Source organism: Oncorhynchus masou, chromosome 4 (assembly GCF_036934945.1).
Source record: "Oncorhynchus masou masou isolate Uvic2021 chromosome 4, UVic_Omas_1.1, whole genome shotgun sequence".
Classification (NCBI taxonomy): domain Eukaryota; kingdom Metazoa; phylum Chordata; class Actinopteri; order Salmoniformes; family Salmonidae; genus Oncorhynchus; species Oncorhynchus masou.
In genome coordinates, this window is record NC_088215.1 from 10,851,672 (window position 1) to 10,922,689 (window position 71,018).

At 43.2% G+C, this 71,018-nt stretch overlaps 4 protein-coding genes, 1 long non-coding RNA gene and 3 pseudogenes across 11 annotated transcripts in view; 6 read left to right on the plus strand and 2 right to left on the minus strand.

Moving 5' to 3' along the window:
- Positions 1-7,376: 7,376 nt before the first annotated feature.
- LOC135520387 (U3 small nucleolar RNA-associated protein 6 homolog) lies at positions 7,377-20,374 on the minus strand (annotated as a pseudogene).
- A 494-nt stretch (positions 20,375-20,868) lies between these two features.
- Positions 20,869-33,511, plus strand: LOC135523758 (polycomb protein suz12-B-like). Of its 3 annotated transcripts, XM_064950662.1 has the most exons (17): positions 20,869-21,134; positions 21,606-21,750; positions 22,087-22,133; positions 25,143-25,207; positions 25,644-25,712; positions 25,978-26,027; positions 26,173-26,258; positions 26,384-26,618; positions 27,079-27,184; positions 27,437-27,542; positions 27,868-28,045; positions 28,570-28,658; positions 28,902-29,045; positions 30,110-30,267; positions 30,574-30,772; positions 31,113-31,213; positions 31,544-33,511. In XM_064950662.1, the coding sequence occupies exons 2-17, from the start codon at positions 21,621-21,623 to the stop codon at positions 31,869-31,871; spliced, it is 2,091 nt and encodes a 696-aa protein (XP_064806734.1). In that variant the 5' UTR covers positions 20,869-21,134; positions 21,606-21,620; the 3' UTR covers positions 31,872-33,511. The 3 variants fall into 3 exon arrangements, with proteins under 3 accessions (XP_064806734.1, XP_064806716.1, XP_064806725.1); XM_064950644.1 differs by lacking the exon at positions 20,869-21,134 and having other exon boundaries at positions 21,591-21,750; XM_064950653.1 differs by lacking the exon at positions 20,869-21,134 and having other exon boundaries at positions 21,591-21,750; positions 31,113-31,192.
- Positions 33,512-33,733: 222 nt separating this feature from the next.
- On the plus strand, positions 33,734-35,093 carry LOC135523780 (uncharacterized). Its single transcript, XR_010452869.1, has 3 exons — positions 33,734-33,884; positions 34,127-34,871; positions 34,995-35,093. It is a non-coding gene; the product is annotated as an uncharacterized LOC135523780 (long non-coding RNA).
- A 75-nt stretch (positions 35,094-35,168) lies between these two features.
- LOC135520393 (ATPase family AAA domain-containing protein 5-like) lies at positions 35,169-40,014 on the plus strand (annotated as a pseudogene).
- On the minus strand, positions 39,998-42,118 carry LOC135523773 (transcription elongation factor, mitochondrial-like; annotated as a pseudogene).
- Positions 42,119-42,526: 408 nt separating this feature from the next.
- On the plus strand, positions 42,527-50,703 carry LOC135523786 (arf-GAP with dual PH domain-containing protein 2-like). The gene is made up of 11 exons (XM_064950692.1): positions 42,527-42,809; positions 43,469-43,599; positions 43,765-43,856; positions 44,131-44,219; positions 44,412-44,524; positions 48,503-48,649; positions 48,726-48,809; positions 48,925-48,987; positions 49,115-49,192; positions 49,308-49,536; positions 49,699-50,703. Exons 1-11 carry the CDS (start codon positions 42,722-42,724, stop codon positions 49,728-49,730), a joined length of 1,146 nt encoding a protein of 381 aa, XP_064806764.1. The 5' UTR covers positions 42,527-42,721; the 3' UTR covers positions 49,731-50,703.
- A 7,093-nt stretch (positions 50,704-57,796) lies between these two features.
- LOC135520633 (E3 ubiquitin-protein ligase TRIM65-like) lies at positions 57,797-60,269 on the plus strand. 4 transcript variants are annotated; one of them, XM_064946333.1, is made up of 4 exons: positions 57,797-58,129; positions 58,366-58,467; positions 58,594-58,732; positions 59,578-60,269. In XM_064946333.1, the coding sequence occupies exons 1-4, from the start codon at positions 57,824-57,826 to the stop codon at positions 60,135-60,137; spliced, it is 1,107 nt and encodes a 368-aa protein (XP_064802405.1). In that variant the 5' UTR covers positions 57,797-57,823; the 3' UTR covers positions 60,138-60,269. The 4 variants fall into 4 exon arrangements, with proteins under 4 accessions (XP_064802405.1, XP_064802414.1, XP_064802423.1 ...); XM_064946342.1 differs by having other exon boundaries at positions 59,581-60,269; XM_064946351.1 differs by having other exon boundaries at positions 58,378-58,467.
- Positions 60,270-60,388: 119 nt separating this feature from the next.
- The window catches only part of LOC135523792 (mitochondrial Rho GTPase 1-A-like), a 45,993-nt gene continuing 35,363 nt past the window's right edge, over positions 60,389-71,018 (plus strand). For both annotated transcript variants that reach the window (XM_064950705.1, XM_064950713.1), the window contains exons 1-2: positions 60,389-60,751; positions 70,907-70,965. In XM_064950705.1, the coding sequence (XP_064806777.1) occupies positions 60,715-60,751; positions 70,907-70,965 (96 nt within the window). In that variant the 5' untranslated portion in view covers positions 60,389-60,714. The remainder of the gene's footprint in view (positions 60,752-70,906; positions 70,966-71,018) is intronic.

The following is a 71,018-nucleotide window of genomic DNA, read 5'->3' on the forward strand; positions in this document are numbered from 1 at the left end:
TTAGCAGAAGGGAGCTTATCGAGAGGAATGAAATGAGCCGCCTTAGAGAATCTATCGACAACCGTAAGAATAACTGTCTTCCCCGCTGATGAAGGCAGTCCGGTGATAAAATCTAAAGCGATGTGAGACCACGGTCGAGAGGGAATGGGAAGCGGTCTGAGACGGCCGGCAGGAGGAGAGTTCCCAGATTTAGTCTGCGCGCAGACCGAACAAGCGGCGACAAATCGACGCGCGTCACGTTCCCGAGTGGGCCACCAGAAACGCTGGCGAATGGAAGCGAGCGTACCCCGAACGCCGGGGTGGCCGGCTAACTTGGCAGAGTGGGCCCACTGAAGAACGGCCGGACGAGTAGGAACGGGAACGAACAGAAGGTTCCTAGGACAAGCTCGCGGCGACGGAGTGTGAGCGAGTGCTTGCTTTACCTGCCTCTCAATTCCCCAGACAGTCAACCCGACAACACGCCCCTCAGGGAGAATCCCATCGGGGTCGGTGGAGACCTCAGAAGAACTGAAGAGACGAGATAAAGCATCAGGCTTGGTGTTTTTTGAGCCCGGACGATAAGAAATAACAAACTCGAAACGAGCGAAAAACAGAGCCCAACGAGCCTGACGCGCATTAAGTCGTTTGGCTGAACGGATGTACACAAGGTTCCTATGGTCAGTCCAAACGACAAAAGGAACGGCCGCCCCTCCAACCACTGTCGCCATTCGCCTAGGGCTAAGCGGATGGCGAGCAGTTCGCGATTACCAACATCATAGTTACGTTCTGACGGCGATAAGCGATGAGAGAAAAACGCGCAAGGATGGACCTTGCCGTCAGAGAGAGAGCGCTGAGAAAGAATGGCTCCCGCGCCCACCTCTGACGCGTCAACCTCAACAACAAACTGTCTAGAGATGTCAGGTGTAACAAGAATAGGTGCGGATGTAAAACGATTCTTAAGAAGATCAAAAGCTCCCTGGGCGGAAACGGACCACTTAAAGCACGTCTTAACAGAAGTAAGGGCTGTGAGAGGAGCTGCCACCTGACCGAAATTACGGATGAAACGACGGTAGAAATTAGCGAAGCCCAGAAAGCGCTGCAGCTCGACGCGTGACTTAGGAACGGGCCAATCAATGACAGCCTGGACCTTAGCGGGATCCATCTTAATGCCCTCAGCGGAAATAACGGAACCGAGAAAAGGGACAGAGGTGGCATGAAAAGTGCACTTCTCAGCCTTCACATAAAGACAGTTCTCCAAAAGGCGCTGGAGGACGCGTCGCACGTGCTGAACATGAATCGAGAGAGACGGTGAAAAAATCAGGATATCGTCCATGTAAACGAAAACAAAAATGTTCAGCATGTCTCTCAGGACGTCGTTAACTAGTGCCTGAAAGACAGCTGGAGCGTTAACGAGGCCGAAAGGAAGAACCCGGTATTCAAAGTGCCCTAACGGAGTGTTAAACGCCGTCTTCCACTCGTCCCCCTCCCTGATGCGCACGAGATGGTAGGCGTTACGAAGGTCCAATTTGGTGAAAAACCTGGCTCCCTGCAGGATCTCGAAGGCTGAAGACATAAGAGGAAGCGGATAACGATTCTTAACTGTTATGTCATTCAGCCCTCGATAATCCACGCGTGGGCGCAGGGACCCGTCCTTCTTCTGAACAAAAAAAAATCCCGCTCCGGCGGGGGAGGAGGAGGAGACTATGGTACCGGCGTCGAGCGAAACCGACAAATAATCCTCGAGAGCCTTACGTTCGGGAGCCGACAGAGAATATAATCTACCCCGGGGGAGTAGTTCCCGGAAGGAGATCAATACTACAGTCATACGACCGGTGTGGAGGGAGAGAAGTGGCCTTGGAACGACTGAACACCGTGCGCAGATCGTGATACTCCTCCGGCACCCCTGTCAAATCGCCAGGCTCCTCCTGTGAAGAAGAGACAGAGGAAACAGGAGGGATAGCAGACATTAAACAGGTTACATGACAAGAAACATTCCAGGATAGGATAGTATTACTAGACCAATTAATAGAAGGGTTATGGCGCACTAGCCAGGGATGACCCAAAACAACAGGTGTAAAAGGTGAACGAAAAATTAAAAAAGAAATGGTTTCGCTATGATTACCAGAGACAGTGAGGGTTAAAGGCAGCGTCTCACGCTGAATCTTGGGGAGAGAACTACCATCTAAAGCGAACAAGGCCCTGGGCTCCCTAACTGTCTGAGAGGAATATCATGTTCCCGAGCCCAGGTCTCGTCCATAAAACAGCCCTCCGCCCCAGAGTCTATCAAGGCACTGCAGGAAGCAGATGAACCGGGCCAGCGGAGATGGACCGGAAAGGTAGTGCGTGATCCAGAAGGAGAGGCCTGAGTAGTTGCGCTCACCAGTAGCCCTCCTCTTACTGATGAGCTCTGGCTTTTACTGGACATGAGGTGACAAAATGACCAGCGGAGCCGCAGTAGAGACAGAGGCGATTGGTGATTCTCCGTTCCCTCTCCTTGGCCGAGATGCGAATACCCCCAGCTGCATAGGCTCAGCATCCGAGCCGGCGGAGGAGGGTGGCAGTGAAGCGGCAGGTGGCAGTGATGTGGAGAGGGGAGCAACGGAGAACGTGAGCTCCTTTCCACGAGCTCGGCGACGAAGATCAAACCGTCGCTCTATGCGAATAGCGAGAGCTATTAAGGAGTCCAGACTGGAAGGAACCTCCCGGGAGAGGATCTCATCCTTAACCTCGACGTGGAGACCCTCCAGAAAACGAGCGAGCAAAGCCGGCTCGTTCCAGTCACTAGAGGCAGCGAGAGTGCGAAACTCAATAGAATAATCCGTTATGGATCTATTCCCCTGACATAGGGAAGACAGGGCCCTGGAAGCCTCCTCGCCAAAAACAGAACGGTCAAAAACCCGTATCATCTCCTCCTTAAAGTTCTGATACTGGTTAATACACTCAGCCCTCGCCTCCCAGACTGCCGTGCCCCACTCACGCGCCCGTCCGGTAAGGAGAGAAATGACGTAGGCGATGCGGGCTGCGCTCCTGGAGTAGGTGTTGGGCTGGAGAGAGAACACCACATCACACTGAGTGAGGAATGAGCGGCACTCAGTGGGCTCCCCAGAGTAACACGGCGGGTTGTTGATCCTAGGCTCCGGAGACTCGGAAACCAAGGAAGTGGGCGGTGGATCGAGGTGGAGTTGGTGAACCTGTCTTGTGAGGTCGGAGACTTGGACGGCCAGGGTCTCAACGGCATGTTGAGCAGCAGACAATTCCTCCTCGTGTCTGCCTAGCATCGCTCCCTGGATCTCGACGGCGGAGTGAAAAGGGTCCGGAGCCGCTGGGTCCATTCTTGGTCTGATTCTTCTGTTATGAACTTGAGTGAAGACCCAAAAGCGGTTTTAACAGAAAACAGAGTTCTTTAATGAAAATACAGGAATGGCATAAATCCTCTTCCAACGTTGTCAGGGGAACAAAAAGAACGTTAGTATAGTGCAGGATGCTTCAGCCAGGCAGACTCCGACAGGACAGGACAAGGTGGAAGCAAACGAGACGACAGCTTGCTTCTGGCATCAAAAAACACAAACAAGAATCAGACACTGAAAGTAGCAGGAACAGAGAAAGAAATAGAGACCTAATCAGAGGGGGAAGAGAGAACAGGTGTGAAGAGTGAAAGAGCTAGTTAGGGCAGATGTAGAACAGCTGAGGAATGAGAGACAGAGAAGGTAACCTAAAAAGACCAGCAGAGAGAGAGAATCAAGAGAAAGGACAGGAACAGACATAACAAGACATGACACTTTGGTCATTAATATGGTCAAATCCAGAAACTATAATTTCGAAAACAAAATGTTTATTCTTTCAGTGAAATACGGATCCGTTCCATATTTTATTGAACGGGTGGCAACCCTAAGTCTAAATATTGCTGTTACATTGCACAACCTTCAATGTTATGTCATAATTATGTAAAATTCTGGCAAATTAGTTTGCAACGAGCCAGGCGGCCCAAACTGTTGCATATACCCTGACTTTGCTTGCACAACGCAAGATAAGTGACACAATGTCCCTAGTTAATATTGCCTGCTATCATGAATTTCTTTTAACTAAATATGCAGGTTTAAAAATATATACTTCTGTGTATTGATTTTAAGAAAGGCGTTGATGCTTATGGTGAGGTACATTTGTGCAAAGATTGTGCTTTTTTTGGCAATGAGCTTTTGTTAAATCATCTCCCGTTTGGTGTGGTTGAAGTAAGCTGTGATTCGATGATAAATTAACAGCCACCACATTGATTATATGCAGCGCAGAACAAGCTCGTTAACCTAGTAATATCATCAACCATGTGTAGCTAACTAGTGATTATGTGAAGATTGATTGTTTTTTGTAAGGTAAGTTTAATGCTAGCTAGCAACTTACCTTGGCTCCTTGCTGCATTTGTGTAACAGGTGGTCAGCCTGCCACACAATTTCCTCGTTTATTGCAATGTCATCGGCGTCCATAAATGCTGATTACCATTTGTTATGAAGACTTGAAATTGGCCCTAATTAAATCGGTGGGCCTCTACTCTAAAGACCAATGTATCAAACTAAAATACAAAATACTTTTGCAAAGTATTGTATTTAGAATGATTTATTTTTTAATACAAAATACATTTGCAAGTACACGCCTTCACTACAACAATAGTCTTAGTAACGGAAACAAAAACAACAACATTTAACTTGCTATGACTGTAATATGTGGTTGTTTATCTACCTTGGTTGAATGCACTGACTGTAAGTCGCTATGGATAAATGTCTGCTAAATGACCTAAATGTAAAAATGAACAATTGCAAAGCACACTGGGTAATATTATTGGCCTCATTTTTTGGGTGGAGCTCATCAATAATACCCACCATGCTTTGCAGGTGGACATTTTTCATTTACATGTTCACTCAGCAGACACTCATTTAACACCATAGTGCCGTGACTTCTGATACCGATTCAGGGTGAAAGGGTGCCACCAAATGTTGAACCACTACAAAATAAAAAATAGTATAGAAAATTATTTTGCATTTTGAAAATATAAATTACAGGTCTCGAAAGTATCTTGTTACAAACTACATTGGATTGTAGTTCAGGCCGGTGAAATACAAATGACAAAATATTCTAAAGTAATTTACATTTCAAACACATGTAAAAGGAATACTGCCCATCTCTGGATGTGGGGATGCTAAAACCACAGAGATACCTCAACCTGCAGACTGTAATGTAATAGCGCACTAAAGGGATGCTAACTATCATTAGGTTTTCCTGCCTTAATATGCCTCAAGTGGTTTCACTCCCCAGATGGAATAACAGTATTAGTTAGATAGGTTTTCATGTTGGCACTAACTGAATGTTTTGGTACATTGTTTATAAATGCTTCAGTTTCAGTAATGCTTGCACTCATCATTAAAAGGGTATTAAACACATTGTAGGCCTTAAAAAAAGCCATGAATGTTGTATATCAATTTAAATTGTACACTTGCTACAATATATGACGAATACACAATGTTTGCCCTATCATCTTGTTCAGATTGCTAAAATGGGCCTCAGTAAAATGTTTCAGGTAAATCAAATGTGACAAAGGCCTCCTTGACAATACAACATTTAATAATCGCCTGGATCTTTGTGTGAATGTACAGTGCCTTCAGCCTTATTCTAAAATGGATTAAATAAAAACATTTCCTCAGCAATCTACTCACCATACCCCAGAATGACAAAGCAAATACAAGTTCTTAGTATTTTTTGCTAATAAAAAAAGAAATGAAAAACATACCTTATTTGCATAAGTATTCAGTCCATTTGCTATGAGACTCGAAAATTGAGCTCAGGTGCATCCTGTTTCCATTGATAATCCTTGATGTTTCTACAAATTATTTTGTAGTAGTCCACCTTTGGTAAATTCAATTGATTGGACATGATTTGGAAAGGCACACACCTGTCTATATAACATCCCACAGTTGACAGTGCTTGTCAGAGCAAAAACCAAGCCATGATGTCAAAGGAATTGTCCGTAGAGCTCAGAGACAAGATTGTGTCGAGGCACAGATCTGGGGAAGGGTACCAAAAAAAATGCTACAGCATTGAAAGTCCCAAGAACACACTGGTCTCCATCATTCTTAAATGGAAGAAGTTTGGAACCACCAAGATTCTTCCTAGAGCTGGCCGCCCCGCCAAACTGAGCAATCTGGGGAGAAGGGCCCTGGTCAGGGAGGTGACCAAGAACCTGATGGTCACTCTGACAGAGCTCTAGAGTTCCTCTGTGGAGATGGGAGAACCTTCTAGAAGGACAACCATCTCTGTAGCACTCCACCAAGCAGGCCTTTGTGGTAGAGTGGCCAGACGGAAGCCACTCCTCAGTAAAGGTCACGTGACAGCCCACTTGGGAGTGTGCCAAAAGGCACCCACAAACTCTGACCATGAGAAACAAAATCTTCTGGTCTGATGAAACCAAGATTGAACTCTTTGGCCTGAATGCAAAGTTTCACATCTGGAGGAAACCTGGCACCATCCCAAGCATGGTAGTGGTAGCATCATGCTGTGGGGATGTTTTTCAGTGGCAGGGACCGGGAGACTAGTCAGGATCGAGGCAAAGATGAACAGAGCAACGTAGAGAGAGATCCTTAATGAAAACCTGCTCCAGAGTACTCAGGACCTCAGGCTGTGGCGAAAGTTCACCTTCCAACAAGACAACGACCCTAAGCACACAGCAAAGACAACGCAGGAGTGGCTTCAGGTCTGAATGTCCTTGAATGTCCCAGCCAGAATCCGATTGAGCATCTCTGGAGACCTGAAAATATCTGAGCAGCAACGCTCCCCATCCAACATGACAGAGCTTGAGAGGATCTGCAGAAAAGAATGGGAGAAACTCCCCATATTTTACTGCTGCTCTTTAATTACTTGTTCCTTTTATTTCTTATTCATATTTTTTTTAACTGCATTGTTGGTTAGGGGCATGTAAAGTAAGCATTTCACTGTAACGTCTACCTACACCTGTTGTATTCGGTGCATGTGACAAATAACATACCCAAGAAGACTCAAGTCTGTAATCGCTGCCAAAGGTGCTTCAACAAAAGTAGAGTAAAGGGTCTGAATACTTATGTAAATGTGATATTTCACTTTTATTTTGTATAAATTAGCAATAATTTCTAAACACCTGTTTTTGATTTGTCATTATGGGGTATTGTGTGTAGATTGATGAGGAAAAAAACTATTTACATTTTTGAATAAGGCTGTAATGTAACAAAATGTGGAAAAAGTCAAGGGGTCTGTACTAAGGTACAGGAGAGTGCAATGTTCTGACTGCAGATAAATGTCTTGTATAGAGCTGAATCTGTTAACACTAATCAAGAAAAGGTTTTGCAGAGCCCTGGTTGGTCAGTGGATCTACTGCTATCCCTAGGCTCCAATCTGAGGAAGCAAGTCAGGGGTCGTTATGCTCATAATACTCACATGTATTTAAGTAGTCATGTGACGCACTGGTTATTGAAACAGAAGAACGATAATCCCATGTGCTACAATGTGTGATATTGACCTACAGACGGAACACTGTAGAAACACCCTGACCAAGGAGACTGTAGGGATGTTTTTATTTCAAGTTAACAGGCAACAAAGTTAATGTTTTGTAAATACGTAATACATGTTATTTTCACTGATGTGTACATTAACATAACTCTTAAAAAAAATAAAATGATTCAAGTTGGAAACTTGTATGAAACACCACGTTGAATGCAAAATGCAAGGAAATGTAAAGTACAAATTGAATTTGATCATATAAAGTGTGTTCTAGATGTGTCCAGTCTGCAGCAGGGTGTACTGGGCAGTGAATCTCTCCACACTCTCCCCCTCCAGCAGCTTCATGGCTCTCCAGTGGATCTTCCCACAGCTTTCTGGCTGGCCTCTGGGCCCAAGCTCCTCTCGGATGTACTCCAGCCACAGATCTGGAGGGAAAAAGCCATACAGACAGTCCTGAGTGACCATCTCAACTTACTTTGTCCCAGAAAACTACATGGAAGTAAAGGTTTATATTCATGCCATACTAAAACACCTCAAATCAGCTAATCAACGTTGCTGTTGATTCAGGTGTGTTAATGTTGGGCTGGAATAAAAGCCTGCAAAACCTGTAGTTCCAACCACGTATGTCTTGTTCATTCTTCTACTGGCCTATTGGAAGTCTTTGAGTTGTTAAGTGTAGCAACTGACATGTAAAAATCCCTGTGGGACTTGTTTGAAATGGGCTGCTTCGAATGCACTTTTCAGAATCTCACCATCATCTGTGGAGCCGAATTCCCTCAGGGCTCTCTCATAGAAGTCCCTCAGGTTGCTCATCTTGGGAGTCTCCTAAAAGAACAGTCACACCATTCCAGTTAGTACAACAGCCTTGCCAATGACCATAGCCCGTTGGTCAGAACAGACTTACAAAAATCCTAACATTAGTGTGAAAAGTTAAACCTTTTATGCAACATTTTGTACATAAAGCCACAATGTGTGGCAATATTGGAACAACAGGCTGGTTTGAGACGATGCCTTGGTTGGTTGCAACATATATTTGTCTGAGCATGGACTATCTTTCCGATTTGGTCCTGCCGTACATAGCTACACAAACGCTACGGTCACAAGACGCAGGCCTCCTTAGTGTCCCTAGAATTTCTAAACAAACAGCTGGAGGCAGGGCTTTCTCCTATAGAGCTCCATTTTTATGGGATGGTCTGCCTACCCATGTGAGAGACGCAGACTCGGTCTTAACCTTTAAGTCTTTACTGAAGACTCATCTCTTCAGTAGGTCCTATGATTGAGTGTAGTCTGGCCCAGGAGTGTGAAGGTGAGCGGAAAGGCACTGGAGCAACGAACCGCTCTTGCTGTCTCTGCCTGGCCAGTTCCCCTCTCTCCGCTGGGATTCTCTGCCTCTAACCCTATTACAGGGGCTGAGTCACTGGCTTACTGGTGCTCTTCCATGCCGTCCCTGGGATGGGTGCGTCACTTGAGTGGATTGAGTCATTGACGTGATCTTCCTGTCTGAGTTGGCGCTCCCCCTTGCGCTGTGCCGTGGCAGAGATCTTTGTGGGCTATACTCAGCCTTGTCTCAGGATGGTAAGTTGGTGGTTGAAGATATCTCACTAGTGGTGTGGGGGCTGTGCTTTGGCAAAGTGGGTGGGGTTATATCCTGCCTGTTTGGCCCTGTCCGGGGGTATCATCGGATGGGGCCACAGTGTCTCCCGACCACTCCTGTCTCAGCCTCCAGTATTTATGCTGCAGTAGCTTATGTGTCGGGGGGCTAGGGTCAGTCTGTTATATCTTGAGTATTTCTGCTGTCTTATCCAGTGTCCTGTGTGAATTTAAGTATGCTCTCTCTAACTCTCTTTCTTTCTCTCTCTCTCTCTCTCTCTCTCTCGGAGGACCTGAGCCCTAGGACCATGCCTCAGGACTACCTGGCCTGATGACTCCTTGCTGTCCCCAGTCCACCTGGCCGTGCTGCTGCTCCAGTTTCAACTGTTCTGCTTGCGGCTATTGAATCCTGACCTGTTCACCGGACGTGCTACCTGTCCCAGACATGCGCTTTTCAACTCTCTAGAGACAACAGGAGTGGTAGAGATACTCTGAATGTGATCAGCTACGAAAAGCCACCTGACATTTATTCCTGAGGTGCTGACTGGTTGCACCCTCGACATCCACTGTGATTATTATTATTTGACCCTGCTGGTCACCTATGAACATTTGAACATCTTGGCCATGTTTTGTTATAATCTCCACCCGGCACAGCCAGAAGAGGACTGGCCACCCCTCATAGCCTGGTTCCTCTCTAGGTTTCTTCCTAGGTTCTGGCCTTTCTAGGGAGTTTTTCCTAGCCAACGTGCTTCTACACCTGCATTGCTTGATGTTTGGGGTTTTAGGCTGGGTTTCTGTACAGCACTGAGATATCAGCTGATGTAAGAAGGGCTTTATAAATACATTTGATTTGGATTTGTTCTCGTTTCCCCATACATTGTGACTCGACTCACTTGATCTTTCTCCAGCTGGATCATTCTGGTGAAAAAGGCCTTGGAGAAGGGCCGGCTCTCATGCAAACTGGAAAATAAGAGAAGGTCCAACGTTGTTTTTCCTTCTTCAAAATGCTGAACTCAAATGCATATTAATAGGTCGTCATCTAAACGAGGTACAAAATAACTACTGTGAATTACAATCGTCATTGTACTGATTTGGCCTTTACAATGCAGAACTGGTGAGAAATGAATCATATAATATTACTATTAATATTCAGTACCTTGTGAAGGTCTTCCTGGCTTTCTTGTAGCCTCCGGCCCTGTAGGACCAGTCAAGGTACTTCTCCTTTATCTCCATGGAAACGGCAGGCACCACAGACTGCAGACCTCTCTGAGAGCAGAGGAAAAAACTAACTGTTACAACTAATTCTCATCCAACCAGACAACATTGTATGTAGGGAAATATGGCTGCGTTTACATAAATTGGTATTTTGACCCATCAGAACAGCTCTGAAAAAGATCTGACGTGATTGGTCAAAAGATCAGAATTGGGCTGCCGATGTAAACGCAGCCTATGAGGCACTACTGCTTTTGCACTGACACAATGGAGGCTAAGAACGACGTAGAACCAGAAAAAGCTTGGTCAAAGCACTGTCTGGACAGTGCTTTGAATTATGACAAAGGCAAACTGGTATTGTATTAAAATGTGATAAACTAACGTAATGTTTTTTTTTTACATTCCAGAGACAATCCCACTGAGCCCATAATATTTCGCAACCCACACCCCGGATCAACAATGTCTTATGGACTACATAATTGCATCACACAGTCAGCCCCTTCCCGTGAGCTGCCCCTTATATTGCGCAACACCCGTCATAACCATGAAAGACGATCCACAAGAGCCATATTGCAATAAATTGCCTGAATTGATAAAATAACAATAAACTGGATACATTTATAACGATGTGCACCAGTTGTTTCTTTTCTTCCTATGAACTACTAGTTTGACTGTAGCCATCAATTGTCCCATAAACAATCACCCACATTAGCAAACTATCTTTTCACATTTCTCTAGTATAGGCTACTTTTCATGACGATATCAGCAAAATGCCTGCGATAAGGGATCGGTATGGTTGGTGTCGATAATTGATTGGTTTATCATCCCAGCTCTACTATATACTACTCACTGGGCACAGACGTCAGTTCAATGCCTACGAACATGAAATAAACTAAAAGTCATTTGAGTCTCCCTGGTATTAGTAATGGGGTTTAACAGTACCTGAAGAATTTACCTGTAAGGAAAGTCTCCCTGGTATTAGTAATGGGGTTTAACAGTACCTGAAGAATTTACCTGTAAGGAAAGTCTCCCTGGTATTATTAATGGGGTTTAACAGTACCTGAAGAATTTACCTGTAAGGAAAGTCTCCCTGGTATTAGTAATGGGGTTTAACAGTACCTGAAGAATTTACCTGTAAGGAAAGTCTCCCTGGTATTAGTAATGGGGTTTAACTACCTGAATAATTTACCTGTAAGGAAAGTCTCCCTGGTATTAGTAATGGGGTTTAACTACCTGAATAATTTACCTGTAAGGAAAGTCTCCCTGGTATTAGTAATGGGGTTTAACTACCTGAATAATTTACCTGTAAGGAAAGTCTCCCTGGTATTAGTAATGGGGTTTAACAGTACCTGAATAATTTACCTGTAAGGAAAGTCTCCCTGGTATTAGTAATGGGGTTTAACTACCTGAATAATTTACCTGTAAGGAAAGTCTCCCTGGTATTAGTAATGGGGTTTAACTACCTGAATAATTTACCTGTAAGGAAAGTCTCCCTGGTATTAGTAATGGGGTTTAACAGTACCCGAAGAATTTACCTGTAAGGAAAGTCTCCCTGGTATTAGTAATGGGGTTTAACAGTACCTGAATAATTTACCTGTAAGGAAAGTCTCCCTGGTATTAGTAATGGGGTTTAACAGTACCTGAATAATTTACCTGTAAGGAAAGTCTCCCTGGTATTAGTAATGGGGTTTAACAGTACCTGAATAATTTACCTGTAAGGAAAGTCTCCCTGGTATTAGTAATGGGGTTTAACAGTACCTGAAGAATTTACCTGTAAGGAAAGTCTCCCTGGTATTAGTAATGGGGTTTAACAGTACCTGAATAATTTACCTGTAAGGAAAGTCTCCCTGGTATTAGTAATGGGGTTTAACTACCTGAATAATTTACCTGTAAGGAAAGTCTCCCTGGTATTAGTAATGGGGTTTAACTACCTGAATAATTTACCTGTAAGGAAAGTCTCCCTGGTATTAGTAATGGGGTTTAACAGTACCTGAATAATTTACCTGTAAGGAAAGTCTCCCTGGTATTAGTAATGGGGTTTAACTACCTGAATAATTTACATGTAAGGAAAGTCTCCCTGGTATTAGTAATGGGGTTTAACTACCTGAATAATTTACCTGTAAGGAAAGTCTCCCTGGTATTAGTAATGGGGTTTAACAGTACCTGAATAATTCACCTGTAAGGAAAGTCTCCCTGGTATTAGTAATGGGGTTTAACTACCTGAATAATTTACCTGTAAGGAAAGTCTCCCTGGTATTAGTAATGGGGTTTAACTACCTGAATAATTTACCTGTAAGGAAAGTCTCCCTGGTATTAGTAATGGGGTTTAACTACCTGAATAATTTACCTGTAAGGAAAGTCTCCCTGGTATTAGTAATGGGGTTTAACAGTACCTGAAGAATTTACCTGTAAGGAAAGTCTCCCTGGTATTAGTAATGGGGTTTAACAGTACCTGAATAATTTACCTGTAAGGAAAGTATCCCTGGTATTAGTAATGGGGTTTAACTACCTGAATAATTTACCTGTAAGGAAAGTCTCCCTGGTATTAGTAATGGGGTTTAACTACCTGAATAATTTACCTGTAAGGAAAGTCTCCCTGGTATTAGTAATGGGGTTTAACAGTACCTGAATAATTTACCTGTAAGGAAAGTCTCCCTGGTATTAGTAATGGGGTTTAACTACCTGAATAATTTACCTGTAAGGAAAGTCTCCCTGGTATTAGTAATGGGGTTTAACAGTACCTGAAGCCATTCTATCATGTCATTTGACCGCAGGAAAAGGAACTAACATGTAAATACTGCACTGTGGGTTTGATTGAATTGAGCCCTTCCAGTCATATTGGCACTGGTTTCTAGCAGGGAATAGCAGTCATTTGAGGAAGTTAATATGCTGTAGGAAATTATCTGGGACAGAGTTGGAGCTGCCCCACTTTCACAGCAGCCCTTAGTGACTGTGTGTGTGTGTACCTTGGGATTCACATGTGTCAGGGCGTCCTGGAATAGCTTGCCTGTGGCGCCACTCCCCAGACGCACCATCGTCTGCAGGGCCAGGCACCACACGTCCACAGATTGTCTGTGGCGCTGGGTGGCTGCCATGGCAACCGCAGCGGTCTGCTCCGAGTCTCCCGATGAGAGTAAGACCTGCAGCTGAACCGACCGATGGAGGGACACAGGCACAGCAAACCGTTACATGTTTGTGAACCTCGTGTATCCTATTGGTTTCTATGCTGTGTGTTTGTACGTTAGAAAGCCTATGTTTATACACTTGCTGTCCTAGATTTACTCTTGCCATAAGACATATTCCTACCCAGTTCTTGTAGAAGTCCTCCTTCAGCAGTGAAGAGTCGTGGGCACGCTGAAGCACTGCCAGCAGCCTCTCCTGCCTCTGAGGGATGCCAACACACACACACACACACACACACACACACACACACACACACACACACACACACACACACACACACACACACACACACACACACACAACACACACACACACACACACACACACAGGTCAGATTTCAGTCTTAGAAAACCATACACTCATTTCACTAATATACTAGTCACATTAACACTAGATCATCAATAATCTATCAATATTCAATAATCTATCAATATTCATCAGCAATGATGGTCATGGTTTGAAATGTTAACCTTCTCCTTCAGCTCCCGGACGTCGGTTTTCCTCTTGAACCTCTCCAGGCAGAAGGACACGTAGCACGCCCACATGGCCTCTGGAACACATTACATTTACATTTACATTACATTTGAGTCATTTAGCAGACGCTCTTATCCAGAGCGACTTACAAATTGGTGAATTCACCTTCTGACATCCAGTGGAACAGCCACTTTACAATAGTGCATCTAAATCATTAAGGGGGGGGGGGGTGAGAAGGATTACTTATCCTATCCTAGGTATTCCTTGAAGAGGTGGGGTTTCAGGTGTCTCCGGAAGGTGGTGATTGACTCCACTGTCCTGGCGTCGTGAGGGAGTTTGTTCCACCATTGGGGGGCCAGAGCAGCGAACAGTTTTGACTGGGCTGAGCGGGAACTGTACTTCCTCAGTGGTAGGGAGGCGAGCAGGCCAGAGGTGGATGAACGCAGTGCCCTTGCTTGGGTGTAGGGCCTGATCAGAGCCTGGAGGTACTGCGGTGCCGTTCCCCTCACAGCTCCGTAGGCAAGCACCATGGTCTTGTAGCGGATGCGAGCTTCAACTGGAAGCCAGTGGAGAGAGCGGAGGAGCGGGGTGATGTGAGAGAACTTGGGAAGGTTACAGCAGAGAGACCACCCATCACTAGGGTTGTTGCGGTGACCGGCAGTCATGAGTCATGACCACAGTCAAATTCCACGTGACCGTTGACGGTACTCTCCTCCTATGCTCCCACTACATGAAAAAGGCGCCGATGTGTTGGTCGTACCCAACACGTTAACGATGTCAGAACGCTAATGGAATGGTACTCAGCGCTCCATTGTCCCTCTAATCACTCTGACATCAATGCAAAATGTAGACTACATTGTTCGACCTCGCTAGGGGTCGATCAATTTGAAGAAGTTCAACAGCAGATTGAAACGGAGTGGAAAACATGGTCGAGGTGGATCTTGTTGCAAAGCCAAACAAGGTGATGATGAATTCGAAGCATTTAACAAGACATTTGTGGAGTGGTTGAAAACAAGAGTTTTAATGCCTACAACCTAAATGTATGTAAACTTCCGACTTCAACTGTACTTGGTTCATAATTGGTGTAGGCTACAAACTCGAGTAATCACCTTTGAGTGTGGACTGCAGTATTATGCATACTGGATGGACTGGTTACCTTACTCCAAACTCTCCAGACCGTAAAGGCCGGGGCCAGTGTTTCCCCAAGACTGGTCCTTGTGTAACCCCAACAGTACACACGGAGAAACACACCATATATTCATCTCATTGACGGCTTGACGATTAGCTGACAAGCTGAATCAGGTGTGCTTGTCCTGGGTTACAATACAAATGTGTACTGTTTGGGGTACTCGGGTACCACGGTTGGGAAACACTGGCCGAGGCCATGTGTTGGTTCATTGATTGTGCAGAGCAGCTTACAGAGTATAGTTAACCTACAATTATAGTGAATCTGTATTTGATATTATTAGGATTTTGAATAACCTAATAATATGGCATAATTTTCATAATTAATAGGCAGACACATTACCTTTCGCTACAGCATATTTCACCACCGTGCGTTTCCATTTCCACCTCTCTCCTTCTTTCCTTTCTCCGGCGAGCAGGTGTGCATTTCTGTTTGTTGTGTGTATGTACCAGTGTTGAGGTGTGCATTGCTGTTTGTTGTGTGTATGTACCAGTGTTGAGGTGTGCATTTCTGTTTGTTGTGTGTATGTACCTGTGCTGAGGTGTGCATTTCTGTTGGTTGTGTGTACGTACCTGTGTTGAGGTGTGCATTTCTGTTTGTTGTGTGTATGTACCTGTGCTGAGGTGTGCATTTCTGTTTGTTGTGTGTACGTACCTGTGTCGAGGTGTGCATTTCTGTTTGTTGTGTGTATGTACCTGTGTTGAGGGGTGCATTTCTGTTTGTTGTGTGTATGCACCAGTGTTGAGGTGTGCATTGCTGTTTGTTGTGTGTATGTACCAGTGTTGAGGTGTGCATTTCTGTTTGTTGTGTGTATGTTCCAGTGTTGAGGTGTGCATTTCTGTTTGTTGTGTGTATGTACCTGTGCTGAGGTGTGCATTTCTGTTGGTTGTGTGTACATACCTGTGTTGAGGTGTGCATTTCTGTTTGTTGTGTGTATGTACCTGTGCTGAGGTGTGCATTTCTGTTTGTTGTGTGTACGTACCTGTGTTGAGGTGTGCATTTCTGTTTGTTGTGTGTACGTACCTGTGTTGAGGCCGTTGAGACCCTCCTCGTAGACCTGGCAGCAGCGCTTCTCTCTCCTGGCGATGTCAGAGGCCCGCCCCTTGGCTGTCTGAAGCTCCTCCCCCACCATTGCCTCCAGCTCCCGCCTGGCCATGAAGTCCCACGTCAGTGAGTCGTCTGTGTATTTGCTCTGCAGGCTGGGGACAGGACATTCAGCATGGTCAGTGTGTGTTGTGTCATGTTGAAAAATGAACACAGGGAGATCAGCAACCCAAAATGTAGCCTTACTCTTGTATAATGGTGTCCTGTAGGTCTTTAGTGAAGTCAAAGATGGCGGCGATGGTCAAAAGAGACAGGATGAAATCAGCTCCTGTGGACAGCACAGAGAAATCCATTAACATCTCCAAAACACTGTCTCTACTCTCTCAATAACCAAAGTAGACATACAGATAACTGTTAGGCAATACAAATGGCATAGAATAAATACAACGCAATGGAAAACAGCTCACCTTGGATGTTCCCAGTAGCATCTCTGTACACCACCTAGGGCAGTTTGCCACTCATAATCTCAGGGGAGAACTCGTATCCTCCCTGTAGAGCGAAGAGGACAATCAGTGACCCAGTCCAGAAAAATAAGAAACTCAAAAAGGTGTGTATGTGTACTCACCACGTCCATCTCAGCCTGCTCCAGCTCCTTCTGTTGCTTCCTTAATTTCTCAGCGTGCAACAGCTCCATACTGAAGCACTGTTCCGATAGAGACACGGGTATCAAACATCCTGGGGGTTTTAAGTGGTCCCGATACATTTAGGCCTTTTATGTGCATTCAGTGTTTGCTAACACAGCACTTAGATTTCCATAGCATCTTAGCTTCGAGCCAAATATGGCAATTCTTCAATTAATTGAAAATCAAATGCCACTCCGTACCTCCTGGTAGACCTTCTTGCTTTCCGGGTGGAAGAGCAGAGCACACAGGAACAGGTGTCTGGCGCTCTCTGACGAGTTTCTGTCCTCCAGCTCGCTCTTGGCAGCCATGATCCACAAGGCTGGAGAAAGGAGAGGCAATCAATGATTCCGCTGACGAGGCTCCGTCATCCACTCAAACAATTGGAGCAAGGATAGGACCCAGTGTAGTGTATATAGGGGTCCTTTGCAGCTCAGTTGGTAGAGCACGGCGCTTGTAAGGTCAGGGTAGTGGGTTTGATTCACAGGACCACCCATACATAAAATGTATGCATGCATGACTAAGTCGCTTTGGGATAAATGCTAAATGGCATACATTATATACCGAGTGTACAAAACATTAGGAACACCTGCTCTTTCCATGACATAGACTGGCCAGGTGAAAGCTATGATTCCTTATTGATGTCACCAGTTAAAACCACATCAAAAATCAGTGTAGATGAAGTGGGGGAAACAGGTTAAAGAAGGATTTTTGCTGCAACACTAATGGGTTTTTCTACACTCAACAGTTTCCTGTGTGTATCAAGAATGGTCCACCACACAAAGGACATCCAGCCAACTTGACACAACTGTGGGAAGCATTGGAGTCTACATGGGCCAGCGTCTCTGTGGACCACTTTCGACACCTTGTAGAGTCCATGCCCCGACGAATTGAGGCTGTTGAGGGCAAAAGGGGGTGCAACAATGCGTTCCTTAATGTTTTGTACACTCAGTGTTTATTACAAGGACATATGCCATTGACGTGGTATGTCACCATAGTATAATGATGATAAATCTACCTGGTTTCTCAGGATGAATGGCAAGCATGGAGGAGAACACCTTGCTGATTGCACCCTTTGTGTTCTATTTGAGGAGATGACCAAAAAAATAACTGTTTCAGCACCCGAACACAACATTTATTCAACGTAGAACCCAAGATAACCTACACTTACCCATTTCTTACAGAAAGCAATGTGAGAGAGCCACAACTGAACATCATCCTGCAAAAAGATAACTTATTATTGACCATTGACTTCTTTGGTACCTTCTGCATAGCGCTGTTTGAAATATTCAACATCCCGTAGCTAATAGCCATGTCATATAGGGCTTGTATGGTACCTTCCATTTAGTTGTGGCCCTTCTGAAAATGTTGTTGATCCTCGAGATGATGGAAAACTCACTCCTCTCTTTTGAACTGATAGCCGATGCGCTATAAATGAAACATGATGAGGAACAAATATTTAAAAAAATACTCCTGATACAGATATTCAATATTTCCATATTTCATAGAACTTCAAATGACTTGCAGTCATTCATTGGTTGTAAACTCTAGCATGATAATGAAAGTGGATATTATTATTATTAGTGGATTATGTGGTTGCCATGGCGCTGTGAGGCAGCCTAAACAGAGAGCTCTGTATATTTTGTACATATTTTAGATTTTTTTAAATCGGGTTTTTTGTTAAGTCATTGAGTGTTGATTTGATATACAGTTGAAGTCGGTAGTTTACATAAGCTGAGTTTGAATGTGTTTGGCTAAGGTGTTTCACAATTCCTGACATTTAATCCTTGTGAAAATATTTTTTTGATATATATTGAAGCAACATCTCAAGACATCAGTCAGGAAGTTAAAGCTTGGTCGCAAATGGGTCTTCCAAATCAACAATGACCCCAAGCATACTTCCAAAGTTGTGGCAAAATGGCTTAAGGACAACAAAGTCAAGGTATTGGAGTGGCCAACACAAGGCCCTGACCTCAATCCTATAGAGAATTTGTGGGCAGAACTGAAAAACCGTGTGCGAGCAAGGAGCCCTACAAACCTGACTCAGTTACACCAGTTCTGTCAGGAAGAATGGGCCAAAATTCACCCAACTTATTGTGGAAGGCTACCCCAAACGTTTGATCCAAGTTAAACAATTTAAAAGGCAATTCTACCAAATACTAATTGAGTGTATGTAAACATCTGACCCACTGGGAATGTGATGAAAGAAATAAATGCCAAAATAAATCACTCTACTATCATTCTGACATTTCACATTATTAAAATCAAGTGGTGATCCTAACTGACCTAAGACAGGGAATTTTTACTAGGATTAAATGTTAGGAATTGTGAAAAATGAAGTTTTAAATGCAGTTGGCTAAGGTGTATGTAAACTTCTGACTTCAACTGTAATGTCCCCCCTCATGATGCCATCCATTTTGCGAAGTGCACCAGTCCTTCCTGCAGCAAAGCACCCCCAGAACATGATGCTGCCACCCCCGTGCTTCGCGGTTGGGATGGTGTTCTTCGGCTTGCAAGCCTCCCCCCTTTTCTTCCAAACATAACGATGGTCATTACGACCATAAAGTTTAATTTTTGTTTCATCAGACTAGAGGACCTTTCTCCAAAAAGTACAATCTTTGGCCCCATGTGCATTTGCAAACCGTAGTCTGGCTTTTTTATGGCGGTTTTGGAGCAGTGTCTTCTTCCTTGCTGAGCGGCCTTTCAGGTTATGTCGATTATAGGACTCGTTTTACTGTGGATATAGATACTTTTGTACCCGTTTCCTCCAGCATCTTCACAAGGTCCTTTGCTTTTGCTCTGGGATTGATTTGCACTTTTTGCACTAAAGTACGTTCATCTCTAGGAGACAGTGCGCGTCTCCTTCCTGAGTGGTATGACGGCTGCACAGTCAACTTAGTGTATGTTAACTTCTGACCCACTGGAATTGTGATACAGTGAATTATAAGTGAAATAATCTGTCTGTAAACAATTGTTGGAAAAATGACTTGCGTAATGCACAAAGTAGATGTCCTAAACAACTTGCCAAAACTATAGTTTGTTAACAAGACATTTGTGGAATGATTGAAAAACTAGTTTTAATAACTCCAACATACAGTGGGGCAAAAAAGTATTTAGTCAGCCACCAATTGTGCAAGTTCTCCCACTTAAAAAGATGAGAGCGGCCTGTAATTTTCATCAAAGGTACACTTCAACAATGACAGACAAAATGAAAATCACATTGTAGGATTTTTAATGAATTTATTTACTAACATTGCAAGTGATAGCTAAACTAAAGAGTGTTTTTAATCTTACTTGACTTCTTTTTTTGCTGAACAGTCCCACTCTCCAACTGTTCCAACTCTGGGATTCGATTCTCGATCCGCTGTTGGACTATTTCAGCCATCGTCACTTACTTGGTGCTTACAATTTGACCGACTTCTGTTGTGAATGTTATTAAAGCATTCCTTAAAAACAAGAATAGTGAACTAAATAAGCCCAAAAGCATATTTCACACGTGTGGAAGTTGTGATTGCTGTATTTCCGGTTCGTGCTTCAACTGAGTCCGTGCAAAAACTTGTGAATTTACCCAGAAAATCCGCTTGACAAGCGAAAGACTTAGCATTGGTTTATATTATTATGCCATGCATTATAAACATGTGTAACTTATAATGGTCGGCATTTACATTCACCATAAAAATACATAACATAGACTGTACATTTCCTATCATCAGTTTTCTGGTTTGCACAAGTGCAGAACTGAGCATATTTGGCAACAACTGTTTCTGCAACAAGTGTATTGATTTATAATTGGCACCAGAAATATGCAAACGGCTAGGCTGAAAAGTAAACAAGCTTAGTGAATCATGCCCGGTGGGTGGAAAGATTTCCCGCAAAATCGTTGAAAAGCAAGAGAAAGCGAGCGGCAATTTGCCTCTTCCACCGAACATGATGGTATCACTTACAGTTGCGTCTGCCCAATCACAAGTCTCAAATTACATATTCGAATTTCTATTGGATGAGAGGTATTTCTAGATGTCCAGTAAAGGCCACACGATTTTAGCATAACGTGTAGTTCATCTGAAGTTGTAATGGTTTTCATATAATCAATAACATAATCTATTATTTTTTATGTAAATATGATGGATTTACTTTACTAGTCGACTTTGTGTGAATCGTTGGAAGGAATACTGGACCGCAACATTTGGGATTTCTTCTCGTTAACCCACTATGCTAGTTTAGCTAGCAGCAGCAGCTTGCTTCCTTGCTAATTTCATGGGTTGCCTGAGTTGGTGAGTCTCTATCTGGCTAGCTAATCTTAGTTTATGCTAGCAAGGTTAGCTTCAATGTTGTACAGTCAGTTAGCAAATAATAATTTTGTGTTATACCCGTTTAGAATATCACCCCCACACGTTTACTAGCTAGCTATTTTGACCATTTGTTTATGCTAGCTAGTTAGCCTTGCTGGCTAACTAGCTAACAAAAATCCAGATGCTGGAATTTGAGACAAATTACGGTAGCTTGCTAATATGTGTTTATCTCTATATTTCTTACAAAAAATGTATATGTGTAGTTAGCGATGATATTTCATATTCTTATAGGATGTTGAAATGGAAAAATATAATGTTATACAAAGCCAATACTGAAGTAGGTTAGCTAGCTTGCTTAACCCAACCAACGTTAGCTGATATGATTATGCTTCCTTTGTTTTGAAAAGGACCATAATAATGTTTGTTTCATCTGCATGGATGCACCATCTACAGCATTCAGGTGAAGTCATGAGTGGGACCAGTTGTAAAGCGAACGGCGCCGTCTACCCGGCCTCGACAACTGTAATGACCACGGTGAAGAAGCCGAAGATGGAGCAGATTCAAGCAGACCATGAGTTGTTTCTACAGGCCTTTGAAAGTGAGTTTCATGACTTTTTACTTATATCAGGAAGTAACGATTTTAAGCCAGATGGAAATCTTTGAAAATAACCAATTGAGTATAATTTGGATTTTGTTACTGTCGTCTACTTTTCTCACAACTGATATCAATGACACTGACTAATATGAGGCCTATCTCTGACTAAATTTGATTAGAAAGTGGGCCTGGAACCATAACATGCATAGGCTATATATCTGTGCGGCTCTGTAATACGTTACAGCTCTGTGAATACATTCATACCACAATTCTATTAAATTCTTACTAAAATCATAAATTATTGAGCAGGCTATGATTATTGTTATGATGTATTTGCAGAACCAACTCAAATCTACAGATTTCTCCGCACAAGGAACTTGATTGCAGTAAGAAAATATTACATCCATAATATACATATATACATAATGTACAAGTCCTTCAGAAAGTATTCACACCCCTTGACTTTTTCCATATTTTGTTGTGTTACAGCCTGAATTGGATTACATTTCGATTGTGTGTCACTGGTCTACATAAAATAACCCATCATGTCAAAGTGGAATTATGTTTTTAGAAATGTTAACAAAAAAAGCTGAAATGTCTTAAGAGTCAGTAAGTATTCAACCCCATTGTTGTGGCAAGCCTAAAAAACTTCAGGAGAAAAATGTAGCTTAACAGGTCAGATAATAAATTGCATGGAATAACTCTGTGTGCAATAGTGGTGTATAATGTGATTTTTGAATGACTACCCCACACATACAATTACTCGGTCGAGTAATGGATTTCAAGCACGTATTCAACCACAAAGACCAGGAAGGTTTTCCAATGCCTCGCAACGACTATTGGTAGATGAAGAAAAAAATAAGTAAAAATCTGATATTGAATATCCCTTTTGGGCATAGTGATGTTATAAATTACACTTTGGATGGTGTATCAATACATTCAGTCACTACAAAGATACAGACGTCCTTCTTAACTCAGTTGCCGGAGAGGAAGGAAACCGTTCAGGGATTTCACCATGAGGCCAATGGGGACTTTAAAACAGTTCCAGAGTTGAACCTCTTAGATGTAATGGCAAAACTTTTATTTCCGCCTAAATAGACATTACCCAAAAGGAGCTGCTATTCATGTGTAATTACATGATTCTGACATGCCAAAACATGCTATATTTGGAAAGAAGACACCGGGAGATTGAGGAACTGATCAGAAAATGGATAGGAGTTACATGTTTTAGAATACACAAGATCAAGCACACACAAAATAAAAATACAATTATTTTGAAAGTAATCTTTCATTGACAAGCTATAAGTGAATTATTGAGGCCCAGAGCTGGAAACACATCAGATGGCTCCCACGACATGTGAACAATATCAGAAAAAAATGGGATTAATAGACCTAACAACTAGAAATGGGCAGATGCTTTAGTAAGTGGTGTTAGGTGTGGTCACAGGCCATTTCCAAGTGTCCCTAAACTTCTTCAACGTGGCATATGTCTGTAAATTAGATAATTCCAGTGCTATTACATATTTGCAATCCCCTAATTGCTATTTGTTCAATTTCTACCATATTAACCTCACTCAAACAATGTGGTGGTGTATTGTGGTATCCAGGTACATTCACGTGTCCTTTCAACCTCTCCAAATTGTCAGAATGTGGTAATTGCACTGTTTTTGCACACTGGGTGTGCCTAAAAGTTATTTTTCACTATAAAAACAAAATTTCTACAACACCAACCTCTCTGAAACATTGTGGTGGTGTCGGGGGACAAACGGGGGATATCCAAGTGTTTTTTTTCAACCTCTCCAAAGTGCCTGAACGTTTAGCCTAGACATGTCCAATGTATTGGACCCACATACAAATGAACTGTTTACAATAACAAAATAAAAGCAACAGATGTACATTCAAAAATATATACAAATGTCTTATCAAACACAACGTTGGTTACACACATGTCCTTCACTAAAAACGGTGCAAAAATAGAAATAAGCTGAACTATTTACAAATTACATTAGTTTTCGTTTTACATCCCAGGTCTAGATGATTAGATTTCACTTTCAGCATAGCTTGTGCATGTCGTGATAGTCTTTGAAGCAGTCCATCTCTGCCAGGAAACAAAAAGCGAACTGGCATTTCGGACAGAAGATCTGGCATTTCACCCTTTTTCCTTCCAATGTGTTTTGTGCAATACTTGCAGTTCCCAAACGTCATCATCCAAATCATCTGTATCCTCCACTCTGTGGTAAATAAGATAAAGAGATATATATTGTTGTAAGACACACAGAATTACAGTTGACTAAATTTACAAAACAACATTACTGTGAAGGTAAAACAACATGCCTTTATCTGTGTGGTGACTCGCATAGGTGTGAAGCGTGCACACACACAATGCAAACAGTAACACTTTGGAGACAAAGGCAGAGATGAGAACCCCAAATAAACAAGGGCCATGAGAGTTTAGTGGCCTTTCCAAAGTTACAAGGGTGAAACTTAGAACAGCAAACAGTGAACTAATATGAAACAGACAATAACAAAATGTAACATTTCGACTCTCGAGGCTAGTGATCAATTATGGTAGGTCACAGGGGCGGCAGGTAGACTAGTGGTTAGAGCGTTGGGCCAGTAATCAAAAGGTTGCTAGATTGAATCCCCAAGCTGACAAGGTAAAAATCTGTCGTTCTGCCCCTGAACAAGGCAGTTAACCCAATGTTCCTAGGCCGTCATTGTGACTTGCCCTAGTTAAATAAAAAACAGGCAGACAAATAAGACATCCTCATGATCTGTGGAGTCCCGGCTTCCAGGTGTGTATAGACGTATTCGGCGTTTATTATGTTTATGCTTCACAACGCTAACTGCAATGGAGGTAGCAGCCATCTTGAAATGAGGTCATCAGCTTGGGTGCCCTTATACATGCGTATGCCCATATATGGTAATAAGCAATACCAATTTTAAGGCACAGGTCAATAGTCAAGATACTCGGCTTTCCGCAGACACCCTGCTTTTGCAGATAGGGGCTACCGTTCTCATACCAGACCGAATTGAATAAAACAAATCTAATAGACTTACCCAGAAACACTCATAGTTGTAAGTGCTGTGTTTGTAACATGTATTGACTCAAGGGGTTGAATACTTATCTATTCAAAATATGTGATTATTTTTTTTGAATTTTTCTTCCACTCTGACATTATTATATTATGTGTAGATCGTTGACCAAAAAATATTAAATCCTTTTCAAACCAATTTTGCAACACAACAAAATGTGGAAAAAGTCTAGGGGTGTGAATACTTTCTGAAGGCACTGTGTATATATAACAATAGATATATACATGTATTTTCTTTTCTTTCTCATTTTCACAATGTCTGGTATATTAATGATTTACCTCCAAATGCTTCCATTTTAGCCTATATTCTTGCACAGGACTCTGACCTTCATGACCCACAGAAACACTCGAACAAATGCCAAAAGGTAACATATTGTTCTCTGATTGATCTGAAAGGGATCAGATTATTTTTTATATGGTAGACATTAAGACATTAATCAGAGATGGTATAAAGTAGAACCTCAAAGATAAGATCCTCAAACTTACAGACTGGACGGTAACCAAACGGTCAATATCAAACTGGGGCATGTATTAAATGCAAAAACCAACTTATGTAGGCTACACACAAGCGTACACCTTGCTTACACGTGTAAATACACTATATTTTCTATAAAGGTAGACGCGGTTGTCAAGATGATTTCAAAGTTACGGGCGGCCATTTTAGGTACCTCCATTCCCGACGTGTTCATATCTTTGAGGTCCTACTGTCCTTTTTTATTTATTTATTTATTTATTATCTCATCAAAGCTAAAGCCACTTCTAAGGTCTTAATTTGTGCTGTGCTTGAACTTGTGTGCTCAGGAAAACATTCAAGGTGGATGACATGCTGCTCAGAGTTGAGAAGATGAAGGGAGAGCAGGAATCTCACAGGTAAGAGTTAGGAGACGTGACATATTAGACATTTTAATGGTTTATAACAAGTTAAGTATCGAGTCATATAGTTATAGTTTTCTTTTCTTTAAATGTATTTTATTTGAGGTGTTTTCACTTTATTTAGACAAAGTAATCAGAGGTGGAGACTGGCAAGTAGGAGAGAAACAGTGGGAAGGGTGGGGAACCGTATATGTGACTTGTGCCTGGGAGTGTTACCACAGCTCTGCATCCTTTCTGACTGTATTACTGCCGTTTCTTCTAGCTTGTCCTCGCACCTGCAGCTTACCTTCACTGGATTCTTCCATAAGGATGGTATGCCCGTCAATACTCTCATGTTTGCGCAATGTTCAAATGCAATGTATTTGTAGGCCTTGTACCAGTGTGTTGGTGTGACATAGAGACAAAAGGATGAAACATAAGACACACTTCTTTTTTTCTCTCACTTTCTCCCTCACAGAAAAGCCATCTCAGAAATCAGAAAACGAACAAGGCTCGGTCTCTCTAGAGGTGCTACTTGTCAAAGTCTGCCATAAAAAACGAAAGGTAAAAAACAGGCTTCGTTTTGCCCTCGCGTTGTCTCAATTAAGTGAAATTGGTTATAAACCAAACTCCTAACTCAACTCCCTAGCTAAATCCTAACTTTTCTCCTGCAACGTTGTTTTCCATAGGATGTCAGCTGCCCGGTGAAGCAAGTGCCTACAGGTAAAAAGCAAGTGCCTTTAAATCCTGACTGCAGCAAACAAACCAAGCCCGGCTCCCTGCCCTCCCTGCTGGTGTCCAGTAACGAGTTTGAGCCCAGCAACAGCCACATGGTCAAGTCCTACTCGCTCCTGTTCAGGGTCTTACGCACCGGGAGGAGGGACATGAACGGCCTTGTGAACGGCGAGGCCAACGAGAACATAGGCAAGTAGTTGCAAAAACACCCTCAGGGATGTTGGATGACTCACTAAAATTGAATGTCTGTGTTTGTTTGGAGAGAAAACAGATTAGTTGTAGGGAGACTACCTCGTGAAGGTAGTTGAGAGAATGCCAAGAGAGTGCAAAGCTGTCATCAAGGCAACGGGTGGCTACTTTTAAGAATATAAAATATATTTTGAATTGAACACTTTTCTGGTTACTACATGATTACATATGTGTTATTTCATAGTTTTGATGTCTTCACTATTATTTTACAGTGTAGAATGTAGTACAAATGATGAAAAACCCTTGAATGAGTAGGTGTCCAAACTTTTGACTGGTACTAATATATAGATAGATAGGTAGATATAAAAAAATATGGCAACCATTTTGTTTTGATGATGTGACATTATTTTCATGAGGCAAATGTCTAATTTTTGTTTGTTTGGTGTCTTTGCATGTTTAGATGTGACAGAGGTGCCCAGCAGAAAGAAGAGAAGCTCCACCCACAGAGAAGATGGAGAGACCACAGAGACCTTTGTTGCACAGATGACCGTCTTTGACAAGAACAGGTAAACAACATACCATATATGGCAAAATGGTAACCATTTATCCCCAGGTGGCAACTGTCATTACCAAGTTGCTGCTGCACTTTGACCTCAAAGATATTTAGCCACTTGCAAGTGGCATTTTAAGGTGCTATAATATCTGAGCCCTATTTCTGAATTGAAACAACAACCACATATATTCTATAACTGTTCACACTCAATGTTAAATGCATTACTCAGAGCATCTAGTTAATAAGGGACCTCTGCCATGTGCAGGAGATTACAGCTGCTGGATGGGGAATATGAAGTGTCCATGCAAGGGATGGAGGACTGCCCCGTCAGCAAGAAACGAGCCACATGGGAAACCATTCTGGATGGGAAGGTGAGTGGGCCAAAGGCATGTGTGTGTGCCAACCTAGCAGGCTTTGGTTTCAGACCAGCACTAAAAACACCTGATTTAATTACACTAATCAGTCTTGATAAGCAGTTGATTAATTGAATCAGGTGTTGTTGTGCAGAGCTGAATCAGGTGTTGTTGTGCAGAGCTGAATCAGGTGTTGTTGTGCAGAGCTGAAACGACAGCTTGCCCAATCAGTAGCTCTCCAGCACCAGGGTTGGGGACGACAACTGTACTATCAGTAGGACACTGCACATCGAAATGTGTGTATGATGGTACTGAGACAATGTTTCCGGCTCTGTTCCCACAGAGGCTGCCACCGTTCGAGACGTTCTCTCAGGGACCCACGCTGCAGTTCACTCTGCGCTGGACAGGCGACGCCAGCGACAAGTCCACAGCCCCCGTGGCCAAGCCCCTTGCCACACGCAACTCTGACGGCTCCAGCCCCATGGAGAGCAGGCCCAGCACACTCAAATCTGCCCCCCTGGGTAAGAGACACAACACACTCAGTAGCAACTTGCTTGGCTTTTACCCTAAAGAAACAACACATTGTAACCTCCCATTTAGATTCACTCACACCAATTTCAGTATACTGTTCTCTTGCCTTGACGTGACTCTAAATGTGTGTAGCTAAGGCTGGGTATACACAGGCAGCCCAATTCTGATCGTTTTTTCATTCTTTGTTTTGACCAATCGGATCAGTTCTGAAAAATATCTGATGTAAAAAGATCTGATGTGATTGGTCAAATGGCCAATTAGTAGGGGGGAAAAAATCTGAATTGGGCTGCCTGTGTTAACAGCCTTGGTCACCATCCAACCAATACTAGAGCCATAAATATACTATGACTTTAACTTTATAATACAATTGACCAGACCGACATGCAGCTGCATCACTAGCACAATACTGTCCCTAAAAATGGTTTGTGTTATCTAATAACCTCTGACTCCTTCATCTGTCCTTCTATCTAATAACCTCTGACTCCTTCATCTGTCCTTCCCCTCCCTGTTGTAGCTGTGAAGGCCTCTGTCAGCACAGACATCCAGATGAAAAAAGAACAGATCCTGTGTGAACCCAGGCAGAAACTGCGTATATTTTACCAGGTCTGTTTATGCACCAATATGAAATGTTTCACAGCGCTTTACACAGTAAGGGGGAAACTCACCTCATCCATCACTAATATGTAGCAAACGCCTGGTTATGATTATCCTGATACATCTCTAAGTACAGGGGAAGAGTAGCGTAATATGCTTAAATGTAAAACAAAATCTTGTTTGAGCATCACTCAGAATGGTTCAGTTATTAATAAACCAGTAATGAACTTCCATCTTTTTGTCCCATGGCAGTTCCTGTACAACAACAACACGCGGCAGCAGACAGAGGCTAGAGACGACCTCCACTGTCCCTGGTGCACTCTGAACTGTAGGAAGCTTTACAGCCTGCTGAAACACCTCAAACAGTCCCACAGCCGCTTCATTTTCAATTACGTGGTGAGAGACTAGGGCTTTGTGTGTGTGTGTGTGTGGACAGGATTCCTATATTTGAATGTTTTCCTATTTCAGTATGCTTATCGGGAAGGACATTCAACAAACACAGCACTTACACAAATGACTGATGATCAGCTGAGAGAATTTGATGCTAAAACAAATTGTGGGGGCTGTTTTGTTAGACTTCAGTGTGACTTTGGACATTATCGATCATAGTCTGCTGCTGGAAAAACATGTGTTATGGCTTTACACCTCCTGCTATACTGTGGATAAAGAGTTACCTGTCTAACAGAACATAGAGGGTGTTCTTTAATGGAAGCCTCTCCAACATAATCCAGGTTGAATCAGTAATTCCCCAGGGCAGCTGTCTAGCCCCTTACTCTTTTTAATCGTTGAGTAAAGCCAGTGTGGCTATGTATGCGGATGACTCAACGCTATACAGGTCAGCTACTACAGCGACTGTGAAATGACTGCAACACTTAACAAAGAGCTGCAGTTAGTTTCAGAATGGGTGGCAAGGAATAAGTTAGTCCTAAATATTTCAAAAAACTAAAAGCATTGTATTTGGGACAAATCATTCACTAAACCTCAACTAAATCTTGTAATAAATAATCTAGATAATTGAGGTGACTAAACTGCTTGGATTGGATTGTCATGGTCAAAACATATTGATACAACAGTAGCTAATATGGGGAGAAGTCTGTCCATGATAAAGTGCTGCTCTACCTTAACAGCATTACCACAAAGAGGGAAAATTGCATTTGGCTCAGAACAGGGCAGCACGGCTGGCCCTTAGATGTACACAGAGAGCAAACCTTAATAATATGCATGTCAATCTCTCCTGGCTCAAATACTAATACAAATACTATTAACCTATGCTAATTTGGTCTTTTGATTAACCCTTATACGGGTCAAAAAAACAACAAAAACAGTTAAGAACAAAGAGATTTTAAAGCCATCTGCTACCAAGTACCTGGCATGCTATATGTTGATTATTTGAGTTGTCAAGGATATTGAGAGTTTGATAGTTATTGTAATTGAATTGATGTCCCCCTGTGTGTCTCCAGCCTCACCCTAAAGGTGCTAGGATAGACGTGTCCATCAATGAGTGCTACGACGGCTCCTACGTGGGCAACCCCCAGGACATCCACAGCCAGCCCGGCTTCGCTTTCAGCCGCAACGGCCCCGTCAAGAGGACTGCCGTGACACACGTACTGGTGTGCAGGTAAAGAAGGCGTCTCCTGTCTCCACTTTCACCTCACTGGCTCTCTCACACCTCAGTCAACCAGTAGCATGGATTGCGTGCCTCCGGGTAATCATGTGAAAGGATTTTAGTTCTTGTATTTGCTGTATGCTTAAAAAGTAAAACTGCAGTTTTGATTGGCTAACGTGTTTCATATATCCTCACTCGGATGGTACCATCACAGCCGTAGGGCTAGTTGAGAATGTGTACTATTTGTCCACTAGCTTGCCTGCGTGTGTTTACCTAACCACAGCCTCTGACCCCTAATGCACTGCTCCTGTCTTGTAGGCCCAAGCGGACGAAGCCCAGCCTGTCAGAGTTCCTGGAGTCTGAGGACGGGGAGCTGGAGCAGCAGAGGACCTACGTGAGCGGACACAACCGCCTGTACTTCCACAGTGACAGCTGCATGCCCCTCAGACCCCAGGAGATGGACGTGGACAGCGAGGACGAGAGAGACCCTGAGTGGCTGAGAGAGAAGACCGCCACGGTCAGTCCCTCCGCTCACACTGTCACTCAGTCCGAGATTATGTACAATGGAGTAGAACAGAAGGGAAAAAAACATAACGACTGCCTGATGTTTCTACAGAATGGCCCATATCTTAACATGAAATAGATGCATGTCAAATGAGTATCCCATTGATGTCAATGTATGTATGAAAATCGAGCATCTCAAGATAGGATTACACCCTATATGAAGCCAACAGAAATGAGTGTCGGGCTTGAACTACAGCTGGGCTTTGCTTCCCTTATACTAAAATGTACCTTCTGGTTGTGTTGGTAAATTTTGTTATTTTGCGTTGACTAATTTGCGAGTGTTCCACCCACAGCAACTGGAGGAGTTCACAGACGTCAACGAGGGTGAGAAGGAGGTGATGAAGCTGTGGAACCTGCACGTCATGAAGCATGGGTATGTACCTAAAAGCTGTGGGTATGTATCTCTAATCACTAGCCTCTTACGGCACTATCGTAGATAATTAAGAAATACACATACAGCCACATCACCTTGAAGAGTTTACCTCTTAACATGTGCTATAGATGGTGTTTAAGTAAGGATAAAAACAGTCATCCTTGTGTTACTGTAATTTAGAAATCCACATAAAGCCATGACACTTTGAGAGTTTATATCTAACATGTGATACAAATAAAATAGGATAATGTATTTAAAAAGTTGTCCTTAATCTGACTCATTCTGTCTCCAGTAAATCAGTATTCTAACCTCATTTCCTCCCATTGTGTTCTGTTTCCTGTCCGTATCTAGCTTCATAGCCGACAACCAGATGAACCAGGCCAGCATGCAGTTCGTGGAGAAGTGCGGCGCCTACATCGCCCGCCGCAACCTCTGCCGCAACTTTCTGCTGCACCTGGTCAGCATGCACGACTTCAACCTGGTCTCCGTGGCCACCATCGACCGCGCCATGTCCCGCCTCCGCCACATCCAGGAGGAGCTGCCCGACGCCGGGGCGGACGACCAGGCTGACCGGGCCCTCATGGAGGGCGCCTGCAATGGCACCGCAATCGCCTGCAGCTCTGGCGGGGGTGGTGGGACCAAGCACGGCAAGAGGACAAAAAGCTCCGTGACTGACTGACTGAACTGATGGCGTTTTGGTGGCAGCAGTCGATCTGACCCATTCATTTTCATTTTTATAACGGTCACCCTTGGTGCTTAGCTAGGTGGGAGGAAGACGTCAATGGCGGATTGTCTTGAATTGACTCAAGACATACAAATATAGCTACACACACACAACACAGGCATATGAAGACTCACTATAATGTGAGGTTTTACCAAGTCATTATGCACCGTAGCCAGTTTAGTGATTCTTGGTGGTTTCGGGGGTGTGAAGAAACTGGGGGGATCACTTGAAAGGTATTGTTATCATGGTTTGACTGCCTTTTGTTATCATATTGTAATCAGAAACTGTATTGAGTGGATATACAGTAAGTCATGCATTTTGGTAACATTGTCACTCCTGATGATCTGTATCCCATAACCCTGTCTGTTTGGCTCTAATGATCCTTTTAGTTGACTATTGTTTTAGCACTTGGTAATAATTTGTATTAGTGAATTGTTTTAAACTTGAGTTGAATTACCATTTTTATTTTATTCTGTGCAACTGCATCAATTGTCAGATTCACCCCGTCTGTCTTGAATCCCCCTGAAACCTTATCAGGATTGTATTTGTTTTGATTTGATGTAGGTTGTTTCTCGTGTTTCTGTTGATACTATCTTGAGTAATGGAGGATCCGTGGACTCTGATATTTTTCACACGACCGGATGCTACTCTCTGCATCCATAGCTTGAGGATATTAAGCCAAGATGAACCACAAACTGCCAGCACACTCACCCTTTTATGTAGACTGCTTAGCTCTTCTACAGGGGTGTGTTCACTTGGAACCAAGCGGAGGCAAACTGGACAAACCGGGGAGGGACCTACCTGCATTTGTCCAATAGGGAATTCTTGTTTTTGTTGCAAAAATGTTTTCTGTTGCGAAATGTTTTGCCACGGTTTGCTACTATGTGCACTAACGAATACACCCCAGAAAACAGGACAACAACCTATGGATGTTTTTATGACATGCTGGAACCTGTATTATGGTTAACTAGGCTTGAGGCACATTGGGAACTCAAGCTGTTTTTGATGTCCATTTATCTTCATAAACGGGTGAGATAGGAAGTGTTGGACAACACTCCTTACAGACACTTTGTATACATTGTAATAATGTCAATATTTAGCTATATCCCATTGTGAACCTGATTATCACTGATTATGGACATGTAGGATTTTCCTTCAGAGGCAATATGCTGTTTGTTCATTGGAAATGGGTCCTAGTTGATACGTGTCTATCCTACTATTAGTCTGTTTAAATGCCAAAGGGGGTGATTTTCAGTAAGTCTCTCAGTTCTTGTTCTTTTTTGTTTGTTGCTGCATCATTTCAAAATGTTGAAATGACGAGCGGTCTATAAGCCTTAGCTGTGTTTTTGCGTTGTGTTAGTGCACAAATTGAACAAAAGCAGTAGTTTTGGTGCTTCGTTGGACACCTTTTCCCTCAACTCCATGGACCAGTCTTTTACTTCCTTGTATCTTTATGCACGTTTTTGATTGGCTGGATATAAGGGTAGAAAACAATCATTTCGCCATATTGTCAAACCACCGTTGGAAGTCGTGAACTATGTTATAAACTTTGGAAATGGGGATTTTATATTTAAAATAAAATACATTTGACCTTGTCAGTTTTCTTTATTCAACTGATATCAACAGTCATGAAAATTAGAATATTTGAATATGTTCAGAAAATGTAGGTTAGCCTACTACCAAAGATTTTCTGCAGCTACAGTGCATAGGGGTGGGACCAAATATTCGTGACGTGATACTCAAATTACTGTCTGATTGGTTGATCTGGGTTTGGCGCGTCTATTTGAACATATGGAAGCGGTAAGTTACACAATATCGAGACATTTCGCTGCGTGTGCTGATTTTTGTAGCGTGAAAAGTTGAGTTATGAAATTAGCGTGAACGTAAACGTGTTTAAAGTAACTTTCTCGGCAGGCTTTCATTGACTTGTTCGGAAGATCATATCAGAAAGTAAAGTTTGCTAACTAGGTACGTCTATGTTGTTATAATGTGTCAACGGTTGTGAAAGTGCTATTTTATAGGTAACTATATTGCAGCACCTGCTACAATCTGGCACTACGAAGACAGAAGTGAAAGTAATTTCCAATTTGCATTCCCGTTATATTGAATGATATGAATGCCCTATTGATGTGATGACCATAATGGTCACATCTTCAGAAAGGAATTTGATACAGAAATATTTTTTATTCTCTTTAACCTTTAACCTCTAGGCAAGAAAGATGTTGTTATCGCCCTTACTTGGCCACAGAGAAGAAGGCTGGGTGCCCAAAATCCAATGACATCACAAAGTACTTCAGTATAACCCCACAACCTCTTGGGAGGAAGAGCCTAATTTCTGAGCAGGTGAAAAAGAAACCCAAGATGGCGCCTTGTCATAGTAGGGGGTCTTATGATGAGGTGCCTCTCTCTGTGTCACGTTCAACCAGTAGGCTGCACAGACCCAAGCGGAACAGATACCCCAAAGCAAGAACAAGCCTCATCGAGGATAGCCCCTGCTCAGACCCTCCTAATAATGTTATAGTGATTTCAGTGTTAAGCTGCTCCAGTGCTGACACAGCATTCAGGAGCAGGGCAGTGATGGGGTCTGTGGACCTGGCCAATGCCATAGAGCAGGAGTTGGACTCACATCTGGCCAGAATGAAATAGCATGTACCCTCACAATTCAGGCAGCGGTGCAGTCTGCCTCTGGGACAACCAGGGTCTCGGATGAGAAACTGGACACTAATAAGGCCCATAGTACCCAACACTCAGAGACTGATTTTGAATTGGTGGTCCAGCTCAACACTTAAACACAACTGAGAGGAAGGGGTCAATTACTTCTGGCTGGAGAGATAAGTTGTCAGGGACTGTCTGCAAAGGGTCTCTTGAAGACGTCAAAGTGTCTAGCCCACTGTTCCCAGTCTTCACTGCTGCTAAAGAAATACAAAGATAAACTTCTGGAGTCGGAAAGTCCAGGTAAGATTGAGAGACTACAGTTAACTCTATTTTATCAGTCATGTTCTTATTGTCATGTATACAGTCTGTGTGGTGCCATACTCTAGTATCAGATTCCCTCTTATTGGTCGCCTTTTATTTCAGAGACAAGAGATAGGCGCTGCATCTCCTAGCTCTGTAGGAGAGAAGAGGAAACATCAGAATGAGAGGGAGGACCCTGAAACAGTACGCAAGCGCCAAAGGTCTAGCGGCTAGACTCTAGCCTGTGGTTAGAGGAGACCAGCTTTACTGGGTAGTCCCTCTTTAGAACACCAAGTCATGGGGTCTCTTATCCCCTCTTCCAGGGGTCAGCCTAGAAGAAGCAGGCTGAGCCGAACACAAAGACTCAGGCAGCAACAGCGGGACAGTCAAGGTCGGGATAGGTCATGAACTGACCACTAACCCACCAAACCAACCAGAATTTCCTCAAGGTCTATCCTGCCCATCCACAGCGATGCCTTAAGAGAGGTGATGATTCCTAATACAGATTGTTGTTGAAACTTTAGCTTTAGCTCTGTCATTGATTGGGATCTGCCATTGGTCTTTAAGATATCTACCTTATATCTACCAGCATTGAGGATTTGCTGTGGACAGAAGTACCGCCCTCAGCACTCCAGTGAGGTAATAGGCAACTGTGCCTCTGTAAAGAAGCTACACAGGTGAGTTGCTAACACCACTGCTAGCTCCTTCAATGTTTAGCTTTTATGGTATGGTGTCTTAAATGCATTTCCTTATTTCTGTTGGCAGTTGGTTAAAGAAATGGAAACTGAGAGTTAACTGAGAGGAGAAAAGAACGAGAAAGGAAACTAGAGAACAATGCCAACAGCAATGGTAAAAAATAAAAAAGTTTATATGTTATGAATTGATGGGGGAAAATGTGTCATAAAACCACCTACTGTATTATAAAAATGTAAAAACCATCACTGACAATGAATCTTCCATGTATAACATTGATTGTATTGTCGACCTCTGATTTGGCTGTGCAGACTCGTGGGACTGTGGCGATTTCCAGGGAGAGGCTAGAGTGGAGGAGGTAGATCTGTGTCGCACCATGCTGATCACAGGACCTCCAGGGGTCGGCAAGACAGCCTCAGTATACACCTGCGCTCAGGAGCTGGGCTTCAAAGTCAGGGTGAGACTACTTGGAAGATGTGCAGTCCCTTTCACATGTGTAACCTTTATTTAACTCGGCAAGTCAGTTAAGAACAAATTGTTATTTACAATGATGGCCAAACCCAGGCGACGCTGGGCCAATTGTGCGCCGCCCCTATGGGACTCCCAATCACAGCCAGTGGTGATACAGCTGGATTCGAACCAGGGTGTCTGTAGTGACATGTCTAACACTGAGATACAGTGCCTAAGACCGCTGCGCCACTCGGGAGCCTGAATAGGACCTGCTGATTAGTGTTAGAATATGGTACAAAGACATTCCTCCATTTATTAATTTTTTTAAAATGGCAGTTTGTGGGTAATTGGATAAGATGGGTAAAGCAGAGAACCAGGAGAGTCTGGCTCATGTTCATTCAGTAATATGATTCACTGAAACATGTTAGCTTTCATACGGGTGTATGCAGTCCTCTTCTAACCTTCGAGTGCAATATGACTAGTCCGTGTTAATGTGTAAGGTGGCTGTCTTGACTGCTCATTTCCTTGGTCTCTCCAGGTGTTCGACGTGAACGCCTCCTCCCAGCGCAGTGATCGCCACGTCCTGACTCAACTGAAGGAGGCCACCCAATCGCACCCATCTCAGTAGCTACAACACCACCAACTAAATCTGACACAGTAGCTGGTAAGCACACCCCGCTACAGAAAATTACTTTATTGCAGTCTAAGCATAACCATCTACTGAAAATCACTTAAAGTGACAGGAACTATTTTGTAAATTGTTTGTCCAATGGAGAATGTGGGTTAAATCTATTTTGTGCTCTCCTCACACAGATAAAAGGAGGCCTCTTCTAGAAAGGTTTTCTCATCCTCTAGGAAGGGGCCTCAGCTCCCTCGTAGCTCCCACCATAAGCGCGGTGCAGTGCAGCCTCCATGATGCTGGCTAACGTCTTCAAGAAGAAGAGTAAACCAGAGATCAAACTTAAGACGGCTTGTTGTTATCTACAAAACAGGACAAGCAGCTACCAAACAGTTAAGAAAAACAAGAAACACGAGCTTAGTTGCGAGCTTGCGAGCTTAGTTAACCACACATGGGCATGTGTGGATCTTAGGAGGCTGGTGGGAGGAGCCATAGGAGCACGGGTTCATTGTAATAGCTGGAATGGAATTAATGCAACAGGGCCGGCCGTGTGGTTTCCATATGTTTGATACCGGTCCATTTATTTCCTCAATTACAAAGAGCCCGTCCTCCTATAGCTCATCCCATCAGCCTCGTCTGGTGTGGCTACAATTAGTATTTTTGTTTAATCGTTATTTCCTACAGTTTTTTTGTCTCAACACCGTGACTGTGAAGAAGGCAGATATTATTAACCCTACATTGGTCAGTCAACTGTCACCAGACATTGAAGACCCACCGACCGGTAGCCGGAGTAAAAGGATGTCCACATCACTCATTCTATTTGAAGAGGTTAACCACACAGCAGTCAGTTTTATTTCGGTTGTGTAGCAGTTCCAGGTTGCAGACTAGACATTTTAATTAAGTGACCAAGCTGCACCTGCTCTCCGGCAGGTTGATGTCGTATTGGATGATGTGGGATTCCTCACAGCAATCAAGACCTTCATGACGACTACCAAGAGACCCGTGATACTGACCACTAGTGGTGTGTGTGTGCATATACTGAAAAATGAGTTCAATCTGTATTGAAAATGATGTGAAGTTGAATCATAACACAAACTGTCTTCAGATCCCTCCTTCAAGGCCTAAGTTTGGCGGCGACTGAAGCGATCCTTTTTAAAACAACCTTCAGTAGTGAGTCGAGCATCTTGGCACCATTGCATCCCCTCACCTAATGTGCATGATATGAAGCTGCTACTCCATTTAGTTTCTGTCTGTCGTGCACCCTCCCAGGTGAACGTTTGCAGTTATTTGCAGCTGCTGTGTCTGGCTGAGAACGTCAGGATGGATGCTGGGGACATCACCTCTGGTGAGCCTGAACCAGATGCACATCAGACGTACCTTACTGCAGCTCTGGATCTGCAGTGGAGGAGGACAGGCATCTCAGAGGGCAACCCCACTGAAGGACCCTACAGGTGGTGTGTATGGAAGTGAGTGACAAACCATTAACTGACTAACTTCAATGTCTAGGTGTGTTAGTATATCACATGTATTGTGACCCCTTTGTTTTCTTGGTCGCTGTCTGAAAGCGTGTACATCAAGTCTTACAATTGAATCATTTGATTGTTTTGGTGAACCCTAGCTCTGGCTGATGTTGCAGTGGGTGAAAATGCTTCTCCCTGCCATCCTCTGTGACATGGGCTGCACTTTGAGCATGCTGGGGCTCCTGAACTCTGGCCCCAGCCATGACCTGCAGACCACTCTAAAGGCACGTCACCTCAGAGGCCCTGTGACCTTGAACTAGATGAACATCCAATGCTTTTATTCAGGTAACAACATTGAATGACCATCTGACTATGAGGTGTCTTTCTCTGTGATTCCTCAGTGCCAGTCCTGGGCTAGACCAGACACCATCAAGCTAATGGAGATCCTTAATGAGAGCTGGAGGAGAGGTGTAGCGTTACACTACTCTAACCTGGAGCTCCTTCTTCCCCTATAAATCAGGACCCAGCCCAGTCCTTTCCTCACCCCAAAGAAAGTGACTCGCTCTAGGCTTCAGAGTGAGCCAACAACCCCCTGACATCCACCACCCTCAGGTCCCACTGATCCTGGATCAGACCAGTTAAGGTGTACTCTGGCTCCAGGCTGAGGAGAAAGAAATATCTGGCAACATCTGATTCCAGATCAGCTCACATGTTAGTAAAGCCATAGTGCCTCACTGTCTTCTGAGGGCTCATCCAAGTATCAAATATTACTGAGACTGTTGATGACAAACTGAGAAGGCGGCAGATTGCTTGGTGTACCACTGCTTAGATGCAATAACTGACTTAATTGACCTCGTGTCCTTCATTGATACCTCTCAACCGAGTGAGTCTCCACATAAGGCTGGCCCATGGAGACCAGGGGCGGAGGTTAAGGACGGACTGCTAGATGAGATGAGAGAGGAGGATGGGGGCTGTAGGTGGTGGAGTGAGATGACATTGGAAATCCAGGCTGCAGTAGAGGGCCTGGGCTTCCAGAGGTGCCTGGCCAGGGTGTCTGAGGGATGGGCTGGATCCCAGAGGCTGGAGGGGGAGGGTGATGGAGAAACTCAACCTCCCCGTCAGTCAGACCACTTCCTGTGATCCTAGGTGACTGCAGTTTCCTGAGTTATTTTTTTCCACTGTCAAATACATTGGTGGCTCAGTCCTCTAAATTACCATACATGCTTATGTGAAGTTAGCGCTCACGTTTGTAATGCTGTTAGAATTTGGTTCAAACTGTTAGTCAGAAATGAGCATCATTGCAAACAAAACCTTCTGGTGGTATCTGAACAGAGGTTTGTCTTCCAGCGTGGATTGAAAGGAGATATGACATCATCAGGACTCCTCTCAAACCAAGCATTCTGCACCTTGGGAAACAAGCAAGCTGTTGCCGTGGACTACCTCCCTGTCCTCCGCACCATGTGCCAATCAGAGAGAACTCAGGAGCAGGGCCAAGGCAATACACTGCATGAGCACCGTATTAATTTCTACTAAGAGAAAAGTTATAATTAAAGAGATTGCTCAGATGACTTAAGACAGATTTGTTGTATGAATGCTCTTTCTTAAGTTGCTGCATTACCTCTGCCTCCTTGCAGATAAATGGTCATTGTCATGGGAAATCAAGTCAGCAAGTTCTGGCTCTACACCGCATGACAGAGGTTAATGCCATCATCCCCATGTTAATGACTTGTGATTTAGTGAATGTAGCCCATATGGGCGTTCATGATAAAGTTTGCTGTACATTTATTCATGCTTATTACAATGAGTGAGAAGTTTCTACTGTATGCATTCAAAATGTATAAATGAAATATGAAATCTTATTTTTATATTTATGCAAATTTCAGGCTTTGAAAGGCATTAAACATTTGTCCATAAAGGTACAGATGCAGGTGGTCGCATATGATTTGTCACATCACCGTACACATTCAAGCCTGTTCTGCTTTACTATCGGCCCTGAAAGAACATTTCTATTCATGGGAAAGTGAAGAACATGACGTGTGATGTCTGAGGAGAGGGTTAAGTTCAGCTGCTGGGGCCTAAACTGACACCTCAAGTGCAAAACCATCTGAGTCTAGAGGTGGGAAGTGTTGTAGTATCCATTTAAATATAAGCTAGTGTCAGTTTCCATCAAGCCTCCAATATGCAGGTCTCTCTCTCAGGTTAGCTCTGACCTTCGACCCCACCAGGTCACACATACTGTACACAGTCAGCCAGTTTTAGTCCGTGGTGGAAATTCCCGCTGTATTATTAACTCTATTCACTGAGCTGCTCGTAAAACGCCACAGCCTGCAACATGGTGTCACACAGCTCCTCCCCCTGACACCGCCCACCCACCTGGGAGGAGTTCCTGTATTTCACCAATGGGTTGTGAGGGAATGTCACCCTCGGAATCTTCTGAGTCACTGACTCCATCATCCGCTGCACCGCCTGAGCCCCGCTGGTGTGCGACTCGCCAAAATGGCGGCCGACGGCGGTGCGCATCATGTTGAGCACCTTGGGTGGAGCAGTGATGTCAGGCTGGTTGTAGCTGGGCGAACAGCATAGCCTCCACTGTACGCATGTGAGCCATTACTGGGTATAGGGCAGTGTTCTGAAGGGAGATGGATGGCTTTTCCACAATGAAGTCAGCCAGCCACTGGATATCTGGTGATGTTATGGCACATAATGAGATGTGATTCAGTACAGGAGTTAAGATATTAGAGTCGATGATTATGTGCTAAGCTAAAACCTAGCCCTGAGACATGGCTGGAGACTGCACAGTCATGTCTCAGTGCTAACCTACGTACCCAAATGCAAGAATACCTCGGTCGGAAACATTCAACTTACGTCATCCAAGTAGGCAGAAGCCATGTAGGTTCCCTTCAGGAAGTTGTGGCAATCCTCATGTTTCCACTCCAACACGTTCATGCCACGATCCACATGCGCCCAGGTTATTTTATTCACTCAACACACAATGGACACTATGGAATTTGCTTCCTGGAAGAAAGGTGGATTAATGCACATGTATTAACACTGACGTATTTATGTGGTGACGTGACAGCGGGGACTGACCCTGTGGGCTGCCCAACTGTGCCATCAACATCCAGACCAAGGCCATCCATCTAGCTAAATCATCTCACCTCTAGCCAGGTCCTTACCACCTCTGGTCTGATGAACTTGGCTAGCTGGATCTTTACTTTTCTCCTTCTCCGGAGGGTTGAGGATGGAGTTGAAGACAATGACAGTACTTTTGTGACGCTTTCGAGATTTTCTAGTCCTATATTCCACAATGTTGACAGACTTACGTCCACGAAGGAGCTTGACGGCGGCGAGCTCCGACTCTGCCGCACTGTTGAGGAGCTGCAGAATGACATCTCGCTGAGGTGTAGTATGCGTCCAGCGACTTGTCATCATCACAAGGAGTAGTAGATGGAGAGAGGGTGTCATTATGGGTTTCAACGCCTGCGACTGGGATCCGACTGCTCCAGCAACACGTGCAGTGGCGATATCGGAATTCTAGTTTGGGGAGTGAGCCTTGGGGTTGGTAGCATAAGCCATACCGCCCTGCAAGAATAGAGGGGAAACATACAATCGGGGGCAGGTATAATTAGTGATACGTTCCAACAGGAATCTGTTCCAAAAACGTCGTAAAGTACAAGGTTGCATACAAAGTATCATGATCAATTCCCCTCTCCTAACTAGCTGTCGAATAGGCATCAACTCACATTAATTAATTAAATAGCCACTCCCTCCCTACCTGGTATCAACCTTGTATGCGTTGTTTTGTCGGCAACCGTGTTTTTGGAACAGATTCCTGTTGGAAAGTTCCACAAATTACACCCACCCGCTAACAAATAGCACCTGAAAAAAATGTAATTAAGAAGTTACGAGAAACTTCGCGGCTTGAATAAAATATTTGTGCATACCTCTCCAGGCGATTAAAGACATACATCGCCTTGTAATCATGGTTTTACAGGTAATGCATTCAAACTTTTGCCCTTTAGTTGTTCGCCAATCTCACGCCGATGCTGAAACAAGGATCATGCATACTTGGTTCCGAGGCACTTTATGTTCCCCCTCCTCTCCAGGTTCTTGAAGCTGCATTTAACATCTCACTGACTTTCATCTCAAGTGCAAACTTCGTCAAAGATGTCCTCGTTTTTATTAGGATATTTTATTTATATTTAAATATGAATTAACTTTGGTGACATTTATCAAGACATTATATATTATCTCGATATAATTTGTTGGAATATATACCATACAATCAATTACAGTTGTTTTTCTTAGATATTACTATTCTGCCAGGCCTACTTGTCCGTTTATAAATTATGCGTAATATATGGCAACGCTTTTTTCACTTCCCCTGCTCATTGTTATTTGAATAGTGAGTGTTTGTGTGGAGAACAATAAACGGCATGTTGCTATGCCAGTGAGAAAGGGAAACGACGGCCTGTGTGCGCGGTCAAGTGCAACAACAACGAGAAAAATGTCCTGACACCTGTTATAGAAGTAATACATTTGAAGTGAATGAAAAGGCATGGACCTAAGTAAAATAAGCAATTCGTTTGTTGGGACTTGATTGACGCAGAAGAATAGCCGATTTAATTATGGCAAGTCCGGAGAGAAATAAGAAGATTCTGCTTGAAATGGTGAAACAGCCCAGCAACGACCATTGTGCCGACTGTGGGGCCCCTGGTGAGTTATTTTTTTTAAATAAAATACATGTTAAACCATGATTGATAGCCTCCAACATTTGACATGTTTGGGTTACCATTGTGGCTAGGATTTGGTACAGATAGGAACTGTAAAACAAAAGTTTAAAGTAGTAAAATATTGACAGACCTCCAAACAGAAGCTATGTCTTCTATGTGACTATTTCATATTAATGATATACTATTTCAGTGTGGTTGTCTATTGTTCATAGTATGTGGTGCATGAGCAAAAACCTAAGACAAGTGAGTTATAGTTGCTTTTATTTCACTGGATTTCACTGCTGATTATGTATTTACCATGACTGTGATGTGGTTGTCTCACCTAGCTATCTTAAGATGAATGCACTAACTCGAAGTCACCCTAAATGACTAAAAAGTCAAATGATCACAGCCATGGCATTTTTTTAAAGAAGTTATTTTGGGGGAAGTTATAGTTAATTCAGACAATGATTACAATGGTTCCTCCTTTCCAGTAACTCTCTACAACTCATGAGCCAACCTTAGAAAAAACAACCAATCAAGGCATGACATACTACAAAGTCCAATATCCAAACTATAGTAATGTGGTTCAAAGGTATACAGGCTGCAAACATTTCCAGTGTCTGGTGGATTGATACAGTGTCATATTACTGCTATTCACAGAGCCAGACTGGGCCTCATACAAACTTGGTGTGTTTGTATGTGTGAACTGTTCGGGGACACATCGGGACTTGCCTGCCATCAGCCGGATAAAGTCCATACGTTTGGATTTCTGGGATGATTCCTTAGTAGAGGTACAGTTTAACACGTTACGATAGCCCATTAGTGTACCAAGAACCTTTACACCTTGAAGGATGCACTCTCAAGATCACACAATAATAGTCACCATCACCTTTGATGTTGTCATGTTATAACATGCTTATTATGTTATAACTTTCCTATTATGTTTCTAATTGTAGTTTATGAAGACAAGGGGTAACGCTGCAGCCAATGCGTTCTATGAGAAGTGCGTTCCGCCCTTCTACTACCGGCCACAGGAGAAGGACTGTGTGTGAGTGGGACTATATCAATGTCTTCGTTCGCTCACTCAATTCAAGGAAGTGTAAATTGTGATGTCTTGACAGTTGTTCATTCAGTGGAAGGATGCAGTATTATTTCAAGAGAAGAGGAAGAAATATATTGTGGTTGATTAGCCTACAATTGATTGAGTTGGCAAATACTGCAGGGTTTGTGGTCGAAGTTGAGTCTCATATATTGAACACAAAGTTTGTATTTTTAATATATTCATTTTTGTATTTAAATCTAACCTTTTGGTTTCCTGACAGTGTTCTTAAAGATCAGTGGATACGTGCTAAGTATGAGAGGAGAGAATTCACAGGAGAGAGTAGCTCCCTTCAGCAAGGTTATAGTTCAGGTAAGTGCTAAATGTTGACAAGTCTCCATGGATAAGTCCATTTATTTTATTCAAATTGTCAAGGAACACAAGACATTTCCATACATCTGTCTACAGAGCAAGACATAGAAACAAACGTACCAAAATACTGCGTATGAAGAGAGAAGGGATACTAACTAAATCAATGTTTTGTATTGGTTGGATCCCATTCAGGACTTTACGAAGGAATTCTATGGAAGAAAGGCAAGGACAACAAGCAGTTCCTGAAAAGGAGATTCCTGCTCTCTGAAACAGACTTCACCTTGAGATACTTCACCAAGGAGGATGTAAGTTGGTTGAAATGCAGAAGACATTTCTGTTGAATGCATTCAGTTGTACAACTGACTAGGTATCCCCCTTTCCCTTTAAGTAGTTTCTCTCCATCTTCTTGGATCAGATAACCCTGCTAACAAAATGTGCCCACAAGGCTTTGGAAAAGTCACAGGGAACATCCCCTGTTACTTAAAAACAATGGGACTCCCTACATCTTTCTCAGGTCATTACCAATCCCATGAGGTATGATCCCAGAAAAGGCTTCTCTCCTTGATGTTATCCTCACAAATAATCCTGATAGGTATCAATCTGGTGTTTTTCTGAGTGACCTCAGTGATCACTGTATTCTGAATTGGCTTCTCAGTTAAATGACCTGTACTGATTTGTCATAGACGCTTGCTGAAAAACTAATGAGAAACCTTCCTTCATAACTATGATTACTCAGCTACACATGCCTCTCCCTAATGTCAATATGCCTTGTCTATTGCTGTTTTGGTTAGTGATTATTGTCTTATTTCACTGTAGCGCCTCCAGCCCTGCTCAATATGCCTTAGCATACACACACACACATACACACACACACACACACACATGCAGTGACCTCACCTGGCTTAAATGGTGCCTCTAGAGACAAAACCTCTCTCATCGTCACTCAATGCCTAGGTTTACCTCCACTGTACTCACATCATGCCATACCCTTGTCTGTACATTATGCCTTGAATCTATTCTTCCCCGCCCAGAAATCTGCTCCTTTTACTCTCTGTCCTGAACACACTAGATGACCAGTTCTTATAGCCTTTAGCCGTACCCTTATCCTACTCCTCCTCTGTTCCTCTGGTGATGTAGAGGTGAATCCAGGCCCTGTAGCCCCCAGCATCATACCTATTCCCCAGGCGCTCTCATTTGTTGACTTCTGTAACTGTAAAAGCCTTGGTTTCATGCATGTTAACATTAGAAGCCTGAGTTTGTTTTATTCACTGCTTGATTCACTGCTTCAGCACACATGATGTGGCGTTTTGCATTAGCATCGATAGCCCCCGCAATATGCAACTTTTCAGGGAAGACAGGAACCAGTATACTCAGTCAGTTTGCATCCTGTAGCACTAATTCCAAAAAGTTTTGGGACACTGTAAAGTCCATGGAGAATAAGAGCACCTCCTCCAGCTGCCCACTGCACTGAAGATAGGAAACACGGTCACCACCGATAAATCTATGATAATCAACAATTTCTATAAGCATTTTTCCATGGCTGGCCATGCTTTCCACCTGGCTACCCCTACCCCGGCCAACACCTCAGCACCCCCTGCAGCAACTTGCCCAAGCCCCCGCTTCTCCTTCACCCAGCTGATGTTCTGAAAGAGCTGCAAAATCTGGATCCCTACAAATCAGCTGGACTAGACAATCCGGACCCTCTCTAAAAATGATCTGCCAAAATTGTTGCAACCCCTATTAGTAGCCTATTCAACCTCTCTTTCGTATTGTCTGAGATCCCTAAAGTTTGGAAAGCTGCCGCAGTCATCCCCCTCTTCAAAGGGGGAGACACTCTAGACACAAACTGTTATAGACCTATATCTATCCTGCCCCGCCTTTGTAAAATCTTCGAAAGCCAAGTTAACAAACAGATCACCGACCATTTAGAATTCCACCACACCCCATTCTTGTGGGTCGGCCTAGGTGTATCGGTGTCTCTGAGGGGTCTTTGGTCTGGTTTGCTAACTACCTCTTTCAAAGAGTGCAATATGTAAAGTCAGAACATCTGCTGTTTCAGCCCACTTGTCACCCCAATGCTCGATCCCAGGCCCCTCTTCTCAATTTACATCAACAACATACCTCAGGAAATAGGCTCTTATCCACTTACAGTGCATTCGGAAAGTATTCAGACCCCTATACTTTTTTCCACATTTTGTTACGTTACAGCCATATCCTAAAATTAATTAAATTGTCCCCCCCCCATCAATCTACACACAATAACCCATAATGACAAAGCAAAAAATGATGTGTATATACTTTTTTCAAATGTATTAAAAGAAGAAAAAAACTGGAATACCACATTTATGTAAGTAGTCAGACCCTTTACTCAGTACTTTGTTGAAGCACCTTTGGCAGCGACCTGTATTTGGGGAGTTTCTCCCATTCTTCTCTGCAGAGCCATTCACACTCTGTCAGATTGGTTTCATCAGACCAGAGAATCTTGTTTGTCATGGTCTGAGAGTCCTTTAGGTGCCTTTTGGCAAACTCCAAGTGGGCTGTCATGTGCCTTTTACTGAGGAGTGGCTTCCGTCTGGCCACTCTACCATAAAGTCCTGATTGTTGGAGTGCTGCAGAGATGGTTGTCCTTCTGGAAGGTTCTCCCATCTCCACAGAGGAACTCTGGAGCTCTGTCAGAGTGACCATCGGGTTCTTGGTCACCTCCCTGACCAAGGCCCTTCTCCCCAATTGCTCAGTTTGGCTGTGCGGCCAGGTCTAGGAAGAGTCTTGGTGATAGATTTGCAAAAATGTCTAAACTTGTTTTTGCTTTGTCATTATGGAGTATTGTGTGTAGATTGATGGAAAAAAATGATTTAATTATAGAATAAGGCTGAAATGTAACAAAGTGTGGAAATAGGGAATTGGTCTGAATACTTTTCGAATGCACTGCATCCACTTATATGCAGATGATACAGTCTTACACGGAACCCAAATCGGCTGCGCGTGTGCGCCATCGCGCATAAATGTATTTTGTCCCCCTACACCAAACGGAATCACGACACGCAGGTTAAAATATCTAAACAAACCCTGAACCAATTACATTCATTTGGGATCAGGTCGAAAAGCATTAAACATTGATGGCAATTTAGCTAGTTATCTTGCACTTGCTAGCTAATTTGTCCTATTTAGCTAGCTTGCTGTTGCTAGGTAATTTGTCCTGGGATATAAACATTGAGTTGATATTTTACCTGAAATGCACAAGGTCCTCTACTCCGACAATTAATCCACACATAAAACGGTCAACCGAATCGTTTATAGTCATCTCCTCCTTCCAGGCTTTTTCATCTTTGAACTTATATGGTGATTGGCATCTAAACTTTCATAGTATTACTACACCGACTGGCAACTCAGTTCATCTTACAATCACCCATGTGGGTATAACCAATGAGGAGATGGCACGTGGGTACCTGCTTCTATAAACCAATGAGGAGATGGGAGAGGCAGGACCTCCAGCGCGATCTGCGTCAGAAATAGAAAGGAGTTCTATTTTAGCCCTTGTCAACGCAGACGCTCGTTGACTCGTTGACGGGCGTGACCAGTGTGGGTGCAATATTTGAATAACAGATGTATCTAAATGTATTTTCTAACGACGTGACGCCAGCGATGTGGTCAGCTTATTATACTCAGTTGGCTCCTCCCCAGATTTTGTGTGTCATGCCCTGCAACAAAGCTTAGTGTCCAGCAGTCTTTCTCTGCCCTTAACCTTTGTTTTGGATGTGTTCAGAACAAGGTTATGTGGTTCGGTAGGAAGAGTGTCTTACTGACACTGGTGGCTGCTTTGCGTGTTAACAAAAAAAAAATCTCTACCATTTCGCCCTTTGTGCTGTTGTCTGTGTCTAACAATGTTTGTGCCATGTTTTGTGCTGTTACCATGTTGTGCTGCTGCCATGTTGTGTTGCTACCATGTTGTGCTGATGCCATGCTGCGTTGCTACCATGTTGTTGTCATGCTATGTTTTTGTCATGCTGTGTCGTGTTGTCATGCTGCGTTGCTGCCATGTTGTGTTGTTGTTTTAGGTCTCTTTTTGTAGTGTTGTGGTGTCTCATTTGTCGTGATTCGTTTTGTCCATTTAATTTTTTTTTATCCCAGGCCCCATCGCCGCAAGAGGCCTTTCTCTCTTGCTAGGCCGTCATTGTAAATAAGAATTTGATGTTAATTGACTTACCTGGTTAAATAAATGTTAAATATAAAATACCTGAGAAGGGACCATTATAATGCTGCCTGTTGTGTATTTTTGACCCTAGTCCAAGAAGCCCAAAGCAGTCATCTCTATGAAGGATCTCAATGCCGTGTTCCAGCCGGAAAAGATAGGCCACGCCCATGGGCTGCAAATCTCCTACCTGGAGGAAGAACGGACCAGAAACCTGTTTGTTTACCATGACAACAGCCAGGTATTAACCTATGACAAAACTCAATTGAAACGTTGTCTTGAAGACTCGGGTTCAAATTTCTCTCTACTACTTCTAGGAAATTGTGTCCTGTTTCAATGCGATTCGGGCCACCCGGTTTGCTTACCTCAAGAAAGTCAACCCTAATGCCAGGGACAGTGACGTGAGTTCAATGTCTTGTATCGCCGTAATTGACATGATATGTCACAGGTGACGTCATCCTTTCAAGGACTCCCTCTGTACAGATCTGTCTCCTTTCTATGTTTTTGCTTGTGCAGCTTGTACCTTTGATAACCAGAAGTAGCATTAAAGAAGGCTACATGGAGAAAACCGGACCAACGGTTAGTAATCCAGCAAATTCATTGAACATAGCGAAGCTTTAAAGTGATATACGCCGAGAGCACCAGAAACTCAACCTGTATGATGCTCAGCCAGGGCTGATTCTGTGCCTTTTGTGTCTGTTCTTAGCAATGGGAGCCATTCAAGAAGAGATGGTTCATCTTAAACTTAACGGACAGAAAGCTGTCCTACTTCAAATCTTCACTGGTAATGACAACAGAGAATATGCTTAAGACATTTGTATTTGTGGAGAAGAATGTTGCAAAGTGTGTGTGTATGTCTGGCAGTCTCTATTTGTGTATTGCTGTGTGTCCGTCCATAGGATGCCTTGGAACTGGGAGCTGTCTTCATCGGCACAGAGGGCCATGGCTACTCTGTGAGGGAGGGCCAGCCTAAGGGGAGCCGCAGTGGCAGGTGGAGGTTCGGGGTCACCTTGGAGACACCAGACAGGCAGTTTGTCTTCCTGTGTGACCAGGAGCAGGACCAGAGGGAGTGGATAGAAGCCTTCAAACTAGTAATCACCCAGCCTATGCTACCGCAGCACTACAACAGTATGAAGACCATTCACTGTTCACCATGTTTACAATATACCAGCAGCATGAGACTTACCATTATTGTAAAAGTGGTCAATGACAGAAAATTATACCTTTTGAGTAGCTGAAATAAGTTAATTTTTTATTATTGAACATTTGTCTTTTTATTTGTTATTTCAGCTGAGGCAAACATGAGAAGAATGAAAAAATGAATGGTGTAAAAACCCGAGGGAAGGAAAACAACACGATTTACAGGAAGAAATGGCAATGTGTGAGGCTGGCTGCCTGTTTCAGAGAGCCTACCAGTGGCAGGGTGGAGGCTTCTCACAAGAGGTGATCAGGGAACTCTTCAATGGAGTCATGTTTATCGGAAAATGAGGAGAGGCTAAATGAACTCAGGCTAAAGAGGCTAAACGAACTGAAGAGCTGCCCATGTGGACCAGCACTGGTAACCATTGCAAATCACCATTATCCAGGGCACCTTGCAAACCAGTGACAGGACTGCATATTATGAGATGGGAACTTATGGCATTGTCGGGGATATTGGGAATGTAATATATACTTTCTATTAACTAATGTGTATATACACTAAATGTATAAAACGTTAAGGACACCTGCTCTTTCCATGACATAGACTGACCAGGTGAAAGCTTTTGATCCCTTATTGATGTCACTTGTTAAATCCACTTCAATCAGTGTCGATGAAGGGGAGGAGACGTTAAATAAGGATTTGTCAGCCAATGGAGACATGGATTGTGTATGTGTGCCACTCAGACGGTGAATGGGTAAGACAATTGAAGACTATTGAAGTGCCTTTGAACAGGATATGGTAGTAGGTGCCAGGCGCACCGGTTTGTGTCAAGAACTGCAACGCTGCTGGGTTTTTCATGCTCAATAGTTTTACGTGTGTGTTAAGAATGGTCCACCACCCAAAGGACATCCAGCCAACTTGACACAACTGTGGGAAGCATTGGAGTCAACATGGGCCATATTGGGCCTGCAGCCCTGACACATTGTAGAGGCCAAGACCTGATGAATTGAGGCTGTTCTGAGGGGTGTTCCTAATATTTTGTACAGTCATTGTAAATAGAAAGCGAGAGCGTGCGATACAATACTTTAATAGAGCTAGTAGAGTTTGTTTTTTGTATAACAGTTATTTTATAATACAGTGTTTTATTATCTTTGTGTTGATTGCAGCCTACTGTTATTTAAATGATTTTGCATGTCCTGTCTGTCATTGTTACATATGCCAATGGCACACACCAGGAAAAGTGAGTTAAACATTATTTATGTCCATATAGAGTACCCCTTGTGGTTCAAGAGGCAAAATATTCTTTAAGTTGTTATACTTGTGACACTGTGATAACTACAGTAGCCATTACTTTCTTTACGACAATGTGTACATGTACAAAGAGGCTGTTGTGGAAATTCTTGCACAGGGACACTCAAAGTCAGTCTTAATATGAATCATTGTTTATTGTCAGCGTGCTGGAGAGGTTCCAAACAACTCAATGCACCATAGTACACATGTCAATCAGGAGCTCTGCCGGGGCAGTCCCAGCGGTTATCTTAAATACGGCTATACACATATAACATAATTCATTAATCATTACCGTTTCATTCATGTGACCGACCAATACCTCACGAGGTATTGTTCTCAAAATAAGGTCTGGGCATACTGCCAAATTGCAGCTACCGATAGTGAGGATTTGTTCAGTCAGCCACTTGCATGAACACAGAAATTGGTTTATAGAACAGCACATGAATAGAACACAGAAATGACTTCTAAGAAAAGCACTAACATTAAAATTGCCATTACAAAGGCAGTCCCCACTTTTGCCAGGATGTTAAGGATGTTGCTCTGGGTGCCCATTCCACCAGAGCAACAGAACAGCCACCAACTCTGAGACAAATCACCTGCATCTGGTGGTGCCTCACAGAGACTGGAGAACAGCCAGCAACACTGTCCCTACACCACTCTCCACCACTTCTCTCCCAGGAACTGCATGCAGATACACTGAGCTATGCCCAAACTGTATGCAGTCAAAGAGGCCCAATACAGATTTGGGAGTCACACTGCCCTCCGCACACTGCCCTCCTCAATTCCCGCCACAACTTCTCTCCCAGAATAGTTTTGGTTGCCCTCCCTGCTCCCATCATCAGGACAGGCCCGAGACACTCCTGCCCCCCATGGAAGCCCCAACCCTGCAACAGGAGCCACACCAAGGCCTCGTGTGCACACCCAGAATGTGGCACTGGCAGCCACTCCAGTCCTCTGTAGCAGCTCTACTCCTTTGGTGGGAGCTTCATCTGGGTGGACTGAGCTCTGTCAACACTGCTCTCCCAATTCCCGGCCCAGCCCCTGCATACAGGGACTAAAGGGACGACTGCCAAATGCTCCGTTTGTTCAGCTCTCACGCTGTTGCCTGGGGCCTTGGCAAAGTCTCAGCTCACTCAACAAATAGCTGCAGATGACCCGTTGCCTGTTAGCTCTTATGGGACGAAGCTGAATACGCCCTCTGACTTTAAATCTCGTAGGGGGCTTGGGCTAATGTGCCTCAATGTGCGAAATTTGATTTAAAAAATGGACACAATTGACATTTGAGTACAAGACTAGTGACATTCTGGTTCTCTCTGAAACATGGTTAAATGGTTCTGTCTCTGATAAAGACATTGAAGTAAATTATTATAATGTATTTAGATGTGACAGATTACAAAAGGGGGAGTGGCCATATGTAAAATCTAACTCAAGGTGTCATAAGAAAAAATGTTCCCCCCTCTCCAACATAAAAAATATTTTCACTTGACCCACCCCTTTTACTCTAAGATACATTTAACACCCTCTCCCCTCATAGTATGAACTAAAAATAATGTTTATGACCACAAGTAACAATAACTGTAGTGACCCTTTGTTCATAAATGTTGATATTTGCCCCTTCAAAATACTTTTGTAGAACAGTTGATGCCATGCAGGGAGACTAGGACTGACCCCATTTTGGTCAACTGAGATTTCTCTGGGTTGAAAGGTCTCAAATATACAGTACCAGTCAAAAGTTTGGACACACCTACTCATTCAAGGGTTTTCCTTTATGTTTTAACCATTTTTTTAACATTGTAGAATCATTGTGAAGACATCAAAACTATGAAATAACAAATATGGAATCATGTAGTAACCAAAATAGTGTTAAAGAAATCTAAATATATTTTAGAATTTAGATTCTTCAAAGTAGCCACCCTTTGCCTTGATGACAGCTTTGCACATTCTTGGCATTCTCTCAACCAGCTTCACCTGGAATGCTTTCCCAACATTCTTGAAGGTGTTCCCACATATGCTGTGCACTTGTTGGCTGCTTTTCCTTCATGCTGCGGTCCAACTCATTCCAAACCATCTCAATTGGGTTGAGGTAAAAACATCCTGTGGCGGACTGCAATAGCATTGAATAGTCCCTGCGATATGCCACTGTTCAAGGAAGTCAGGATCCAATACACAAGTCAGTCAGGAAAGCAAAGGCTAGCTTTTTCAAACAGAAATTTGCATCCTGTAGCTCTAACTCCAAAAAGTTTTGGGACACTGTAAAGTCCATGGAGAACAAGAGCACCTCCTCCCAGCTACCCACTGCACTGAGGCTAGGTAACAAGGTCACCACCGAAAAATCCATGATAATCGAAAATTTCAAGAAGAAAATTTCTCTACAGCTTGCCAAGCTTTCCTCCTGGCTACCCCGGCCAACAGCTCCCCCCTGCAGCTCCTTGCCCGAGCCTCCCCAGCTTCTCCTTCACCCAAATCCAGATAGCAGATGTTCTGAAAGAGCTGCAAAACCTGGACCCGTACAAATCAGCTGGGCTAGACAATCTGGACCCTCTTTCTAAAACTATCTGCTGCCTGTGTTGCAACACCTATTACCAATCTGTTCAACCTCTCTTTCGTATCGTCCGAGATCCCTAAAGATTGGAAAGCTGCCGCGGTCACCCCCGTCTTCAAAGGGGGTGACACTCTAGACCCAAACTGTTATAAATCTATATCCATCCTGCCCTGCCTCTCTAAATTCTTCGAAAGCCAAGTTAATAAACAGATCACTGACCATTTTGAATCCCACCGTAACTTCTCCGCTGTACAATCCGGTTTCCGAGCAGGTCACGGGTGCACGTCAGCCACGCTCAAGGTACTAAATGATATCATAACCGTCATTGATAAAAGAAAGTACTGTACAGCCGTCTTCAAGGCTTTTGACCGTATTCTTATCGGCAGACTCAATAGCCTTGGTTTCTCAAATGACTGCCTCGTCTGGTTCACCAACTACTTTGCAGACAGAGTTCAGTGTGTCAAATCGGAGGGTCTGTTGTCCGGACCTCTGGCAGTCTCTCTGGGGGTACCACAGGGTTCAATTCTCAGACCGACTCTTTTCTCTGTATATATCAATGATGTTGCTCTTGCTGCGGGTGATTCCCTGATCCACCACTACGCAGACGACACCATTCTGTATACTTCTGGCCCTTATTTGGACGCTATGTTAACTAACCTCCAAACGAGCTTCAATGCCATACACCACTCCTTCCATGGCCTCCAACTGCTCTTAAACGCTAGTAAAACCAACGCTTGTTTATTCCATGTGTAACTCTGTGTTGTTGTTTGTGTCTCACTGCTTTGCTAGCTTACCTGGTTAAATAAAGGTGAAATAAAAAAATTAAAAGGTTGGGTGATTGTGGAGGCCAGGTCATCTGACGCAGCACTCAATTCGACCATGAAGGCCTGATTCACTGAGTCTCCTCTGAACAGTTGATGTTGAGATGTGTCTGTTACTTGAACTCTGTGAAGCATTTATTTGGGCTGCAATCTGAGGTGCAGTTATTATAAGTTATAATAACTTATCCCCTCCCGCAGAGGTAACTGGGTCTTCCTTTCCTGTGGCAGTCCTCATGAAAGCCAGTTTCATCAAAGTGTTTGATAGTTTTTGCGACTGCCTCAGTTCAAAGTTCTTTAAATTTTCCAGATTGACTGACCTTCTTGTTTTAAAGTAATGATGAACTGTCGTTTCTCTTTGCTTATATGAGCTGTTCTTGCCATAATATGGACTTGGTCTTTTACCAAATAGGGCTATCAAGTGTATACCCAACCTACCTTGTCACAAAACAACTGATTGACTCAAATTGAGAAGGAAAGAAATTCCACAAATTAAATTTTAACAAGGCACAACTGTTAATTGAAATGCATTTCAGGTGACTACCTCATGAAGCTGGTTGAGAGACTGCCAAGACTGTGCAAAGCTGTCATCAAGGCAAATGGTGGCTACTTCGAAAAATCTCACATATTAAATATATTTGGATTTGTTTAACACTTTTTGGTTAATACATGATTTCGTATGTGTTATTTTATAGTGTTGATGTCTTCAATATTATTCGACACTGTATAAAATAGGAAAAATAAAGAAAAACCCTTGAATGAGTAGGTGTCCAAACATTTGACTGGTACTGTATTTTTCTTTTCAAGGTACACAAGACACCCATGTGATTCGCACCTGTCTCAGTGGACTAATCCATTTCTGAGGCTACGGGATGGGACAGTCCATCACTCTAAATTCCCTGTCTTAGGTCAGTTAGGATCACCACTTTATTTTAAGAATGTGAAATGTCAGAATAATAGTTAGAGAGAATGATTTATTTCAGCTTTTATTTATTTCATCGCAATCCCAGTGGGTCAGAAGTTTACATACACTCAATTAGTATTTGGTAGCATTGCCTTTAAATTGTTTAACTTGGGCCAAATGTTTTGGGTAGCCTTCCACAATCTTCCCACAATAAGTTTGGTGAATTTTGGCCCATTCGTCCTAACAGAGCTGGTGTAACTGAATCAGGTTTGTAGGCCTCCTTGCTCGCACACACCTTTTCAGTTCTGCCCACACATTTTCTATGGGATTGAGGTCAGGGCTTTGTGATGGCCACTCCAGTACCTTGACTTTGTTGTCCTTAAGCTATTTTGCCACAACTTTGGAAGTATGCTCGGGGTCATTGTCCATTTGGAAGACCCATTTGCGACCAAGCTTTAACTTCCTGACAGATGTCTTGAGATTGTTGGTCCCATATATATACCCCTTAATTTTCCTTCCTTATGATTTATCTGTTTTGTGAAGTGCACCAGTCCCTCCTGCAGCAAAGGACCCCCACAACATGATGCTCCGCGTGTTTCACGGTTGGGCGGTGTTTCTTTGGCTTGCAAGTCTCTCCCTATTTCCTCCAAACATAATGACGGTCATTATGGCTAAACAGTTCTATTTTTGTTTCATCAGACCAGAGGACATTTCTCCAAAAAAGTATGATGTTTGTCCACATGTGCAGTTTTATGGCGGTTTCGGAGCAGTGGCTTCTTCCTTGCCGAGCTTCCTTTCAGGTTATGTCGTGTGGCGTACAGCAGGTCAGCCACCAGGGGGAGACTTGTCGAGGCCTGGTGACAGACGGTGTATTAGTCACGAGGCGATGGCTCCATCTGCTGGATGTGCCAGGTCTCGACGGGTTCTCTGGCCAGGACTACTCGGCGCTGATTGGGAGTTGGTGAGTAATCAAGGGCTGCAGAACAATGGTGCAACTTGGGTTGTAAAATTCCTGGAACTTTCAATATATTCCATGTTTTTGCTGAAATCCCGGTGGGAGGATTATTGTTAAATGAAATGAAATGAATTATGGAGGACATCCAGGTGGTTGAGAGCCTCACTGCTGACGTCACCCACAACGATGCTTCTGTTTCTCATCTCCTTTCTTCATCCTTCTTCACACTCCAACCCCCCCATCCCAACCTGACCTGCCCCCACCCCGAACCAATCTATTTTGGTTTTCAGTAAACTTTTTTTGCATTTCATTTGAATGTGTTTTGAATCTCCATTGTAACCACAATAAAATTATGTCTAATGAGGGTCACTTTACAGATATGGAATTATCATCAAATGTCATAGAATGCAACCACAAATGCGGGGGTTTAGCAGTTCAACTTCAGTACTCGTCAATAAATCACTGATTGACTTTCAACTCATAAGTGAGACAACCAAGGCAACGAAGCCAGGGGCAACTTTGACATTGACATCATGGCAAATGTACAATGATGGCAATATTGTGAAGGGGAAAGTGAACACTGTGCCAAATCACTCTGATTATCTTAAAGGTCCATTTTTTTTTTTACCTTTATTTAACCAGGCAAGTCAGTTAAGAACAAATTCTTATTTTCAATGATTGCCTGGGAACAGTGGGTTAGCTGCCTGTTCAGGCAGATTTGACAGATTTGTACCTTGTCAGCTCGGGGATTTGAACTTGCAACCTTCCGGTTACTAGTCCAACGCTCTAACCACTGGGCTACCCTGCCGCCCTGCCGCCCCAGGGTAGCCACTTATCTTAAAGGTCCAATGTAAGACCACTCTGATTATCTTAAAGGTCCAATGTAAGACCACTCTGTTTATCTTAAAGGTCCAATTCAGCTTTTCACAATATCAAATCATTTCTGATAACAGTTATGTACCTTATTATAATTGTTCCAATTAAAAAGTTGTTTTTTTAAAAACAATTATGCTAGGAGTGGCCTGAGTGGGAGAAGAAAACTGAAAACGACCTGTTATTGGCAGAGAGGTTTGGAACTGTCTTATTTATTGGTCTATTAACTCATTTACCGTTTGGTGACGTCACTAGCCAGACCAAAACTCCATCCCACCAAAACAGGCAGAAATTGCAGGCGGTCTTTTAAAACAGCTCTTACACTAAAGGGGCATTATTTACATTTTCACAACTGCACAATTTTACCCCAACCATTTATTGTGGAAATATATATAAAACATTTAAATCGCGTTTTTGACTCCACTGAACCTTTAAAGCAAAAAAGGAGGGTGATCTGCACATCGTACACTTGAGAATACCAGGTTGGGCAAAAAAATGAATCAGGTGGCAATGTAACCATGCTTTCAGTAGGAAAGCATTTTCTGGTTATAGACAGTTTTGAGGTGAGAATATATAACCAGAAAAATGGCTGACTTGGAAAGTGTCTAATTTTTTAACAATTATAATACAACCAACAAACGTTATACACGACAAGCCTACAGTTGCATTCATTGACATATTCTCATTACACCTCTCAGCAATGAGCATCAGCCTCAAGACACACACACACACTATATTTCCCTGCTTTCAAACACACACACAGAAAAAGAGAGAATTATTTAGGTGTTTTTTTCATGAATTAGATACATGTATTTGTTCTTTGAGAGGGAAATCCCGTTCTCCAGTACTTTCGGTTTCAATTCAGGCATTCCAGCCTACACACCGAACCGCAATGGCGTTACTACTTGAAGAACTTCTTACAGATATAGGAAAATATCTCACATGTTCAATATGCCTTGACATTTTCACTGATCCAGTGACTTTAACTTGTGGCCACAGTTATTGCATGAAATGTTTAGAGGATTGTCTACGTGGAAGAGCGAAGACGAAGAAGGATTGTCCCGATTGCAGAGGAAGAATTCGACCAGGTTTTAAACTGTATAAAAATGTTACACTTTGTAACATCGTGGATGTTCATTACGACCATAAACGTTTTGCATCCACTGAAGAATTTACAAAAGGACATGAAATGGAAGCAGTAAGTTATTATATATATATTTTTTTAAATGAACAGACTAGGCTTATTGACTCCTGTCACGATCAACGTCGCTACATAATAACACGCAATTTTAAATAGGAATGAATCAGGTTAGAGGATTCACTTTTTATATTTTACCATAAACAAGTGCACAACTGTAAATAACTTTATACTAGTTATCAAATAGTAGAAATAGTTTAATTTTATTATATGATATTACATTATATAATTGTCAGGACTTTAATAAGGATAAAGCTGAAGAATGTGTGGCCTCACACTCACAACAGACTGATATCAACAGACCATCTGAGCTTGGAAGTACTATACAACAGCAACAGGTAAACATTCCCGATACAGTATTTACAGTAGCCTACAACTTCCTCCTTAGTCGGTATTCTTTTTTAAAGATTATATTTTTTAAAGATAATTTTCATGCTCCTGTGTTGTGTTATCTTGTCATATAGATGGAGGACCCTGCTGTTATAAATGACACAAGCTCAGAAGTGACAGATGACCGGTGTCCTGATGTAACAGCCTCCCATGATGGCCGGGTTCAGGAGTTGCCCATCTCCCCTCCCTCAAATGACAGATACAGTGCTGAAGGTAGACTGTAGAATTTGTCCTATTCTTGAGCCTCATTTGAATATTACTCCTTATAATGTACTGAATACTCTAAATATAATGTGCTGTTTTCACCAATCAACCACTAGATGGGGTAGCATATATACAGTCTAGCCATTCAACGATATCTGTGTCATTAGAGTACATCAGATACCAGCAGTGTAAAGTACTTGAATAAAAATACTAGCAGGACAGGAAAATGGTCCAATTCACACACTTATCAAGAAAACAAACCAGGTCATCCCTACTGCCTCTGATCTGGTGGACTCACTAAACACATATGTAAATGACGTTGGAGTGTGCCCCTAGCTATCTGTAATTTAAAAACAAAAAAATTGTGCTGTCTAGTTGGCTTAATATAAAGAATTTGACATGATTTATACTTTTACTTTTGATACTTAAGTATATTTTAGCAATTACTATTAATTTTGATACTTAAGTATGTTTAAAACCAAATAATTTTAGACTTTTACTCAAGTAGTATTTTACTGGGTGACTTTCACTTTTACTTCAGTCATTTTCTATTAAAGGAAAACTCCACCCAAAAACGATCTTTTGGTATTTGCAAAATGCATTCTACAGGGATGATTTATGTATTTGCTGACAAGCAAAACATTGCCGGACTTTGTCAACAATGAACTAATGAAACAAATACCAAAATATAGTTTTTGGGTGATATTTTCCTTTAAGGTATCTTTACTTTTACTCAAGTATGACAGTTAGGTACTTTTCTCCATCATGGTCATATACAGTAGGCTGAAATCTTTAGTACATTCATCTAATGACTTCAAGCTAACATTTTGTCCATATCTGGCCATGTCTGTCAGCAGACTTTGCCCCTCCACCCCATCCCCTGCCTGGCGCCAGCTTCTCCTGGCTCACCTTCAACCCAGCCCAGGGCCACAGGTGCCTGACCTTTCTACCCAATGAGCACAAAGTGGTGACCAAGAGGACGTCCTCTGCGTGTCACGACGGCCGCTTTGACATCAGCCAGTGGATGGCGGAGCAGGAGTTCAGTGAAGGCTGTCACTATTGGGATGTAGATACGTCGGCGAGCGTGGGCTGGGCTGTCGGGGTTTCCTACCCCAGCATTGGCCGCAGAGATCAGCTGGGTCGCACAGCCAACTCCTGGTGCCTGGAGTGGAGCAGGGACAAGCTGTGCTACTGGCACGATAACATAGGGGTGTTTATCAAACATGGCTGCCCCAGTATCGTTAGACTGGCTCTGGATGTGACGAATGGGACCTTGTCGTTTTATAGCCTGTCTAACAGTCAGACTCTGCTGCATTGTGTGGAGGAGGGATTCACAGAGCCAGTGAGGCCAGTGTTCTGGCTGTTTGGGCTGAAGCTTAACAATGCTCTGTCCTTTCCTCCTTGGGTGTCATAAGGTGATGTGAGGATGGGGACAACATAAAGAGTTGTCTGTTTATCAATGAGATAAATAAAATGAAATAATTGGTAATGAATATATTTAGGACAATTTTCCTATTAGATGTCAAAATAAAATGACTATCACCTATATGTTTGTATGTTGCTTTTTTATTTCACCCAAAGAATGTATGGAGTTTTGCGTTGTTGTAGTAGCTGTACAATATTTGTCCCCTCGCGCGCCTCGTTGGAGGCGGGTCGTAACTTCAGGTTCAGGCTAGCTTGCGCGGTCGTGTCATTCAAGTTTGCGTGCAGAAGAATGACTAATAATATCAATGTCGATAGGAGCATCTAAGATTTATGTCTGAGAGGTTCATTATTTCAAAGGAGCCGTTCGTTAATATCGTTCAGTGCAGGGTATTTACTACGAACGCAGCGCGGTGTCAGTTAGGTTTATGTTGGTGAAGCACAACTGGGAAAATGCAAACGTAAGCCAGGCCAGATAGCTGAACGCTGGCTGGCTGTAATTCAACCACACGGGAGCATAAATGATTTCATGAACGAATTTGCAGAGTTGGTCTTCAACAGTGGTGAAGATGCGGAAGGACGTCAGAATATTACTGGTGGGAGAGCGTAAGTGGATTTGTTTTGATCTACTTTGTAGTTATGTTTTACTGTCGAGCCCGAACCTGCATGCATGACAGACAGCTGGAGGAGCGCGTGATGCTGATGAAAGGACTCGGAGGAGTAAAGTTATCTAGCTAGCTGTGTTCCACTAGGTTCATCCAGTTTTAAAGCTAACATTACACCCCCACCACACACCATGATATTAACTACACTACTCAGCTAGTAGTGTCATAACATAGCTAGCTATCTAGCTAGTATCCTAAGCCATTTGATGTTTAAATCCAAGTGACATTGGCTATTTACCATCTGAATTTGATGTTGACTGCCTGTCCACATGACATGTTTGTCATATGAATGCATGGATTGCCTTTGCTATCTAAGCAATTTGCTCTTGCAAAATGTCAGCTTTAGTTGATGTGTTAAAAACATTCACTCTGACTCACCTAGGCAGCACCTGTCCACTTTAAAGATACTCTTGGCCATGTAGCGTATGTGGACACCCCTTCAAATGAGTGGATTTGGCTATTTCAGCCACACCCTTTGCTGACGGGTGAATAAAATCAAGCACACAGCCATGCAATCTCCATAGACAAACATTGGCAGTAGAATGGCCTATTCTGAAGTGGTAGGCCACACAAGCTCTCAGCACGGGACCGCCGAGGGTTGAAGCGCGTGAAAATCTTCTGTCCTTAGTTGCAACACTCACTACCGCGTTCCAAACTGCCTCTGCAAGCAATGTCAGCACAATAACGGTTTGTCGGGAGCTTCATGAAATGGGTTTCCATGGCCGAGCAGCCGCACACAAGCCTAAGATCACCATGCGCAATACCAAGCATCGACTGGACTGGTATAAAGCTCGCCACCATTGGACTATGAAGCAGTGGAAACGTGTTCTCTGGAGTGATAAATCACCATCTGGCAGTCCCACGGTCGAATCTGGGTAGTGCCAACTGTAAAGTTTGGTGGATGAGGAATAATGGTCTGGGGCTGTTTTTCATGGTTTGGGCTATGGAGTTCCAGTGAAGGGACATCTTAACGCTACAGTATAAAATTACTTTCTAGACCAGTCCTAGGGATTATTTTCCATGCAGGGCAACATTAGAATATATTTTTGCCATTGCATGCCAGAATCATATTACAGGATTATACATCATGTGTATGACTGTGTTGACAGATATATCTACTGTAAATCACGTCCAGATATGCTACTTACGTAACTTTTTTAACATGCACAGAAATAAACCACAACCATGTTCTCCTATTGGTAGGTATTTCCATTATTAAACATGCAATGAACTACAAGGAAGAAAAAGTACACTGTGCATTCAGCACCACGGACAGAACTCTTGTTAAAGGGTATGCACAAAAACAAAAGAAAGAGAGCTCAACATTACCTTTAAACTACTCAATCAGTGTGAGGAGTGAAGTCTGATGGGCTTTGACTAGAACAGTGAAGTCAGGTATAGTTTCTGACCTTGCTATGCGCAGGATGGCTCAGAGGTGAGAGTCGGTAAGAGATGATCTGTGCCTTGACTTGTATATTTCATCACTGAAAATGTCTGTTCACATACATAGGTTGACCCAAACAGTACAAACATCTGCTGAGCATGACTCCTAATCTTCGGAAGGTTTTGTTCATCGAGAGATGCATAGAACCTTGTCAGTGACATTGTTCTGAATAGTTCTCCAATCACTGCATCAGACTGAAGATCGATGAGCTCAAGTTGCAGGTCAGTGGGAGCGTTATCCACACTGAAGGTGAAAGGAGAGGAAACCAACAGCATTTCATTTTCCAACACTTTGAAATCCTCAAAACGACCAGAACTCACTGTTCAAAGCGCGCAGCAGCGATGTATAACGTAACTTCTCCTGCTGGTCATCTGATAGGGAACAGACTAGTAGTGTTGGAAAGTGGGTGAGATTGTTGGCTTCTACTTGGCGGGTCAGGAGGAGTACTTTTCCCTTGAAGGCTTGTCAATGTACACTCTACATTCATTGTCTACTTATCTTTGGAAAAAAACATTTGCGCTATTTCAAGCTAGATACTATTTGTAACTGTGATGTGTGTCAGCCTGTCATTCACTGTCTGTCCTCCTGCAGTTATTTAGACGTGCCTTCAAAATAAATGTCCCACAAGCGGTAGGAGTTAAATCATTAAACAAAGGCGAGTATTCATTGGGCTTTTAATTTGAATAACAGTAAAGTTTTGAAAAACGTATTTATCGCGAAATCTTTGATCTGAGCATGATTCCCTTCCAACTCTGTGGCAACAGTTTGGGGAAGGCTCTTTCCTTTTTCAGCATGACAATGCCCCTGTGCACAAAGTGAGGTCCATACAGAAATGGTTTGTCGAGATTGGTGTGGAAGAACTTGACTGGCCTGCGCAGATCCCTGACCTCAACCGCATCGAACACTAATGCTCTTGTGGCTGAATGGAAGCAAGTCCCCGCAGCAATGTTCCAACATATAGTGGAAAGCCTTCCCAAAAGAGTGGAGGCCGTTATAGCAGCAGCGGGGGGGAGGGGGGAGCAATTCCATAGTAATGCCCATGATTTTGGAATGGGATGTTCGACAAGCAGGTGTCCACATACTTTTGGCAATGTGAATGATTCTCTCTAATAACAGGGTTTCTTATACAGTGCCTTCGGAAAGTATTAAGACCCCTTGGCTTTTTCCACTTTTTGTTAGGTTACAGCCTTATTGTAAAATTGCTGAGAATTTTTTATTTAATCAATCTCCACAGAATACCCAATAATGACAAAACGAAAACATTATAACATTTTTAGAAATGTTATAGAAAAAGAAATGAAATAAAAATAAAAAACACCTTATTTACATAAGTATTCAGATCCTTAGCATTGAAATTGAGCTCGGGTGCAACCTGTTTCCATTGATTATGGAATGGAGATGATATGTTTCTACAACTTGATTGGAGTCCGCCTGTGTTTAAATTCAATTGATTGGACATGATTTGGAAAGGTACACGCCTGTCTACACCACAGTTGACAGCATGGTTTTTGCCCTGACATGTACTGAGGCCAAAGGAATTATCCGTAGAGCTCTGAGACATGATTGTGTTGAGGCACAGATCTGGGGAAGAGTACCAAAACATTTCTGCAGCATGGAAGGTCCCCAAGAACACAGTGGCCACCAAGACTATTCCTAGTGCTGGCCACCCGGCCAAGCTGATCAATCAGGGGAGAAGGACCTTGGTTAGGGAGGGGACCAAGAACCCGATGGTCACTGACAGAGCTCCAGAGTTCCTCTGTGGAAATGGTTGTCCTTCTGGAAGGTTTTCCCATCTGCAGCACTCCACCAATTAGACCGTTATGGTAGAGTGGCCAGACGGAAGCCACTCATTAGTAAAAGGCACATGACCGCCCGCTTGGAGTTTGCCAAAAGGCACCTAAACACTCAGACCATGAGAAACCAGATTCTCTGGTGTGATGAAACCAAGATTGAACTCTTTGGCTTGAATGCCATGCATCACGTCTGGAGGAAACCTGGCACCATCCCTATGGTGAAGCATCATGCTGTGGGGATGTTTTTCAGCGGCAGGGACTGGGAGACTAGTCAGGATCGAGGCAAAGATGACCGGTGCAAAGTACATGGGAGATCCTTGATGAAAACCTGCTCCAGAGCACTCAGGATCTCAGACTGGGGCGAAGGTTTACCTTCCAACAGGACAATGACCCTAAGCACACAGCCAAGACAACGCAGGAGTGGCTTCGGGACAAGTCTCTGAATGTCCTTGATTTGCCCAGCCAGAGCCCGGACTTGAACCTGATCAAACATCTCTGGAGAGACCTGAAAATAGCTGTGCAGCAACGCTCCCCATCCAACCTGACAGAGCTTGATAGGATCTGCAGAGAAGAATGGGAGAAACTTCCCAAATACAGGTGTGCCAAGCTTGTAGCGTCATACCCAAGAAGACTCAAGGCTCTAATCGCTGCCAAAGGTGCTTCAACAATGTACTGAGTATAGGGTCTGAATACTTACAGGTGAAGTCGGAAGTTTACATACACCTTAGCCAAATACATTTAAACTCAGTTTTTCACAATTCCTGACATTTGATCAAAAGATTCCCTGTCTTAGGTCAGTTAGGCTCACCACTTTATTTAAAGAATGTGAAATGTCAGAATAATGGTAGAGAGAGTGATTGATTTATTTCAGCTTTTATTTATTTCACCACATTCCCAGTGGGTCAGAAGTTACTCAATTAGTATTTGATAGCATTGCCTTTAACTTCTTGGCGCACCCATCACGTTATTTGGATCATTTTTGTCAACATCCGCTGAATTGCAGAGCGCCAAATCCAAACTAAATTACTAAAAATATTTAACTTTCATGAAGTCACAAGTGCAATATAGCAAAACACCGCTTAGCTTGCTTTTAATCCACCTGGCATGTCAGATTTCAAAAAAGCTTTACAGCAAAAGCTATCCAAGCGTTTATGTAAGGACAGCAGCAAAGTAGATTGGTCATGAAAGGCAATAAAATGAATTGCTTACCTTTGATCTTCGGATGTTTGCACTCACGAGACTCTAAGTTACACAAATGTTCCTTTTTTTCGAAAAATATTATTTTTATATCCAAAAACCTCCATTTGGTTGGAGCGTTTTATTCAGAAATCTACAGGCTCGTGCAGGTCATGACGGGCAGACACACATTCCAAATAGTATCTATAAAGTTCGTAGAAACATGTCAAACGTTTTTTATAATCAATCCTACAATAAATAATTGATAATATTTCAACCGGACCGTAGCTTTTTCAATAGGAGAGCGAGAGAAAATGTCTGCTTCAAGCTGTTGCGCAATCAAAACTCTGCTGGCACCCAGCCATACACGGACACGATGTGATCCTTCTCGCTCTCTTTTCAGAATAAAAGCCTGAAACTATGTCTAAAAACGGTTCACACCATGTGGAAGCCATAGGGAAAGGAATCTGGTTGATATCCCTTTAAATGGAGGGAATGCATGCAATGGACAGGGAGATTTGTTTCTCTTAGGCACTTCCTTGTTGGATTTTCCTCAGGTTTTCGCCTGCAATATCAGTTCTGTTATACTCACAGACAATATTTTGACAGTTTTGGAAACTTTAGAGTGTTTTCTATCCTAATCTGACAATTACACTGGGGCAAAAAAGTATTTAGTCAGCCACCAATTGTGCAAGTTCTCCCACTTAAAACAATGAGAGTGGCCTGTAATTTTCTTCATAGGTACACTTCAACCATGACAGACAAAATGAGAAAAAAAATCCAGAAAATCACATTGTAGCTGGTGTAACTGAGTCCGGTTTGTAGGCCTCCTTGCTTCCACATGCTTCTTCAGTTCTGCCCACAAATTTTCTATGGGATTGAGGTCAGTGCTTTGTGATGGCCACTCCAATACCTTGACTTTATTACTACGTCCGGCGCCAACAGAGATGGCCGCCTCGCTTCGCGTTCCTAGGAAACTATGCAGTATTGTTTTTTTTTACGTGTTATTTCTTACATTGGTACCCCAGGTAATCTTAGGTTTCATTACATACAGTCAGGAACGACTGAATATAAAAGCAACGTCAACTCACCATCATTACGACCAGGAATATGACTCTCCCAAAGCGGATCCTGTGTTTTGCCTTCCACCCAGGACAATGGATCGGATCCCAGCCGGCAACCCTAAACAATGTCGTCGTAAATGGGGCAAACGAAGCGGTCTTCTGGTCAGGCTCCGGAGACGGGCACATCGCGCACCACTGCCTAGCATACTACTCGCCAATGTCCAGTCTCTTGACAACAAGGTTGATGAAATCTGAGCAAGGATAGCATTCCAGAGAGACATCAGAGACTGTAACGTTCTTTGCTTCACGGAAACATGGCTCACTCGAGAGACGCTAACGGAGTCGGTGCAGCCAGCTGGTTTCTTCACGCATCGCGCCGACAGAAACAAGCATCTTTCTGGTAAGAAGAGGGAGCCGGGGGGGGGGGGGGTGTATGCCTTATGATCAACGAAACCATGGTGTGATCATAACAACACACAGGAACTCAAGTCCTTCTGTTCACCTGACTTAGAATTCCTCACAATCAAATGTCGACCGCATTATCTACCAAGGGAATTCTCTTCGATTATAATCACAGCCGTATATATCCCCCCCCTCCAGCAGACACATTGATGGCCCTGAACAAACTTTATTTGACTCTATGTAAACTGGAAACCACACATCCTGAGGCTGCATTCATTGTCGCTGGGGATTTTAACAAGGCTTATCTTAAAACAAGACTCCCTGAATTCTATCAGCATATCGATTGTGCTACCAGGGCTGGTAAAACCCTGGATCATTGTTATTCTAACTTCTGCGACGCATATAAGGCCCTCCCCTTGCCCTCCTTTCGGAAAAGCTGACCACGACTCCATTTTGTTGCTTCCAGCCTACAGACAGAAACTGAAACAAGAAGCTCCCTCGCTCAGGTCTGTTCAACGCTGGTCCGAACAATGCTTCAAGACTGCTTTGATCACGTGGATTGAGATATGTTCCGCATTGCGTCCAACAACAACATTGACAAATACGCTGATTCGGTGAGCGAGTTCATTAGAAAGTGCACCGGCGATGTTATACCCACAGAAATGATTAAAACATTCCCAAACCAGAAACAGTGGATTGATAGCAGCATTCGCGCGAAACTGAAAGCGCGAACCATTGCTTTTAACCAGGGTAAGGTGACCGGAAACATGACCGAATACAAACAGTGTAGCTATTCCCTCCGCAAGGCAATCAAACAAGCTAAGTGTCAGTATAGAGACAAAGTAGAGTCGCAATTCAACGGTTCAGACACAAGGTATGTGGCAGGGTCTACAGTCAATCACGGATTATAAAACAAAAACCAGCCCCGTCGCGGACCAGAATGTCTTGCTCCGAGACAAACTCATTTTTTTGCTCGCTTTGAGGAAAATACAGTGCCACTGACAGGGCCCGCTACCAAAAACCTGCGGGCTCTCCTTCACTGCAGCCGACGTGAGTAAAACATTTAAACGTGTTAACCCTCGCAAGGCTGCAGGCCCAGACGGCATCCCCAGCCGCGTCCTCCGAGCATGTGCAGACCAGCTGGCTGGTGTGTTTACGGACATATTCAATCAATCCTTTTCCCAGTCTGCTGTTCCCACATGCTTCAAGAGGGCCACCATTGTTCCTGTTCCCAAGAAAGCTAAGGTAACTGAGCTAAACGACTACCGCCCCGTAGCACTCACTTCCGTCATTATGAAGTGCTTTGAGAGATTAGTCAAGGACCATATCACCTCCACCCTACCTGACACACTCCAATTTTCTTACCGCCCAAATAGGTCCACAGACGACGCAATCGCAACCACACTGCACACTGCCATAACCCATCTGGACAAGAGGAATACCTATGTGAGAATGCTGTTCATCGACTACAGCTCAGCATTTAACACCATAGTACCCTCCAAACTCGTCATCAAGCTCGAGACCCTGGGTCTCGATCCCGCCCTGTGCAACTGGGTCCTGGACTTCCTGATGGGCCGCCCCCAGGTGGTGAGGGTAGGCAACAACATCTCCACCCCGCTGATCCTCAACACTGAGGCCCCACAAGGGTGTGTTCTGAGCCCTCTCCTGTACTCCCTGTTTACCCACGATTGCGTGGCCATGCACGCCTCCAACTCAATCATCAAGATTGTGGACAACACTACAGTTGTAGGCTTGATTACCACAACGACGAGACGGCCTACAGGGAGGAGTTCAGGGCCCTCGGAGTGTGGTTTCAGGAAAATAACCTCACACTCAACGTCAACAACACAAAGGAGATGACTGTGGACTTCAGGAAACAGCAGAGGGAGCACCTCCCTATCCACATGGATGGAACATTAGTGGAGAGGGTAGTAAGTTTTAAGTTCCTTGGCGTACACATCACAGACAAACTGAATTGGTCCACCCACTCAGACAGCATCGTGAAGAAGGCGCAGCAGCGCCTCTTCAACCTCCGGAGGCTGAAGAAATTTGGCTTGTCACCAAAAGCACTCAACTTCTACAGATGCACAATCGCGAGCATCCTGTCGGGCTGTATCACCACCTGGTATGGCAACTGCTCCGCCCGCAACCGTAAGGCTCTCCAGATGGTAGTAAGGTCTGCACAACGCATCACCGGGGGGCAAACTACCTGCCCTCCAGGACACCTACACCACCCAATGTCACAGGAAGGCCATAAAGATCATCAAGGACAACAACCACCCGAGCCACTGCCTGTTCACCTCGCTATCATCCAGAAGGCGAGGTCAAAACAGGTGCGTCAAAGCTGGGACCGAGAGACTGAAAAACAGCTTCTATTTCAAGGCCATCAGACTGTTAAACAGCCACCACTAACATTGAGTGGCTGCTGCCAACATACTGACTCAACTCCAGCCACTTTAATAATGAAATTGATGGAAAAATGTATCACTAGCCACTTTAAACAATGCTACTTAATAGAATGTTTACAACCTACATTACTCATCTCATATGTATATGTATATACTGTACTCTATCATCTACTGCATCTTGCCATCTTTATGTAATACATGTATCACTAGCCACTAAACTATGCCACTTTATGTTTATATACCCTACATTACTCATCTCATATGTATATACCGTACTCTATACCATCTACTGCATCTTGTCTCTGCCGTTCTGCACCATCACTCATTCATATATCTTCATGTACATATTCTTTATCCCTTTACACTTGTGTGTATAAAGTAGTAGTTGTGGAATTGTTAGGTTAGATTACTAGTTGATTATTACTGCATTGTCGGAACTAGAAGCACCAGCATTTCACTACGCTCGCATTAACATCTGCTAACAATGTGTATGTGACAAATAGAATTTGATTTGATTTGACTTTGATGTTCTTAAGCCATTTTGCCACAACTTTGGAAGTATGCTTTGTCATTGTCCATTTGGATGACCCATTTGCGACCAAGCTTTAACTTCCTGACTGATGTCTTGTGATGTTGCTTCAATATATCCACATGTAGTTGCAAACCGTAGTCTGGCTTTTTAATGGTGGTTTTGGAGCAGTGGCTTCGTCCTTGCTGAGCGGCCTTTCAGGTTATGTCGATTATAGGACTCGTTTTACTGTGGATGTAGATACTTTTGTACCTGTTTCCTCCAGCATCTTCACAAGGTCCTTTGCTGTTGTTCTGGGTTTGATTTGCACTTTTCACACCAAAGTACATTAATCTCTAGGAGACAGAACACGTCTCCTTTCTGAGCGGTAAGACTGCTGCGTGGTCCCATGGTGTTTATACTTGCATACTATTGTTTGTACAGATGAACGTGGTACCTTCAGGCGTTTGGAAATTGCTCCCAAGGATGAACCAGACTGGAGGTATACAATTTTTTTTCTGAGGTCTTGGCTGATTTCTTTTGATTTTCCCATGATGTCAAGCAAAGAGGCACCTAATTTGAAGGTAGGCCTTGAAATACATCCACAGGTACACCTCCAATTAACTCAAAGGCTAATTGACATCATATCAGAAGATTCTAATTCCATGACATAATTTCCTTGAGTTTTCCAAGCTGTTTAAAGGGGTATTGTGTGTAGATTAATGAGGGGGAAAAAACTATTTAATCAATTTTAGAATAAGGTTGTAACGTAACAAAATGTGGAAAAAGTCAAGGGGTCTGAATACTTTCCAAATGCACTCCAATTGTTTAAACAGGGACCCAGGGCTCTCTTTCACATTTGCCAAATTCAATTCCCTTCCCTTCTAAAGCAAAGCCCTATCAGGATTTAGTAAACTGTCAAGTAGCTCTCTCTGGCCCATTCCCAATGCTCATGTCTTAGATTTGAGAGGCAACTTGGTATAGGAGACCAGGGATAGCGATGCTGCTGCAGTGAAATGTTCCATCTCACCTTGTGTGTGTGAAGCACAGACTGCCAATTTGTACAAGGCAAGCCTTTCTCTTCATGCTGTCTATGCTGTTTGAAGTGTGCAGAGAAAAGAATGCATGACAGGCTGCAACTCTAAAACAGTTACTTTACATGCACACGATAATAATGCAATATAAAGTGAGGCTGAGCAAATTGCCCCTCCCTCTGCCAAATCCAGAATTGAAAAGAGTCTCATTGCCAGGCGGGACACACAGCCTATATGACTTCCTCTTTGTCTCTCCCCCCCCGACAGCCAAGGTGGGGAAGACTTCCCTGATCATGTCCCTGGTCAGCGAGGAGTTCCCACAGGTGGTACGTAAAAAAAGCTTCCTGGAACCTCTGTGTTTAGTAAATAGATTTAGTAA

Coding starts and splice junctions, on each gene's coding strand:
- LOC135523758 (XM_064950644.1), top strand. CDS start 21,591: ATGCACCATCTACAGCATTCAGGTGAAGTCATGAGTGGGACCAGTTGT. Junction 25,208..25,643: donor ACTCGAACAAATGCCAAAAG/GTAACATATTGT, acceptor TTGTGTGCTCAG/GAAAACATTCAAGGTGGATG. Junction 27,185..27,436: donor ACCGTCTTTGACAAGAACAG/GTAAACAACATA, acceptor TGCCATGTGCAG/GAGATTACAGCTGCTGGATG.
- LOC135523786 (XM_064950692.1), top strand. CDS start 42,722: ATGGCAAGTCCGGAGAGAAATAAGAAGATTCTGCTTGAAATGGTGAAA. Junction 43,600..43,764: donor GGGATGATTCCTTAGTAGAG/GTACAGTTTAAC, acceptor TTCTAATTGTAG/TTTATGAAGACAAGGGGTAA. Junction 43,857..44,130: donor CCACAGGAGAAGGACTGTGT/GTGAGTGGGACT, acceptor GTTTCCTGACAG/TGTTCTTAAAGATCAGTGGA.
- LOC135520633 (XM_064946333.1), top strand. CDS start 57,824: ATGGCGTTACTACTTGAAGAACTTCTTACAGATATAGGAAAATATCTC. Junction 58,468..58,593: donor GTACTATACAACAGCAACAG/GTAAACATTCCC, acceptor CTTGTCATATAG/ATGGAGGACCCTGCTGTTAT. Junction 58,733..59,577: donor TGACAGATACAGTGCTGAAG/GTAGACTGTAGA, acceptor CATGTCTGTCAG/CAGACTTTGCCCCTCCACCC.